We start from the raw sequence: 72,089 nt of genomic DNA on the forward strand, positions 1-72,089 counted from the left end.
ATGAATTAACTTTGACACCATCATCTCGGGGTCGGGAAGGTCACTTTAAAAATTATCAAAGTTAAGAGGCCAAAAATAAAACTAAGTCTTCAACACTTAGCTAAATTTTTAGGTTCTAAGTCGCTTGTATATGCACTATGGGCTGAACTGAACTAAGACGAACACAAGTATTATAATATCTCCCCGATGGGAACGTTCATCCTCGAATAAGACTAATTAAGCTGAGAATATCGAGGAAATAAATTCACTTACTGAACATGCATAGCTAAAAACATGATTACACAACTGAGTCTGAGACATGATACATGACTGGACTGATTCGTGAATGCATGTAATAACAGGAAGATGATTATATAGCTAGATCTGAGAATGGAAAAGTGATAATCTAAGAAAAAATATTACCTTAAGTTGAGTCCAAGTTTGTAAAGAAAAGATGAGGGTATTTAGTACGCATGTCTGCTTTTTCTTCCCAAGTGGCTCCCTCAATGGACTGATTCTACCAAAAAACTTTGACCAAGGGAACTTCTTTGTTCCTCAGTCTATGGGTCTGTCGATCAAGGATTTCCACTAGGATTTCTTCGTAAGAAAGTCTATCTTGAATGTTCGTACATTCTAAAGGGACTACTACAGCAAGATTGGCAATACGCTTCTTTAACAAAGAAATATGGAATACTAGGTGCACTGATGCCAAAGCTGCGGGCAACTCAAGCCATACGCTACCTTCCCATAACGGCTCAAGATCCTGTAAGGTCCAACATATCGGGGATTGAGCTTTCCCTTTTTACCAAACCTCTTCACTCACTTCATGGGAGAGATTTTTAAATAAACTAAGTCACCAACCTCAAACTCAAGGTCTCTCCTCACATCTGCGTAGGATTTCTGTTGGCTTTGGGCTGTCTTAAGCCTTTCTCTGATTAGCTAAACTTTCTCCAATGCATCAATTACTGAATCTGGCCCTATCAATGCGATCTTATCTACCTCAAACCAACCAATATGAGATCTATATCTCCTCCCATAAAGAGTCTCAAATGGAGTCATCTGAATACTAGAATGATAACTTTTATTGTAAGCAAACTCAATCAATGGAAAGTGATCATCCCAATTGCCCTTAAAGTCTATAACACAATCTCTCAACATGTCCTCTAGGGTATGAATGGTCTTTCTACTTGACCATCTGTCTGAGTGTGAAAGGTTGTATTGAGACAAACTTAGGTACCAAGACCCTTCTGAAAAACTTTCCAAAAGTGAGAGGTAAACTGAGTACCTCTATCTAAAATGATAAATAATGGGACTCCATGAAACCTGAATAACTCTCTAATATAGAGCTTGGCATAATCCTCGGCTGAATAAGAAGTATAGACTAGCAAGAAATGGGATGATTTGGTCATTCTGTCTACAATAACCCAAATTAATTCATGCTGATGACATGAATGAGGCAACCCTGTCACAAAATCCATCTTCACCTCCTCTTACTTCTAACTAGGAATGATGAACTCCTGCATAGTGCCTCTAGGACTTTGGTGCCCAACCTTAACCTATTGAAAATTAGCACACTTGGCTACAAACTCTACAATATCTCTTTTTATGCCACTTTACCAATAGATTTCTCGCAAATCACGGTACATCTTAGTGGCTCCTGGGTGAATAGAGTAACACGCACCATGCGCTTCTACAAGAACTCACTGTCTCAAACCGTTAACATACGACACACATAGTCTATCTTGGCAACACAACACACCATCTCCCCTTTCGAAGAAAATCTCTACTTTCTGATCTCTGACTGACTTCTTCAACTTAACTAGACTGGAATCTCTATCTTGCTTTTCTTTCATTTCGTTAATCAAAGAAGATTCCAAACTATTTTGGACCCATACACTTCCCTCAGCTGAGTCAACCAAACGAACGCCTAACCTAGCCAACTGATGAACCTCCTGAGCCAACTTCTTCTTATAATTCTCAACATGAGCCATACTACCCATAGATAATCTACTAAGGGCATCTGCCACTACATTGTCTTTGCTCAGATGATATAAAACACTTATATCATAGTCTTTCAACAATTCTAACCACCTTATCTGATGGAGATTTTACTTTCTCTGTGAAAATATATACTGCAAACTTTTATGGTTTGTGAATACATCAACATCCATCCCATATAGATAATTTCTCCAAATTTTCAAGGCAAACACAACATTTGCTTACTTAAGATCATGGGTAGGATAATTCTTTTCATGGGGCTTAAGTTGTCTAGAGGCATAGGCTATTACCTTACCGCTCTGCATCAAAACATAATCCAAACCAACTCAGAAAGCATCACAATAAACAATAAACCCATCTGAACCATTTGGCAAGGTCAAAACTGGGGTTGAGGTGAGTCGAGTCTTCAAATCCTGAAAACTCTTCTCACAGGAATCTAACCACTGAAATTTGACTTTCTTCTAGGTCAATCTGGACATGGGGGATGCAATAGATGAAAACCCTTCAACAAACCATTTGTAATAGCCTGCCAAACCCAAGAAACTCCTGATATCTAATGGACAGATGGGTCTGGGCTAGTTTCTCACTGCTTTGGACTTTTGAGGGTCAACTATAATGCCATCACCAGAAAAAAATATGGCCAAGAAAAGCTACTGATCTTATCCAGAACTTGTACTTACAGAATGCGGTGAACAACTAATGGGCTCTAAGAGTTTGTAATACTATTCTGGGGTGGTCTACATGATCAGTCTCATTACGAGAATACATGAGGATGTCATCTATGAAGACTATGATGAACATGTCCAAGTACTGCTTGAACACTTTGTTCATCAAGTCCATGAAAGCAGTTGGAGCATTCGTTAGACCAAAGGACATGACTAGGAATTCAAAGTGACCATACTGAGTTCTGAAAGTTGTTTTCAAAATGTCACATTCTTTGGCTCTGAGCTGATGATAGCCGGATCTAAGGTCTATCCTAGAGAAATAACTTGCACCCTAAAGTTGATTGAATAAGTCATCAATTTTGGGGAGAGGATACTTATTCATGATAGTGACTTTGTTCAACTAACGGTAATCGATACACATTCTGAGAGAACTGTCTTTCTTATGCACGAAAAGAACTGGAGCGCCCCATGGGGAAACACTGACCTGGTGAATCCCTTATCTAAGAGATATTTCAACTATTCTTTTAACTCCCTAAGCTTCCCAGGAGCCATTCTATAGGTTGGAATAGAGATAGGTCAGGTATGAAGAAGAAGGTCTATTCCAAAGTCGATTTCCCTTTTGGGAGAAACTCCGAGAAAATCTTCATAAAACACATTTGGAAATTCCCTTACTACTGAAACTGACTCAACATTGGGAATCTCTGAACTAGAGCCTTTAACTCGAACAAAATGGTAGACACACCCCTTGGATATCATTTTTCTCGCTCTAAGGTACGAAACAAGCTGACCCCTAAGTATTGAAGTACTACCCCTCCATTCAAGGACTGGTTCATTTGAAAATTAAAAATGAACAACTTTGTTTCTACAATCAATTGAAGCATAGCATAAGTGGAGCCAATCCATGCTGAGAATGACATCAAAATCAGTCATCTCTATCTCCATAAGATCAACTGAGGTGACTTTCTAGGATATTATGATCGAACAGTTCCTGTATACCTTCCTGGCTATAATAAAGACACCTATTGGGTGGACACTAAGAAGTATTCTACTAAAGTCTCAGGACTGACACCGAAACTAATAGTTATGTAGGGAGTTATAAAAAAACTCTGGGATCTAACAAAGCATAAATATATAAATGAAAGACATGTAATGTACCAGTAACCATATTAGGAGAACTTTCTTAATCCTGTTGGTACTGAAGTGCATAAAATCTATTTGGGCACTAACCACTGGATGCGTTGGAAATGGCACCATGCTGAGTCGGGCGACCGAATAAAAATGGGCGACGACTGGACTGACCCAGCTGACCACTATTTAGGCAATCCCTGACTATGTGGCCTGGCTTGCAAAACCCAAAGCATGCATCACTACCTGCTCTACACATACCCTGGTGGTTTCTACCACATTTCTGGAAAAGAGGATTTGTATAACCACTATTCACGCTACCCTGGGACTTAGAGTCTGGCACCCTATCCCGATGATCATTTCTAAACTTTGACACTGGTGCACTAGCTGAAGATTTCTGACAGAATTGAGGACGGTTACCACCCTCTCACCTTAGTTGAGCAAAACTAAAGCTACCTGTTCTGGCTCTCTTATTCTCCCTCTTTTTCCTTAAATTTCTGCTCCTCAATCTATTGAGCATAGACCATTAACCTAGACAAGTCCATATTCTTAATCAACATCGCATTCCTACACTCCTTAACCACACATCAGCTACCCCTAGAAATAAGCTTACTCATCCTAGACCTGTCATCAGACACCACATTAGTAGCATACATGGCTAGCCGAGTAAACTTAAGATAATACTCTTTCACACTCATATTCCCCTACTTCAAATCAATAAACTCCTTTACCTTAGATTCCCTTAACTCCAAGGGAAATAACGTATCTAAAAAGGCTGTAGCTAACTCCTCCCATTTAATAGGCCCTGCATCTGTGCCTCTATCTTCTTCCACTGCTTATACCAGGTGTGAGCAACATCCTACAACTAATAAGCACTCAACTCTGCACTCTCACTAGAAGTCACACCCATATGTTAGTTACCTTCTGAACCATGTCAAGGAATTCCTGCAGATCCTCATTGGACTTAGATCCCAAAAATAGAGAAGGGTTCATTCGGATGAAGTCTTGAATCCTAGCTACAGCAGTATTAGCCACTAGAACAGTTGGGATAGAAGCCTACTAATTATTCTGAGCTACTACTAAGTGAGATAAAGTAGTAAATGCAGCTCTGAATTCAGCATAAGAGACATGCTCGTTTATGGGATCTTCCTGAAAAAGAGGAGGTGCAGGCCAATTCCCATTTCTTCTTCCATTAGTCTTATTAGGAGGCATATTCTGTAAATGAAAACAAGATTGAATTAGAAAGGGAGTTTAAATTGAGCTCATGATCATTCTCACAACATAAATACTAAAAGAAGGGAAAATTTTCCTAAAACATCTTATAGACTCTTGTCCATAAGTGTGGCGTGCTTCACACCCATGCACAAAACTTCACTCAATGTGGATTTTAGACTTTCTAGGACATTTTAAAACCTTAGGCTCTAATATCAAGTTTGTAACACCCTGGGAGTACACCCTGGACGCCACATGCTGCTTATGGGCACAAGTGACCATAAGCTAACCCATGAGCTAGTACCTATTATGAACACTAACTAATATACTGATAATGAACATATGTGGAAATAGCTCAATATTTCATAAGGTTATTGCATACAAAAATATTTTTGAAGCTATAAGCCTAGAAACAAGTGTCTGAAAACAACCGTCAGAAAACTGGTAAAATAATGACAAAACTGACTAAACTATCTGAAAGTATCTGAAAGCCTCTAAACTGACTAAATAAGAGTTGGAATAATAGGCCCCAACTAACTCCAACTATCTAACTAAACTAAAATACTGAAATAAACATAATTGGTCCTCAGAATATGAGGAGTCACTACTGCTATTATTGCTGATACGCTGGAATATCTAAGTGTGGTCAAGAATCTGAGCGTCCAAACCTATGATATGAGACATCATAGCGCAAAAAATGAGTATGCGGTCAGTACTTTGAATGTACTGGTATGCTAATTGAAGTTAGGCTGATATGCATGGGCTCATGTGCATGAATAATACCTAACTGAATAAATGGCATGAGATAATTGATGCATAGTATGCGTGATGGTTGTAAAATCTAATAATGCATAACCAAGCATATAACATGATATTGGAATAGTCTGTAAATTGAAATACTAAAATCTGAGTACCGATTTAACTATAAACAATATGCCATAGTCAAGCAAAGTTGAACTAACTTCCGAACTGAGACTGGACTGAGACTGTAGGAGCTATCATCTAACCGGCATGCCCCAATATGAGCTAAATTGGGTCCAACCTATGACCCCAGTTGGAAAGGAGTCAGTACCGTGTCATGGGTACTAACTTTGGCTATGTGGATCCGCTAAAGTAAAGTCCTGAAGGACTAAAGGGTCAACCTCTACTAGTAGGTGCTCTAGTGAGATATATTTCAACCCTCAACTGGCAATTTAACATTTCAACCTACGCTGGCTATGTAGTTCTGGAATGCAGGAACTGCTACTAAAGGTCGTACCCTCAACTGGTAGGTGAGCCCCCATTCCTAGGTTTGCTCGGTGCTAAATCCTACTCCTAACTGGACTAACTCTGATTACTGGACTGATCTAAGTTAAACTGATTATGATAACTGGCTGAATAAATAATGCTCATACATATCTGAAACCATCTGAAAGATGCTGAGACTAAGTAAACAGCTAAGTTTTGGGTATCCATAACCCCCAACACTGAATGAAATTAACAATATGGACACATGAAAGCTTTGAAGAACATAATAGGGGAGCATAGTTCAAAATTCATCTCTTAGGCATTTCATCAAACACTTGAAATTCATGAACTTAGGCATGAGGATGATTGAAACATGTAGGAATAACATAATCACAACAATAAAACCATACATTGGGGATTTAATATGGAATTTCATGCTTCAAACGTGTAAGGGCTACTTTCCAACTAAAATTACTTATAAAACATCATGTATAATTAAAATTCATAAAAGCTTCATGAAAATAACTCATTGTAAACATGTAAATTCATGGTTTAAAGAATAAAAATAGGTTCTTGGAATCCATGGGTGAAAAGGGCCCATGGATGAACATCTAACATACCTTAAAGCTTTAATCTTGCAAGATAATTAACTTTCTTGATAGTCCTTGGATGGTGAAGCTTGAATTCTTGAGTTTTCTTAAAGGAATAGTGATTGAACTTGATGAATTTGGGGAAGTGTTAGGGTTTATTTTAGAATAAAATTGGGGAAAGTGAGCAAATAATGCCCTATCAGTGATTTATACTATGTTTTTACGAATTGGGATGCTGGGAAAAGACAAGACTGCCCATCTGAAATTTAAATTCGTAACTGGGATGCCGATTAGGCCATCACAATGATGAGCTAAGTATGCCACCGCTAAACCAACCACGATGCACCACAATCATGGTGAGGTTTTGGAATGAAATCCAAATGTACCTCAATCCTCGTCCGAAAATCCAAAACTTCCCTGAGACATACTGTTACACCCATGAACATGAATTAACTTTGAAATCATCATCTCAGGGTTGGGAAGGTCACTTTAAAAATCATCAAAGTTAAGAGGCCAAAAATAAAACTAAGTCTTCAACATTTAGCTAAATTTTCAGGTTCTAAGCCTCTTGTACATGCACTATGGGTTGAAATGAGTTTGGACTAATACGGGTATTACAATCTCCCCCTTGGAATCACTCGTGTTAGAATGATGGATAGGAACTTGTTGAAGTCTTAGTAGTATGGAATAATATACACATGACATGTCTGGTAATGAAGGATACAGATGAGCTGAAACATTATAACTTTTATCATAAAACTGATTTCTGAGCTGACTTGACTTTATTGTCTATAAGGAGTTAATTCATGCTGAGAGTTTAGAACTCACTTGAAATGTTGATGATACAATCATACATATAGAACTGCAAAGTGATAACTGATGCAATAAAATTCTAAGAGTTACTAAGGATGGATTAAAGTATGTAACTTCTCATTAGAGATTATCCCTCAACAAAGCACGTATAGGAATCAAAGGAAAAAGGGCTTCATGGCGTCTCCAAGTACATTATGTAATCACGAATCATGAGATAACGAGACTTAGGTTGTACAATGGGTATTACACTATCTGAGCTCGAATACTTGGAAAACTGAGATCATTCACTGAACACTTATGAACTAAATCATGACTACATAGCTGAATTTGAAACATGATGCCTGAACTGAACTGAATCATACTGGGAGCTTATACTCAATTAAAGTGTTTCTTCAACACTCTTTGCAAGAAGTTCTAATAATATTAAGGAGCAAAGAATCTTGGGCATGGCCTGAATAAGATATCTGAATAAGGAATCGAAACATGGCTACAACTATATGAAATAGAATATAGGCCTATAGAACATAAGCTAGGATATAATTACTAGGCCTTATGCAATGCCACTACTAATTTTTCAAGATTAGACACACTTCTCAAATACTCTCACAACTATAATTTTCCCCTTAAATACCATGCTCATTTGATTCAATGTATAATTCTCACGTGGGCACTGATAACTCCATATACTAAAGTCTGGTCTGAACTAAATTCTCTCGCGATGTTCAAGCCTACTCAAAGTCACAAAGTACAACATATAACACCAAAATACTAGTATAAACCATGAATTTAATATCCCATATGCTTCACAACTCTCCTCTTAAGAATAATTCTTCTTACCACTTCAACAACTAAATTCAACCTCTTACTAGGAATTCACTAGCCACAATGTACCCCCTACTTATATACCAACATGACATTCAAGCCTATCATTATAACCACATACGAACTTCGAGGGAAACACCCATAAAAGCTTTTTTCTTATATTCTCTAAACCTCTATCCTTAACAACTTTGTTACACTATTCTTAAGAAGACACACACGAAATCACAACTAACCATGGCGTATACCAAAAACTTGGCCTCAATCTTACTTCACACTTATAGCCTTAGAAAAAACACGCATACATTAATTTTTCCTCAACAAGATATATTTACTCTCTCACATCTAAACAATCCTTCATCACTACTATCATCTCCCCCATACATCAAAGCTATCCTTCTAAACTTATGGATCTATTTCATAGCCCTAGGACTGAGCCATAATTTCTTCACTCTAATGTTCTACAGAGAAATACTCAACTCTCTAGAATGAACTATATTTAAAACATACTAACTTCATTCTTGACAATCCCCTTCACATATACTATCCTTAACTTTCTCTATCTTCAATAATCATCACCATAGACTTACACTCCCCCTCCCCCACAAACATACCCATCTCATTTAAACACCTAACCTATATCTAAACCACGAGAACAAAAATCATACCCAAAAAACTCAATATCACCTATCCATAGCTCCTTAACTTAGTTATTAAGAACATCATAGACTATATAACTAGTCGTCTTCCCATCTAGAAACTCAAGGGTACTACTAACCACACACAACCTTTAATAACCTTAGAAAATAATGCAACCCCCCATATCACCTTGGGTACTCATGTAAATCATACCTACAACATCATACTTAATATCAAATCACTAAACATAAATTCTTGCATGCACGGCTTTAAGCCTACTAGATCACTTCTATATAACTAGATCACTAACCAAGCAATCATTATTTCCACCTTAATGATCATCCACTATTCAAACTTAGTGTTTATTGCTAGGCATGATTAACAACACAACCTAACATACTATTCTTGCTTGAAAGCTATAAAATAAAACACAAGAAACACTAGTCCATAGAACCTCACAACAATAATAATCAATTATAATCATATAGTATATCTTCTTAAAATCAGATAGCACATTCTCCTTTTACACATTACTATATATCCATCTATACACCTAAATTACTTTTACATCTCTATAAGTTTCACCTAAACTCCTTATTTTTTTTCTTTTGCAACCTCACGGGAAGCCTAAATTAACAATACTCTACAACCAAATACTTTCATTAATAACCTATGCTTTTCTAACATAATAAATACCATCAATAACTCTTTCCTACTTCAAACAAACAATAATTCACCCCAACTAATAACTCTTTCTCAACCTTCCACCAAGGAACATGTGCCACATTCATTACCCTAAGCTAACACACAAGGGCATATCACTTCACTAATAACTCGATTGTATACAAAAGTTTATATATATACATTCAATCAATTGTCATCACCACCTTTCTTGTCACTACACTTCTAAACCCATACTCTCAATTATAAGACGGTTCTACTACTTATGAATAGTAATACTCAAGATCATAATATCCCTCGAATGCAAACTCTATTTACCAATATGGGTTTATACTATCTCCTTTCATGAGCACTATCTAGATAAAAGGGGTTAAAGAGGAATCTGAATACATAACATATTTTATCTTAACTGCATAACTCGCATGGATAAATACATAAGCTTTCAACTTAAGAGACTTATAACACACTATCAAGCTCCTCTCAAGCCCCTTGTGTGACTCCTAAAGTTACTGATAGCAAATTTGAGAGTATTATCTTGGGAAAAATTTGAATCTAGTACTCATGTTATCTCGGAAAGTCCTAGATTGAGAATTATGAAGTAACACACGAATCGACAGAAGATTTTGAAAGAATAACTTTACTGCTTAATCTAAAGTATAAAAGAAAGGATACATTTCTTAAATGCCATATAGCCTCTCAAAGAAAATTACCGACGTCTTTGTACCATTCCGCAAGAATCTACCAGACATGGCTTCATAGACATCATAGGACACTTGAACTCAATGTTCTGATATCAAGTTTGTAACGCCCCAAGACTAGCACCTGGATGTCACACGGTACTTAGAACCACAAGTGATTCTAAGCTAACCCATGATACTTGTATAACTTGTGAGCAACTGAATATTTTACTTAAATCTGAAAGAAATAAGAGGAAGAGAAGTCTTTGTTTAGTATGTTCAATACAAAACTTTGTAAAACAATTACAACTCTGGTTATAAAAAAAATTAAACTCAAATACATCAACTCTACTGACTTTCTATGAAGCCTCTACTAATATTGACAATAGGTAGCCAGGACATGACCCTCATCTATCTCTAATCAATATGACTGGATAAAAGAATGCTACTAGAACTAGAGTTAACTCGAATCCTCAAATCAAAAGAACTCTTCACTTGCTAACTGGAAACTATGAACTGTGTGATTATGATGTGTATACTACAACTGGTACATATATTATGAGACAATGTAGCACATAGAATATATGTGGGTCAGTACTACTGGAATGTACTGAGTATGTAGGGGTGAATCATAAGTAAAACAATAACTTAATATTCACATAGACTTTCAAATAATGCATGCTAAGTGTAAATGGCTCACCTTGAGCTTGAATAAAACAAAGGCTGCAAAATCATAAACATGAGCAATGAAGTATAAGTATAAATTTTGTGAGCCATAACACTTAGTTCTAAAAGTTTTACTTTTATTCTTACTTAGGGAGGTTCTTCTAATCGACATAAATCATGTGAGCTATCATGGAGTCCAACGTCTTACCCACATTGGGGAGAGTTGTCCTACCCTTACCATTAAAATAGAACCTTAACTAGTGATCATTGAACTTAACCCATATTGGGAACTTAATCCTACGGTGGCACATAGTTCTGGGGCATGAGAACTAGGAATCATACCCAACTTGGTGTTAAATACTACTCCCATATTACTTATATTCTCATACGTTAGGAAATCTACCTTAAAATAGCATAAGGGTTTATAGAATGAAACCAGTTATGCATCTATTTCTTTAAAATCATAATCAGGATGAACAAATAGGGATTCCATATCTTATCTTAAGAGAAAAAGATTAATCTTTGCTTTAAATTTTGGTATAAACTTATCAAAGGAACTTAAGAGCATAATCTTCTTGAAATCTCAAAACTTGTACTTAGGACTTACAATATATATACATACTTAAATTCTTAGAAATTCATGACAAAAATTCATGCTCAATATTCATCTTGAAATCTTTCAACAATCTCAGTCAAAATAATCAAAACTAAAATCACAATATGAATCTTATAAGTTAAAACATGAACATAAGCAATTCTTAATATACTTAAAGCTTTCAATCTCATGGTAATGACATGCTTCAAGAATATAGAAATATAAGTATTAACCCTAATTCAAAAACAAGTGAATTACATCTTAAAATCATGCACTTTAGGCACAAAGGTGAAAGGATACCCTCATTCATAAACCCCACATACCTTAAGTTTCTTGACTTGTGAGGAAATCTTGAATCTTGGGACTTGAATGATGAACTTGTGAAGGAAATCCTATTCTTGATATTTCTTAAAGATTTTCTTGAACTTGAAAGGTTGAATTCTTGGATTCTTGGGGAAAGAAAACTTGAATTTCCTGTTCTTGGGAAGAAACTCTAACCTTATTATTCTTGAGAGTGGGAGAAGAAATAACGTGTTAAGTGATTAAGGATGGGGAAAGAATAACACCATCTTATGATCTTGAGTCGTGGGGCTAGGATTTGATGTGAGGAAAAGATCAAAATACCCCTAGGGGAATTGAGTAAAAATTGCAAAAATTTTTAGTTGATGACTTAGTTGATAGCTTGTCAACTAGTTGATGGCTTATGAACTAAGTCGTCAACCCATAGATGGACTTGGACCCTTGTTGTTTAAGGGTGCTGATGAGGTTAACAGCTCAAGGCTGATGACAAGGTTTATAGCTCGTCACTTAGTTGACGGCTTGTTAGCCCAAATCTTCACTTTGTTGATTGATGGACATGCTAAGGAAAAATAATCATAACTTTTCACTTTGATATCGAATTAAGGTGAAACCAGATGTACCGAAAAGACAACTCAAACATATTTCATTTAAAATATAGTAGGACACTTGAATCGATATATTCTAGGAGATACACTCATTTAAATTTGACCCTAGTTGGAGAATCCGTTAAAACTCTATCGATAGAAAAGTCCTCAACTCATCTTTGAGTTAGGAGGTTCTTATGAACTCGATTCATATTCAAAGATATTACCACACTATAGATCTAATAATCACTCACATATATATACATAGAATAATTGGGTTCAAGTCTGTATACATAAGAACAATGGTTTGAATTCTAGCTCAAAAATATCGGGTGTTACATAAATAGTACACATCATGGGAAAAGAGTTTCAACATACCAATAACAACATCAGTCGATGGCTCGGACTCCTGAAGGATAGTGAGAGCATAGAGTCAGTTTTGATCTGTGCCAAAGCCAAATGGTGCAACCTTTTATGTCAGAGTTGATGAAGAGGCAACCCAAACCTTGTTTTCCCCAGAAGCAACCTTAGTTGCTGGACAATTTCTAAGCATGTTTCTTGGCTAACCAAAATTGAAGCACTTTTCATTTCCCTCATCATAGAAACCTCGATGCAATCGACCACAAAACTTGCAAGAAGGATATGATAGAGCTGATTGGGCCCACTAGCCTGAGATTGGGCTCTCTGTACCTTATAATTGTCGCCACCCTGAAAACATCAGTCACCTAATGGCTTTGGGTAGGGAGAACTAGCCGATGAGTAGGACCCAGAATTGCCTCACTTTTTTGGACCACTTTCTACCATCCCTGCTGCCCTGATGTTGGCCTCCCTTTTGCTTTGAATGCCAAAACTTCTTGATCTACCTTTCTCTAATTTTAACTTGCTTCCTTTTTTCTTTCTCTACTTGTTGCATATACATAACCTGTCTAAAAATATCTATGTCCTTGTTCAACAAAGCGGTCTTACTCTCCAAAATTAAGTCTCGAAACAACCCAAAAGCTAACTTTCTCATTCTAGATCTCATGCTAGATACTAACTCTGGATCATACCGCGATAACTTGTAAAACTTTAAGGCATACTCTTTGACTGACATCCTGTCTTGTTTCAGGTTAATAAACTCTTCTGCCTTCACCTCCCTCAGCTCTTGAGGAAAGAAGCAATCAAGAAAAACTCTGGAAAATTCCTCTCATAAGGTAGACTCAATATCTATACCTCTGAGCTGCTCCCACTCTTCATACCACTGATGAGCTATATCCTTCAACTGGTAGGCTGTAAACTCCACACCTTCTACCTCAGTAACATACATTACCTAGAAAATCTTTTCCATTTCATCTATGAAGCCCTAAGGATCCTTCTCAACTTTCATACCAGTAAACACCAAAGGATTCAACCTCATAAATTGGCCAACTCTAGTGGCCTCAGATGATGGAGCAAAAGATTCCACATGATCAATTTGAGAGGCGACCAACTGAGTGAGCAAATGGATCGACTAGCAAAACTTAGCATTAGACACGTCAGTTTAAGATGTCTGGAGAGGGATAGAAGGAATCGGTGGAGCTCCATTAGGACCATCAGAGACATGGCCCTAGACCTAGTCTGAACCCCTGGGTAGGACAATCTCTATTTTTATTGTCCTCGGTTAGGACAAAGGGCTTCCACAAATATCAGATCTTCTCAGAGGCATGATCTGTAAGACGAATAAAAAGGAATTAGAGAGATATAAGACCTTAGACTTTACAACCCAAAAATATAACATAAGAAAGAGAAACATTCCTAAATGCCTCATAGTCTCTCCCTTATAAATGTGGCACGCTACACACCCTTAAAATATACTCTACTTGATATGGCTCTGTGGATTACCAATTGACATGAACCTAGGGCTATAATACCAATCTAAAATGTCTCAAACCAGAACTAGTCGTGTCACGTATCTCAAGTCCAACCAGGATCGGAGACCACCCTCAATACCCCACTGTTAACCACTCTACACCCTATGTTGGATGAATTTTAAACATATAACAAGATAAAACAACAAAAATCTAAAGATAATAAAGTAAGTCTATAACCATAACCAAACAGATACAACTAAATATCTAATCAATAACAATCCTAATGTCAATACCAATACCAATGCTAACACTAATTCTGACACTGTTTATGCCTATAATAGTCCAACAAAGCCTCTAACCAGAATCAAAGGATATCCAGTCGAGACATGCCCCCAACCATAGCCAAAACCAAAACTAGAGAAATAAAAATATATTAAAGAAGTCCATGGCATGAAATGGGGTCTTTTGGAGTATGAAAGCTCACCGCTTCAGTCTAACTCAAAAGTTGTCCCTAAATCGCCAATTTACTGACCAAGAGGAATGAAAGTATGGATGGTTCCTGTATCACATGGGATACAGCGGCCGAAGATGGTTAGCTGAGTGAACGCTAGCATGTAACTCAAGGATAAAGATAAAATAATGCCATCATTTAAAACCAAATCAAATAACCATATTATTGGAACCTTGAAGTTGTAATGAATCACAATATAAATAAAATAAGTTGATATACGTGTTCCACTAATCCGATAAGTTCAAGAGTGCAAGTCCATGGTACAAATGATTAAGGATCAGAATCAGTTAAATTGGTGCAACTAGAAAATTCAACTTCCTAATCATGTGAGGAATAGAAAAAGTTAAATTTAATTCAAACACTAAATGAGAAGGGAAAGCAAGTTAAGTCAAAAAGGGAGTCCTATGTGAAGAAGTAGTTTCACTTATAAGCATATATTGAAGAGTCCAATGTGTACAAGGAGAAAGATTCTGAAAATTGAAGAAGTCTATGAAAGATAGAAAACATTCAAATTAAAGGACTCTTTGGAGAGTTGGAGTTTGACTACAACACTAAGGAAATAAGAGTTAGAATTGAAAAAAGAGTCTCGCTTGAAGTAGAACTCTATGCAATGAGAGTTCTGATTGAAGGGGGAGTTTGAAATAAAGAATGACTCTTTGAAGAGTTGTTCTTAAATAAAAGATGCATCATTCAAAGTTATTCACGCACTTAAACAGCTAGAAAAGGGCAATCGACAGATTGAATTCACGAAGTACTACTCACTGAAGACACATTGAAGAACCAATCCCAGTATAGAATCTAGCTAAGAGTTTTAGCTTTGATTTTTAGGAGTTATTCATTGTGTTGAACTATTGATGTAATATTAGTTTCAATGTGTTATAAACTGAACTAGGGGATAGTTTTTGAGCTGAGGAAAACTCAAAGACTTTGGGAATACATTCCTTGGGGGCGTGTAGCTAAGAATTAGAGTTTATAATTTCTAATTGTTAAGATATAGGAATTAGAGTTTATAATTCCTAGGTTACAAGAGTTTAGTAATCAATTTTTGTTGAGGCTCACTGTTGTGTAGTGAAGTTGGGGTTAAATCCTGTAGAGGTACAGGTAATGATTTTTAACACCTTTTTGAGCCGAGTGTTTTTCACGTAAAAATCCAGTGTGTTATTTTCTTACTGCTTTATCTAGTTCAAAACAAGTTAGTCAGTCTGTTCCATCGATAGGCAACAATTAGGCAAAAATAAGATAATCAGTAGGGCACGTACTCTAACACATATGCAATCACATATATACATATATACCATTCCAGGATAGGGAACAAGGTTTAGCATCCTTTCAAAATCTTAACCTGGATTGTGTAGCTTTACCATTATAAATCCACCCATGGGCTATATGGGTCCAGTGTAACCCCCTGAATGGGCCCCAATACGTATAGCCGCATGAACCAACAATATCATAGGGGTCGAGGATTTTCATGTATCCTTCGCCCTCCATGATACATAAATACAAGTATAGACTTATGGGATTCCCGTGTACCCCAAAAGCATAAGGTCACCAAGACCAACCCTCATGTCGGAAAACATGAGTTCCCAGTGTTCGTCCTTTGGACTCACACCTTCACGGCTAGCTATCACAACCCCCATTATTACCCAATTAAAACATTTAGCACATTACCAAACCACCATTTCTAGGAGTCAATTATTATGGCATTATAGAGTGGTATCGTCATACCAACTGTAGTTTGCAAACAATGTTATTAGCCGACACTTAGGGGATTTTTGTGTACCCCACAGACTCTATTATTAAAAATTCAAATGGGGGATTCCTTCGTATCCCTTAAGGTTTTCATTAACTACTCACTTGAGGGATTCCCGTATACCCCACAAGGTTTTTAAAACCAGCCTTAACTATTTAACAATTTGTACCATGCATTAATTTCAAGAAATAAGTCAAATCAAACACTCTGGGGACTCCATTTACTCCTAATTCAAATTCCCACCTTTCTCATAACTACTACCCAGTTGCACAATACAAGGTTGGGGTCATAACAACTTCAAAAGTCACAAGTTTAAAGAAAGTTACCATTATAAAGTTCAACCACCATACCTATGCCCCCACATGTTCAAAATCATATTTAAAGCAAGGAAAAAACATAATTAAACCATGAGAAACAATATTCAGCCATGAACAACCAAAACCCCATACTTTTATTTCAAAACCATTGCAATATCATGAAAAGCATACATTAAAACATATGCCTCGAGCAAAATAACAAGGGGAGAGTAACATGCCTTAAACACCAAGAATTATGGAGAGAAATCACCCTTGAAGCCTTAATTGATTAACTTGATGAAACCCTAGCTTTTGCTTGAACAGAGAGTTTGAGAGAGAACTTGAGAGTGTTTTATTGGTAATGATGTGTTAATGAAGTCCCAAAGGATTTTTTAAGTTGTGGTATCAAAGTGACTTAAAGTGTAAAATGTCCAGAATGCCCCCAACTTAAAAATTGTAAAACGTCCGCATGTGGTTACGATTCATCACCTTGACTCATGACAATAACATACAACTCGTACCCTTGAGTCGCACCCTAGACAGTGAGTTAGACACTCATACACTGTCTACCTTACGACTCCATGATCCCACTCATGACCTAACCATATGACTCTTATGGTTTAGTCCTATCTAAGACAGAACCCACGATATTGGGAATTGGATAACATACAACTCAACCCTACCACTCGTAACCTATTCTCATGGCTCTTAGTGAGCCACTCGTTCTTAGATCCAAGTAAAGCCACTAAGTTACTAATTTCATTAGGGTTTGTCCTAACGATTCATCACCACCCTTAACTCCTCATACCACCTAGTCGTTACCAAAATCAAAAACCCAATCATCATCCACTGGACACCTAACAATTAGGGTTACCTAACCCGTACCCACTTCATACGAATTGTATGATGAGTTGTCAACAGGGCAAGGGAAAAAATTTGGGTTGTTTCAGCATAGTATCTTTAATATGCTTAAATGCTTGGGGTAAGGAAATAAGTAATAATACGGCTTGATCTTCATCATTAACTTTAGTATCTATATTACTCAAATCCATAAGAATAGAATCAAAAGAATCAAGATGTGAGAGTATAGAGGTACCTTCAACCATACGAAATATGTAAAGCTTTTGCTTCAGATAAAGTCTATCTTCTATTGTCATCTTCATATACAAGGTTTTTAGTTTTTTTCCACATGTCTTTCACTGTGGTTTCTGTAGAGACTTCACGTCAAATCTCATTTGAGAGATTTAGAATGATACTTAATTTGGTCTTCTTGTCTATGACAGCAAACTCTTCATCCATCATATTTTCTGGCTCCATCTCCTTTCCTTCCAGTGTCATATCTGAGCCATCCTGAATTAGGATAGCTTCCATATTTAATTGCCATATCCTAAAGTTTGCACTTTGATCAAATTTCTCAACGTAAGTCTTTGTTATAGTTATTTTGGCTATTTAAAATAACTTGGTTAGATCCGGCTCTAATACCAATTTGTTAGGATCGTGAACCCGGTTATTTCAGAATTTAGCCAAACAATGTTATAAGGATAATGACAAAGACAATAACAAGTTGATAATAACAGCAACTAAAGATGATAAAAAGGACACAAATTTAATGTGATTCAATCAGTGTTACCTACATCCACAAGCGGAGAGGAGCAATTTCACTATATCAACAAGGGTACAATAGAGAGGTTACAAAATTATAGTAGTCACTTTAATTAACCCAAATATCCCAAGAGAAGAACCTCACAAGATCATTCCAAAAATAAAGGCTCACACAAGTGTTTTCCAATACTCACTCTCTAACTAAATACTCTAATAGAAAGGAAGAAGAAACACAAGAGTATGAAAGAAAACTATTGAAATTGATATGTTATAAATGAGAAAGAAGGTCCCTATTTATAGAGATGAGAATGGGCTTGTTGATGTCATCCATGATGTTAATGGAAGATGTAAATTTCAATATTTGCATATGAATGAGAGAAATTTCCAGCTGTAAAATCTTTGGTAGCAACTTTATTTGACAAAACCAACAAATAATCTTCCAAAAGTCTTGAATTGATTTTTACCAAGTGTGAACTAAAGAAAAAAACTAAGTCCACATTGCACTTTTCAATTTCTACCAACTTTGTGGATTAAAGAGAGAACAATACAGGGCCACCCAAAACAGAGAACCATCTTAAAATCATCATATCTTCAAGAGTAACGGTAGTTTCACCACACGAAAATACGAAAGTGTTAAGTCTCACAACACCACCTTTCTACCAACCCAAAAATCAAATCTTTATCTATTTGGACTTTATACACAGAACCCTTTATAGAATCATAAATTCCAACAACTTTCCATATAGAATGATAGACAAACTCCATGGTTTCAACCCATTTCTTCCATTTGCTCTGTTGATGTCTACATCCATTATAAGAAACTTTCAACGGTCATTCAGATTCAGATGAATAGGGTAGTGAAGGAAGCTTCAAATTTGGACCTTCAAAGGAAGAAATAATGGGTTTCAAGAAATGGGCTTTTCTTGGTTGTGGGATTCCACCAAATGGTGAAACCATTAACTCTTCTCTTTCATTAAAGATTGAGTCTTTCATTGATTCTTGAAAATGAAATTTCACTAAGAGGGTGTGTTTTTTTGTTTGTGTTCGAACGAGAAGAGACTTTGTATGAAAAAAAAGACAAAAAATTTATGAAAAAATGAAAAGACTTTCCGAATGTCTATTGAGTGAAATGGATTTTAATAGTAATAAGCATTAATTAGTATTAAGATAATACAAGGTGACGTTGTGTACAATATATTCTTGTGTTTTGATTTTCTTTTCACCCTACACATAGTGGGAGCTTTAGTACACCAGGCTACTCTTTCTTTCCATCTATAAGGAAGGAAATATTGGACAACGGAAATTTTGTCTTCGTGTGATCACTAATACCTTAGAGCGATCTTCCTAGACTTGCTAACGCTAGATATTTTGTGCATATGACTGCCCTTTTAAATTTTTGTCTAAAGGCTTAGCATTTTCTGGCTTTGCGACTTTTTTGATAGGCCCATATTACTTGGCTAATGTTTGCTCGGCACAATCTTTGAGAAAACTTTTATTAGGGGTGTATTTTATTAAACTAATTTATTAATGATATTTGAAACTCTAAATTTAGTTGCTGGTAGTAATTTAATATTGATGATTAAAAGAAAAAAATAAAGTATTTAACAACATCATATCATCTACTTTCTCTATTTCGATTTGTTTGTCTTTTAGTTTCTTTTTACTTCATTTAAGAAAGAACGATTATTTTATTTTTTTTGAGAAAATGCATTGTTTCTATCCTAAACTATACACGAAATTGCTGAGATACACCCGAACTTTAGGAGGGTCCTATTAACCCTGGACTAATTAAAATTGTATTTTTGGCAACCTTAGTGCCTACGTGGCATATACGTGTGCCTACGTGAAACTTTAGTGTGTTGATTCACTGATGTGCCACGTATGCATCACGTAAGCACTAAGGTTGCCAAAAATACGGTTTTAATTAGTCCAAGGAGTAATAGGACCCTCCTAAAGTTCGGGTGTGTCTCAGCAATTTTGCGTGTAGTTCAGGGTGGAAACAGATCATTTACTCTTTTTTTTGGACAATATTTTAATTTTCACGTGACATGTTTATGACTACAAAAATAAAAGACATTTTAATGTGTTCAATCTATCTTTAGTTTAAGACCATATAATTCAAAATTCTTTCTTTACTTTCAAAAATTTCGTGTCAAATAAAATCAGATAAATAAATTGAAACGTAGTGAATATATGATATCTACAAAAACTTTCTTCGTAAATGTTTGAATAGTGATTTTGGATTAGGTTTTGAAAATTTATCTCAGGTGAGATTTTGGGTGGGATCTGAATAAAAGAGGGATGTTTTTAAAAAAAGTTGGGTCGGGTTTGAAGTGGTAAAAAGATGGGTTTGATAATTTTTTAAAGTCACGTGATAATTTTTAAAATTAAAGAACCAATTTTAGGATTATTTTTTCAAAAAGAAAAAACTCACTTTGTAATGAGAACCGTAAAGAGAATTTAAATATTATTGTTGTCTTTCACTTTTCTTATAGTACTATTTTATTTTTTTTGGCACGTTTAATGCAGCAACATGATTCTTGTTGGCCTATAAATGAAATTCTAAAGGAAAGAATACATAAACTGGCATACTTAAGTATTAAATTACAAAAAATAGCAATATTTTTATCAAATTACATTCTGTAGCATATGTATTTATATGTATTTGTATTTTTGTAGCAACAATTTGTAAAAATATAAAATACGTATCGATCATAAGAGCAGTAAAAATCATATGTATTTGTATTTTTGCAGCAACAGTTTGCAAAAATACAACTTGCTATATTATGTAATTATGAAATTGTTGCTATGAAACTCATAATTAAGGGAATAAGTCGGGATAAGTATGTTATTTTTGAATTTTGTATGTCCACTGAAAAATAGTGTACAGATCAAAACAACCAAAACTTTTCAGTGCATTCGTCCTATTCCCTTAGGCTCAATTTATGTGGTTCAGTTAGAATTTTGAGAATCCAACGAGTTTTTTATTATTCGTAATTTTTTCATATGTCTTTTTAGTATTTTGACTTGTTAATTAACTGACTTATAGTACTTCATACGAAGATTTCAGATGTGTGATTTTATTTCAAAAAAAAAAAACCTCAAATTTTCTCTCTCAAATTAGAACGGTGCCATAATAAATTGAGACGAAGTGAATACTCCCATTTTTCCAATTTTTGTGGCATACTTCAAATTTCGAGAGTAGTATTTCACAATTTTTAGATTGTTTTTTTGGTTTTGAGCTGGGGTCTATCGGCAACAACTTCTTTACCTTATCTTTGAGGTTGAGGTACAGTCTACGTATATTCTATTCTCCCCGGTCTCCACTGGTTATGTTGTTGAATTTCGCAATTTTGACCGTGATTTCAAATAAAGTTTCTGTTTTTATAAACTACGTAAGAAGTAATATAAGTCACAATTTGCAGTGACAGTGTATCAGTGCATAGACCAGCAAAGGTGCAGAACTACTCCCATCTTTTTGTTGGTTTATAAATAAAATTTTGTCCTACTATTTAACATTCTTGAAACCCTTATGCATAGAAGTAGTGAAAACAAAGAGTTAATAGTATAGTACTCAACAATGGTGGATCCATCAGAATATGCTTTCATGGAAGAAAGAGAGGAGCTAATGGTTTCACTTGTTGATGAACAAGTAATGCTCATTTTTAGAATTGCCCATTTTCTAAAACCAACATTACCCTCTACCAAGAAACTCCCTTCTCTCCCTTCAAGATCCAAACTTTGTTCTTCATTAAAGGTTAAGTTTGGGGGTGGGGTTATCTACATGAGGGGGTGGTCTAAATGGGTTGATAAGTTAAAGCCTTTATAACAAGAAACGTGGGAAAAATCTGGAATCGTTGAAGCTATTTTAGCTCCAACATTCAAGATTCATCTTCACAATGATTTGATTATTGCGCTTGTGGAGAGATGGTGTATGGAGACTAATACATTCATCTTTCCATGGGGAGAATCAACTTTTACTTTGGAAGATATGTTACTTTTGGGTGGTTTCTCTGTTTTAGGCCGTAGTGTGTTGAAACCTGTTAAGACCAAAGAGTCTGATGAAATGGAAAGAAGTCTTAGGGAACTTTATAAAGTTGTTAGAGCGCGTAAACTATGTGTTTATAACCATTCCTGGATGGAGTATTTTGAAGAAGTTGTAGTAACCATTTGGAGCATGTTGCATTTTTGACCCTTTGGTTGTCCAGGTTTGCGTTTCCCCCTAAAGGTTTTCAGAATGTGCACCAAGCTGTTATCCCTATTGCAATTCATCTTTCTCAACGTAACTCAATGCCACTTGCCCCTGCTGTTCTTGCTATTTATAGAGATTTGAACTTGCTTAACCAATTGATTGCATCTTCAGCTAAGCACACTGAACATAGTAGTAATTCTAGATGCATACAAGATGAGTCAGAACTTATCCTTCGCGCTCCTCTTCATTTTGTTCAGCCATGGGCTTGGGAGAGATTTTCCAGTTTGCAGCCTAAGCCTAGTGTTATTTACTGTGGAGAGCCAAGAGTGGCTAGATGGCATAGGGTGAAAAAAATAGAACATGTAAATCCTAGGAGTGAAATTGATTCGGTAGCAGAATGTTTTCTGTGGCGCCCTTATGCTAATGATACTGTGAAGAATTGGGACATCAACAAATTCTGCAAGGGAAAGGAGGAATATGTGGTGGCTGGACCAACTATGGGAAGAGAAATCTTGATACTTGCTCAGACTTATTCGAGCTTCTGAACTAGTTGGGATGGATTGTAAAGAACTGTACAACCCACATAGAGTATCAACGCAATTTGGACTAGATCAAGATGTGTCTGGTTGTGTAAATCATGCTTGGAGAAACTATGACAGACCAATTAAAGATGTCAACAGCTATATACCTTCCAGGCTCTTCAAGTCAGACGTTAGCAAACAATACTTAGAATGGTGGAAAGCAATAACAGTGCACCAGAGAATGCAGTTAAGCGTGTAACCAAGGGACAGCTGTCTAAAACCCATGGAAGGATAACCAGGCCATGGGGACACAAGGAAAAACTAAATGCCTCAGTGTGTTGTGAATTTGCACCGAAAAGTGATGAGGTTAGAACAGATGGCAATTATATTCAGGGTTGTGAAACGAGAGTTGTAGAATCACCATATTATGATGACGATGACGATTTAATGATTTCAGAATTTTCACGCAGGAGGCGGCTCCTAAAAGAAGGAATTACTGTACCTGGTAACCAAGAACTCCTACCTAGCACCCACAACCAATCTTCTTCAGCTTTGAATGATGGAGCTCGAACTCCCACAGAAAGGGAGGCCTTAACGGAATCAAAACCACTAAACGAAACACTTGAAACTTCTAAAGTAAAATCGGAGGAATTAGATAGAGATGAGGCATATTTATTTAACCAGGTGGTGCAATTAGAGAGCAAGGACAACAATGCTACTACATGTAAAAAGATTGCCACTGGCAACTTCCCATTTCCACCTAAGACTATTGCCACTGGTAACTTCCCATTTCCACCTAAGACTGAGTAACAATGTTTGATTTGTTACTTGGGAGTTTGGGTTCCAATTCATACTATGATCGCGAGCCCTTCCATTTTTTTTTGGGTATAACCATCTGGTATCCGGGACCGGCTAGCTCAACAATTCAGATTTGCATAGCGTAGGGATCATTATAGGGGGAAGCGCTCCTAGGACCGGGAGCTTCGAGAATTTTCTCCATTCTCGAAGCTGATACTTAAGGGGACATAAGAAGATTATGAACATCAATAGCATGAATCCTAAGAAAGTTCATTCGAATTCATCTGTCAGCGAATTTGATCACGCATAGTTTACAATATACATTCACACACACAAAAAAAGAACTTATTGTTACAGCTAATAAACACATTCTTTGTTGTCATCAGGCTTGCCACCAACATGATGTTTTCCATCTCTAGCAAAAGGTGTATAAAACACCTCGAGAAACCCCATAGTATATTATAAAACACGTTAATTTATTTACATGATGTAACCTACTCCTACAATATTTTGTACTTTGTTTACACGTTAGTAATCAATCCTCTCTAGCTTGTGAAATTATGTCTAAAAAAAAAAATGTGTAAATTTAGTAAATCCTTAGTCCCTGTTGGTTTTAAAAAAAAAAAAAATCATTGTCCTAATAAATTTGAAAAAAGGAAAATTTATTGTCTTTGTACTACTAGGAGAACGTTATTAATCTAAGTTTGGCACTATTTGAAATCTATAAATATGGGGATTCATAAAGCATGGTACACTCTCTCCTCCTCCTTGGAGAAGTAGACTTCTGGTTTAGTATTATTCGTTCATCTCACCAAATTCCTCGATCTCGATATGGGAAGAGCAAAAATCAACATGGAATTTACTCAAGATCATAAGAATAGGAAGTCAACCTGTGTGAAACGAAAGGCTAGCTTAGTCAAGAAAATCTCAAAGCTCGCGATACTTTGTGGCATCAAAGCATGCATGATCATAGATGGGGGAATCACTGATCAAGACATTTCTCAACATGATCAAATATGGCCGAATGATCCTAAACAAGTTCACGAGCTAATAAATCTCTACAAGGCCCAACCACTCCAAGGCCGGAGCAAAAGGGCTAAGACCTTGTCCAACTTCTTCGAAAATCAAAAGAAGAAAGTTGAGGTCAAAGCAGAAAATTACCCTACTTGGGATTCAAGATTCGACTATTTATCTGAAAAAGAATTACGAAATCTTGCTTGCGTTCTGGAGAGAAGGATAGAGAATGCAAAAGGAAAAGCCGGATTCTTGAAGCGCACGAATATCGGAAGCTCCTCGTTACTTTCTCGTCAAGAGATATTGGACTACACTGAGCTCATGAACTACAACAACAACTTGATGAACCAAACTACCTCTTGGTGGCCTTCTATTGACTACAACTTCTTTCAAGCAAATATTCCAAGTGGTGTGAATTCAATGGGCGTGGAATGGATAATCGACCTCTTACTACCATTGATTATCAATTTGACGATGCAGATTATTCTATGAAGATTGATGCAGAAAATTGGAGGTAATAATGGAATTGGTTAAGTTCAACAATAATGGAGTACCCTTTAATATACCATGCTTCTACTGATGACATGCCTTATGAATTCCAGTAGATCATTATATCACAAACTCATTTTTGTCTGTAGGATAATGTAGCAGTTCCTTTTTAAAAAAAAATAAAAAAATAGTTTGTTTAATTATAATTAGTATTCTGTTATTTGCATATTTATGGGAACTTTTCCAAGAAATTTTTAACTTTAAAAAAGAGATAATACATGGAAACCCCCTTAAACTTGTCACCAAAACTTACTTTAGACCCTCCTTAACAACTTTCAAGTGAATTAATCCCCTCAAACCCCCTCAAACTTGTCGTCAAAACTTACTTTAGACCTTAAATTAATCGGGCAATTATATACCCCTTAACAACTTTCAAGTGAATTAATTTCCACCCAAATTGCTGACATGGCAAATTAAAAAAAAAAAGACAGCAAGTGAATGGCCTAAAAAACATGAAAAAAATATGGGACCCACTTTTTAAATTTTATAAATTCTCTCTCTCTCTCTCTCTCTCTCTCTCTATATATATATATATATAAATAAAAAAAAAAAAAAATCTTCATCACTTCTTCATCTTCTTCAACCCCTCCCCCCCAAACACATTGTTATGGTCGAGAATTTCTTCATCTTCTTCAACCCTTTCCCCCCAAACACATTGTTATGGTCGAAAATTTCTAACTGAAGGAGTAATCTTCTTCACTTCTTCACTTCTTCATCTTCTTCAACCCCTCCCCCCTCGTCCCCCCAAACACATTGTTATGGTCGAAACTTTCTAACTGAAGGAGTTAGAATTGAAGGTTGAAATAATATTTTAATGGAGGAAAAATCTTAAATTGATATCTTTATGCTTGTTAATTCTTTGGTGGTGTTAATGGCGAAAACGAAAAAAAAAATGGAGGGGGAGGCATTTTTGTGGCATGGGTGGGGTTGGAAGGAGAGAAATAATGATGTTGATGGGAGATTTGGGACAAAAAGTACCTTTGTTGAGAAGTGCAACGAGAAGAAGAGTGATGAAGAGCTTAATAATGATTGTCATTGGGGAAAATATTTTTTGGGAAAAGACTCAAATATGTCACTGAACTATCAGAAATGACTCATTTATGCCATCCGTTAAAAGTTGGGCTCATTTATGTCATCATCGTTACAAAATTGGCTCATCCATGCCATTAATTTTAACACTCGATTTTTAGAAAACAACTTTACCACGTGGCAGCATATTAGAGGTCCACGTCATTTTTTAAATTTTTTAAAAAAAATTATAAAAAAAAAAATTATAATTTTTTTATTTTTTTTAAAATGGTTGGTTACGAAGTTTATAGATTACATATTTCTATGCTTTTATTTATCAAATAACGAATAATAAACTTTGCATATAACTAATGTTCATGTTTTTTCTAGATTTTTATTTTTAAAAATTATTATATATATATATATTTGATCAATCTTCTAGGTATTTATTTATACATGAACCCAAAATATTCAAACCTGAAATTCTAGTTCATCATAACCATTGCTAGTCCTTATATGCAATGATAATAAAGGACGGAACCGTATTCTTGTCATATTTTGCCAAATGAAAAAGGTGACCATATTAAAATGATCAATTCAAAACCTTAAATGGTTAATCCTTCTTAATACTTCGAAAAGTACATGATAGAGAAAGAAAAAGAATGCAAAAATGTGAACAATTTCTTCCGTTGGTGCATTCTCTTTTCCTTACTTTTCTCTCCCTCTTTGTGTGTATGCATGCAAAATGTATGAATACTCTAGTATTACAACAACAAATGTAAATAAGATTATGTTTGAATAATCACATGCTTTTTGTTTGAACCAAACCATAACAAAATGCTTTTTGTTGCTACTCGTTATCTACCTGTTTACAGTTGTAATAACCATAATATATTTGAATTGTTGCTCCAACTTTTATTTGCGATCATGCGAAATTCAATTTCAATATTATGAAATGGAGTTGCTCTTATTTTACATTTGTTGTTGTAATACTAGAGTAGTCAAATCTTTGTTATGATTTAATTTGAAGTGAGATTTGATATAATATATGATTCATGCATGCATATAAATGATTATCAAAAAAGAATAAATGATAACGTACACATCCACACTCAATACTTTAATACATACATTTTGCATGCATACACACAGAGAGGGAGAGAAAAGTAAGGAAAAGAGAATGCACCAACGGAAGAAATTGTTCACATTTTTGCATTCTTTTTCTTTCTCTATCATATATTTTTCGAAGTGTTAAGAAGGATTAACCATTTAAGGTCTTTGAATTGATCATTTTAATATGGTCACCTTTTTCATTTGGCAAAATACGACAAGAATACGGTTCCGTCCTTTATTATCATTGCATATAAGGACTAGCAATGGTTATGATGAACTAGAATTTCAGGTTTGAATATTTTGGGTTCATGTATAAATAAATACCTAGAAGATTGATCAAATATATATATATATATATATATATATATATAGTTATAGTTATAGTTATAGTTATAATTATTTTAAAAAATAAGAATCCAGAAAAAACATGAACATTAGTTATATGCAAAATTTATTATTCGTTATTTGATAAATAAAAGCATAGAAATATGTAATCTATAAACTTCGTAACCAACACCATTTTTTAAAAAATAAAAATAAAAAATTATAAAAAAAAATTTATAAATTTAAAAAAAAAAAGATTAAAAAATTTTAAAAATGAGGTGGACCTCTAATATGCTGTCACATGGCAAAGCTATTTTCTAAAAATTGGGTGTTAAAAGTAATGGCATGGATGAGCCAGTTTTGTAACGACGATGGCATAAACGAGCCCAACTTTTAACGGATGGCATAAATGAGTCATTTCTGATTGTCAGTGTCATATTTAAGCTTTTTCCCATATTTTCTTGGTGATGGTGTAGAACTAAAATGCTGCCTCTTCCGTAGATGAAGAGTAATTTAAAGAGAAATATACTTGTATTTGTGAAAATGCAGGGGGTGGTGTAGTAATTTGTGAAATAAAAGGTGGTCCTCATCTCCGGTGACAATGGTGATGGTGGAAAAAAGTGTTGTAAATTGAGATGTTTTGAGAATTTGGGGATGTTGAAGGATTTGGTGAAATGGAGATTGGACCATCCTCCTCAGTGGTGGCGTCAATGGCGGCGACAGTGTTGATGGTAATGGTGATCGGAGAAGATGAAGAAGATGGGCTATGGGTGGGGAGGGTGAACTAGCATGAGGTGGGGGTTATTTTCCTTTTTTTAAAATTAAATTATTAAATAATATTTTTTAAAAAAATTATGATGTGGCGATGACATGGCGTTGATATGGCGCTGATGTGGGCGCGAGTGCAACACACTCTCTCGTGTGAGATTGGTAGTATAATTATATGGTGGAAATTAATTCACTTGAAAGTTGTTAAGGGATAAATAATCGCTCGATTAGTTTAGGGTCTAAAGTAAGTTTTGGCGACAAGTTTGAGGGTGTTTCGATGTATTATCTCTTTAAAAAATTAGGCATAATACATGATCATGTGTTTTACTTGGCATCACTTGACATTTATATCCTCCAACTTTAGATGTGTGCTCATTTAGGCACTTAAATTTATATAAAGTTGAACAAGTAAACACATGCGCCCTATGAGGCATAATATATGTAGGACGCAAATTGGCCATATAAGACACCATATAGAACGCGTGTGTCTACTTGTTTAACTTTGTACAAGTGTCTACTTGTACAAACATAAAGTTGGAGGACATAAATGCAAATTGAAATCAAGTTAAAGAGTGTTTATATTATAAAGAAACAAATAAAACAGCTAAACTTGGTAAGAGTTGAACGGGTTGGGATTTGACCCCCCATTTTGGCTCATTTCAACCCAACTCATTTCAGCCTAAATAACTTTTGGATTGACCCACCCATTTATCAACTCAGTTCATTTTAGAAAGAAAACAGTGGACTATACTCTAGCTCCGGCTCTGCACCTATATAAAGCATGTGTAAAAAAATTGTTTCCACTTGCGTGGGAAGGGCATTGATTTTTTCCACAACACTTTACACATTAACTTAAAAGTGTGTTATAAAACAGGAGGACTAAAGTGTATGAACAAGCTCAGTCCTTAAAAGTTGGTTAGATTGGTCGTGTGTGCTTTCAAAAGATCCTAATTGTAGGATGAGTGACCACAGAGGGGCGTATTGGGATGGTTGTAACTTCTCTATCCTTAACTAGAGTCTTGAGTTCAAGTCCTGAAAATGTAGATGAGGTGACCTTCTTGGTAAGTAGCGGTTTACAACCCCCCCCCCCCGCCTGCAACTAGCTGGCACAACTCCGGATTAGTCTAGCAGTGTGTTAGGGATATCGGATAGCTAAATCTATCTACAGTCCTCCTAGTTGCATTACAATTGTTATGATTGTTGAATGGTCCTCCTCTCCACCTAGGCAAAAGATAGGGCGTCAAGCGAGCCCAATTGGATTTTTCACAGAAAAATATTATCTAATGGTTTCTTCCGTATTCCAAAAGCACCTACCAAGAATATCTTTAAGCTGAAAATAATTTCATGGGTGATTCTTGAAATAGAGCATTTTAATCTTTAACATTGTACCAAGAACATGCCCGTATCTGGCTATACAACAATAATGACTACTACGACTCAATTTCAAATAAGTTGGAGTCGGCTATATGAATTTGAACAACCATGTTTCTCCATTTAAATTCTCAGCTATGCCAAATGATCCTTCAAAATAGCTCCATACATGACAAAGTATTTTTTTTGGTCAAGGCTGTCTGCAATAAGTACACTTTGAGACAAGAATATTGCCAGAGTTCAATATTATCTCATCTGCTGGCTAGGAGATGTGTGCATTATATATTCACATGAGTTGTAATATTCGACAAATTAAGTTGGTTCTTGGGATAATTACTTGCAATTAAACAAAATTACTTGAGCTTCACGATCATAGTAAGTGGAGCCACTAGAAATATTATAGAATTTAACAAGATTGTGACAGATGAACTCGAAGGAGGACATTGTAACCTTGACTTTGCGTTCACAACAGGCACAAACACCGGGCTAAGAAAAGGTTTTGACCAAGTCTTGGTCAGTAAGACTACTTAATAGAGCTAAATGAGAACTGTCCATGATTGTTAATATGCAAAACAGATCTGGAAAGTAAACAAGTGAACTGAAACATAATTCAAGTGAAAAAACGTCACCCAAGCTGAGACAGTTATATCAGGACCTAAATAGAAGGATGAGCTAGTATCTTAGTAAATAGTCAATACCGAAGAGTTTTTTACTTTCTGGACAAAACAAAAGACTTAGCTAGAGAAGCATCACAAATATAGTTTAGCTTCACAAATATAGTTTAGCTTTATCTTGTTTTCATCTTGTCCTAAATCTTGGAACCTTTCCAGAATTGATGTTTTCAAGGTTTCTGATCCTCATCTCAAGTTTATGAATATCGATCATTCCAAATTGCCTACTCCCTTTCTCATGCTTGTTAATGTTTCCATCAGTTGTTTTGGTACAGGTTGCTGTCACCTGTGGTGCTTCGGCTGAAGCTTTGCTCATTTGCAAATTTTTAGCGGGACTAGTACTCAAAAATTCTGCATTTGGGACCATCGCATGCATGTTAGATTCTATCAGGCAAGTTGAGCTTGCAGCTACCTTTGTCATTGTTATTCTTGCTCTCTAGTGACACCATTTCCTTAAGTACATATGGCCCATCTCCATCTGACTTTCCAATTGAAGCCTCAACTTTTTCGCTTATTGGTTTTGATTCCGGTAGAGACTCCTTTTCTCTTGCGGTTCCATCATTTGAAGCCGGAGAAGATTGGCTTTGGTTGCTAGGTACTGTAATTTCTTTCTTCATGAGCTTCTTCTTACATAAAGATTCTGCAATCGGTATATTGTCATCATCTGATGATGATTCCACAACTCTCATTTCACAATCTGGAATTTTGCCATCTTCTATAACCTCATCACATTTCCAGAAAAATTCACAAGATACAAAGCCGTTCATCTTTTCACGAGTTCTAGACTGTTTTCCCTTTAATGCATGTTGAACTGCATCCTCAGGTGCAACAGTTTTGTTCTTCCACCACTCCAAGTATCGTCTTCTGACATCTGACTCGATGAACCTAGAGGGTATATAGAGCTTGGCGTCTATAATTGGTCTGTTATAATATTAGTCCAAGCAATTTCTGGGGTATGATCTCTAGCATGATTTACACAACCGGGCACATCTTGATCAAATCAGAATTGCATTGATACTCTATGTGGATTATACTGTTCAACACAATCCATTCCAACTAGTTCACAAGCTCGAACAAGTCGTGCAAAAATCAAGATTTCACTTCCCATCTCTTGTCCAACCACCCCATAATCAACCCTTGTAAAATTTGCTGATGTCCAAATTATTTACCATACCAACAGCATAAGGGTGCCACAGAAAACATTCTGCTGCAGAATCTATTTCACTTCTAGGATCCACACTTACTATTTTTTGCACCTTATTCATCTAGCTACTCTTGGCTCCCCAGAGTACATAACATTAGAATTAGGCTGTAAATTGGTAAATCTTGTTGGGTCATGGGCCTTTGTCCCTTCCTATGTGGATAAAATGAAGCCCAATTTATTGGACCAACCCACTTTGCCCATAGCCCAATTCTATGGGCATATATATTGACCTTTTCAGGTCTTATTCACCATTTAGAAAATTAAGAGTTCAGCACACAAAAGGAGAGAAAGAGCAGATTTTCGCCTAAAACATTTCAGCCACAGCAGTCATCTTTAAACTGGGATTCCTGCTTCGTTTCTTGTCCGATTGAGCTAATTTTTGGACTGCATGTTCCTCTCATCTCGATCTTTGATTAGGAACTGACAGAACTTGATTTGGTGATCTGTAACTCCTGTTTTTCAGTCCCAAACAGTAGCTGTGATTTTGGTGTTTGTATTCCTTTACTCTCTTGTTTTGTTGTTGTGGTGTATGTATTGTTGCTTGTTGTTTGGCACTTGTTTGGTGGCCATTTTGGAGGACAATATTGTAACTCTTTGGTGATTATAGTGGAGGTTTTGGTCCCGTGATTTTTACTCTTCACACGAAGGGTTTTCTACGTAAATCTTGTGTCTTATGTGATTGCCTTTATTCTTGTCTTATTTCATTTGATTGATTTGTTTGTTGTATATTACTCTTTTTTGCTTGGGTTTGTTTGTCTTCTCTTGGTTCAAGTTGAAAGGGAAAATTTAGTCTTGGGTATTTTCCGCTACTACGCTGTCGAGCTCTTTGATTGTGTGCCTGTCTTTCCTAACAAGTGGTATTAGAGCGTTGGTTATTGTTGATTGTCGATTTGAATGATGGAGGTAAATATGAGCAAGATGGTGTGTTTGAATGGTAGTAACTATCATACTTGAAAAGGCAAGATGAAAGATCTTCTATTTGTCAAGAAAATGCATCTACCTGTGTTTGCGTCTACTAAACCTGAATCCATGACAGATAAGGATTGGGAATTTGAGCACTTACAGTGGCTATATCAGACAATGGGTTGAAGATAATGTTAGAAATCATATTGTGAATGAGACACATGCTAGAAGTTTGTAGGACAAGTTCGAAACACTTTATGCTTTAAAGACTGACAATAACAAGTTGTTCCTGCTTAAGCAATTGATGAATATCAGGTATAAAGAGGGTAGTCCTATTTCTGATCATATTAATGATTTTTAGGGTGTCCTTGACCAGCTGTCCGGAATGGGTGTAAAGTTAGATGAAGAAATTCAGGGACTTTGGCTTCTTAATACTCTACCTGACTCTTGAAAAACTCTTCGAGTTTCTTTGACTAATTCTGCTCCCGGTGGTATTGTAACTATGAAATATGTTAAGAGTGGTGTCTTGAATGAAGAGATGAGAAGAAGATCTCAGGCCTCATCTTCTTCATCTTCACACTCTAATGTTTTGGTTACTGAAGAGAGGGGAAGAAACAAGTCCAGAGATTCAAATGATAGAGATAAAAGTAGAAGCAAGTCAAGGTTCAAATTCAAGAATGTTACATGTGACTATTGCAACAAAAAGGGGCATATCATGAAATATTGTTACAAGCATAAGAAAGATATGAGACGGCAAAAGAAAGAAGGCGATAATGAAAATCGTGTTGTTGTTATTGCTAATGATGATCTTCTTGTTACTTGTGGTTATGAGTCTAGCTGGTTTGTGAATTCCGGTGCTACTTCTCATGTTACGCTTAAGAAGGAATTATTTTTTTCTTATACTCCAGGTAATTTTGGGATATTGAAAATGGGCAATAATGATGAAGTTAAAGTACTTGGCATTGGCACGGTTTGTTTGAAACGTAACAATGGTTCCAAACTAGTTCTCAATAATGTCAAGCATGCTCCAGATGTTCGCCTGAATTTGATTTTTGTAGGAAGTCTTGATGATGAGGGTTATGTTAATACCCTTGGTGCTGGCCAGTGGAAGCTTACTAGAGGTTCGATGATTGTGGCTCGAGGTGACAAGTTGTCTAACTTGTATGTATTTCAGGGCTCTACTTCTAAAAGCTTGATAAACTTGGTGGAGAATTATACTTCATCAGAGTTGTGGCATAAAAGGTTAAGTCATATGAGTGAGAAAGGGATTGATAGTTTGGCTAAGAAAAATTTGCTTTCTGGAGTAAAACAAGCAAAGTTGAAGAAGTGTGTTCATTGCTTAGCCAGTAAACAGAAAAGAGTTTCTTTTTAGAGTCATCCGCCTTAAAAAAAGCTCGATTTACTGGAGTTGGTGCATTCTGATTTGTACGGTCCTTTTAAAGTAAGGTCTCATGGTGGTGCACTTTACTTTGTGACTTTTATTGATGATCATTCTCGCAAACTCTGGGTATTTCCTTTGAAGTCCAAGGATCAAGTACTTGATGTATTCAAGAATTTTCAGACCTTGGTTGAAAGACAGATAGGGAAGAAATTGAAATGCATCCGTTCAGATAATAGTGGTGAGTATATTGGTCCTTTTGATAGATATTGCAGAGAGCAGGGCATTCGGCATCAGAAAACTCCTCCAAAGACTTCTCAGTTGAATGGCTTAGCAGAGAGGATGAACAGAACACTAGTTGAGAGGGTTAGATGTATGCTTTCAGATGCTAAGCTGCCAGATTCCTTTTGGGCAGAAGCACTTAATACGGCTGTTTATGTTATTAATTTATCTCCTACTATTACTTTAAATAGTGATGTCCCTGGCAGAGTTTGGTCTGGTAAGAATGTTTCTTATGATCATCTTAGAATCTTTGGGTGTAAATCTTTTGTGCATGTTCCTAACGATGAAAGGTCAAAGTTGGATGTTAAAACTAGACAGTGTATATTCATTGGTTATGGTCAAGATAAATTTGGCTATAGTTTCTATGATCCGATTGAGAAAAACTTGTTAGAAGTCGTGATGTTGTGTTCTTTGAAGACCAAACAATTGAAGATTTTGACAAAGCTGAGAAGGTTGATTATCATAGTAGTGAGAGCCTAATTGATGTTGATCCAGTTCCTTTGACTACTGCTCCTGAAGAAAATCTTCATAGTGATGAAAATCAAGTTGATAATGAAGATGATGATCATATTCAGAATGACCAACAAGAAGTTGTTGATGCTCCAGTGCAAGTTGATATGGTTGATCAGCAACCAGTTGTTGATGCTCCAGAGAGTTCTCTCAAATGATCTACAAGAGAGAGAATACATTCATCTCGTTATCCTCCCAGTGAGTATGTACTCTTGACTGACGGGGGAGAACCTGAGAGTCTTGATAAAGCCATGAAAAGTGAAGAAAAAAAAGTAGTTTGATGCTATGGAAGATGAAATTAAATCTTTGCAAGATAACCATACGTTTGATTTGGTTAAGCTGCCTAAAGACAGAAAAGTTTTGAAAAATAGGTGGGTTTTTCGGGTGAAGCATGAAGATGGTAATCCAATTCCACGGTACAGAGCTAGATTGGTTGTGAAGGAATTTAACCAGAAAAAGAGAGTTGATTTTGATGAGATATTTTCTTTGGTTGTGAAGATGTCATCCATTCGTGTGGTTCTAGGCTTATCTGCAAGTCTAGATTTAGAGGTTGATCAAATGGATGTTAAAAATGTTTTTCTCCATGGTGACTTAGATGAAGAAATTTATATGGAGCAGCCCGAAGATTTTGAAGTCAATGGAAAAGAGAATTATGTTTGCAAATTGAATAAGAGCTTGTATGGTTTGAAACAAGCTCCTAGGCAGTGGTACAGGAAGTTTGGTTCCTTTATGAGTCAGTAGGGCTTCAAGAAGACTACTTCAGACCATTGTGTTTTTGGGAAAAAATTCTCTGATGGTGACTTTATTATTGTGTTGCTTTATGTTGATGACATGCTTGTTATTGGTCATAATACTTGCAGGATTCAAAAGTTGAAGCAAAAGTTGAGTAAGTCTTTTTCTATGAAAGACTTAGGACCAGCAAAGCAGATTCTTGCCATGCAGATTGTCCGTGACAGGAAGTTTAAGAAGTTGTGGTTATCACAAGAGAAGTACATTCAGAAAGTACTTCGAAGGTTCAACATGGATAAGGCTAAGGTTGCCAGTACACCTTTAGCTATGCACTTCAAATTGAGCACAAAGCAGTGTCCTTCCAGTGATGATGAGAAGGAAGATATAAAGAAAGTTCCTTATGCTCAGCCGTTGGTAGTTTGATGTATGCAATGATTTGTACAAGACCGGATATTGCTCATGTTGTTGGTATTGTTAGCCGTTTTCTTTCTAATACAGGAAGAGAATATTGGAATGTTGTAAAGTGGATTATGAGATATCTTTGTGGCACTTCTAGTCTAAGTTTGTGTTTTGGTACAGGGAAGCCTATTCTTTGTGGTTAAACTGATTCAGACATGACTGGTGATGTGGATACTCGCAAGTCTACTTCAGGATATTTCGTTACTTTTAAATGGGGAGATATGTCTTGGCAATCTAGGTTGCAAAAATGTGTTGCTTTGTCTACTACAGAAGCTGAGCTTATTGCTGCTGTTAAAGCTTGTAAAGAATTGCTTTGGATGAAGAGATTCTTAGGGAAACTTGGTTGTGCTCAAGAGAGGTATGTGCTTTATTGCGACAGTCAAAGTGTCATACATCTTGGCAAGAATTCTACATTTCATGGTCGGTCTAAACACATTGATATGAGATATCATTGAATTCAGGATGTGTTGGATTCTAAATTGCTTGAACTTGAGAAGATTCACACGAATGAAAATGGTTCCGACGTGATGAATAAAGCTTTGCCAAGAGGAAAGTTGAAGATTGTTGCATGATCGCCGGGATGGCGGTCTCCTCCATATAGTCGGGAGGGGGAGAATTATTGGGTCATGGGCCTTTGTCCCTTCCTATGTGGATAAAATAAAGCCCAATTTATTGGACCAACCCACTTTGCCCATAGCCCAATTCTATGGGGCATATATATTGACCTTTTCAGGTTTTATTCACCATTCACAAAATTAAGAGTTCAGCACACAAAAGGAGAGAAAGAGCAGATTTTCGCCTAAAACATTTCGACCACAGCAGTCATCTTTAAACTGCGATTTCCGCTTTGTTTCTAGTCTGATTGAGCTGATTTTTGGAGTGTGTGTTCCTCTCATCTCAATCTTTGATTAGGAACTAGCAGAGCTTGATTTAGTGGTTTCTAACTCCTGTTTTTCAGTCCCGAATAGTAGCTGCGATTTTGGTGTTTGTATTTCTTTGCTCTCTTGTTTTGTTGTTGTGGTGTATGTATTGTTGCTTGTTGTTTGGCACTTCTTTGGTGGCCATTTTGGAGGACAATATTGTAAATCTTTGGTGATTATAGTGGAGGTCTTGGTCCCGTGGTTTTTACTCTTCACACTGAAGGGTTTTCCACGTAAATCTTGTGTCTCGTGTGATTGCCTTTATTCTTGTCTTGTTTCATTTGGTTGATTTGTTTGCTATATATTATTCTATTTTGCTTAGATTTTTTTATCTCCTCTTGGTTCAAGTTGAAAGGAAAAGTTTAGTCTTAGATATTTTCCGCTGCTACCCTGTCGGACTCTTTGATTATGTGTCCGTCTTTCCTAACCAATCTCTCCCAAGCCCATAGCAGAACAAAATGAAGAGGAGCCCGAAGGATCATATTCGACTCATCTTCTTTATATCAAGATTACTTGGCTCAGGGTACTCAGCTGAAGATACAATCATTTGTTTAAGCAAGTTCAAGTTTCTATAAATACTAGAGAATTGCAATAGGGATAACAGCTTGGTGAACATCCCAAAATTGTTTTAGAGGAAAAAACAAACCTGGACAACCAAAGGGTCAAAAATGCAACATGCTCCAAATGGTCACCTCTTCTTGCAAAATGTTCCATCCAAGCATGGTGACCAATATGCAGTTTAAGCGCTTTAATACCTTTGAGCTTTACGAAGATTTTTTCCAACTTCAACAGAATCTTTAGCCTTAACAGGTTCCAACACACAGCGTCCCAAAACAGAAAGACCACTCAAAACTACCATATCCTCCAAATTAATAGTTGCTTCTCCCCATGGAAAAATGAATGTATTAGTCTCCATACACCCATCTCTCTGCTAGAGCAAGAATCAAATCATAGTGCTTATAAATCTCGAATGTTGGAGCTATAATAGCTTCAAAGTTTCCAGCTTTCTTCCATGTATCTTGGTGTAAATGCTTTAACCCATTTAGACCATTCCTTCATGTATGAAGAACCACCCCTAAACTTAACCTTTAGTGAAGAACAAGACATTTTGGATCTTGAAGGGAGAAAAGGGAGCTTTTTGGCAAAGGATATTGTTGGTTTAAGAAAATGGGCAACTCTAAAAATGGGTTGTACTTGTTCATCAACAAGTGAAACCATTAGCTCCTCTCTTTCTTCCATGATGTTTTAATCATCTAAAGAATCCACCATTCTTGACAAGTATCAAGTTCTTGAAAAAAAAAAAAAACTTTCTGTTTTCAAGAATGTAGTAAAACAAAATAATTCAAATAAGAAAAGGTAGCTGTATTGAATGAGACAAAGTTTCTAGTTATTTTCAGATTGTACTATTTTTTTTCTCAGTACAATGGAAAACAAGCAAATATGATCAGTTGTAAGAAAATATATCAAAATTCTATTTGTAAGCATGTTGATTCATCTGTTACTTTTAGCTGGACATTGCCAAGAGTGGAAAATAAACAAGCAAAGGGACACAGTAAGCCACATGTTCATTCATAACAGAAAAGTGTTACTCCCTTCATCTCAGTTTACGTGGCATTATTTGACTAGGCACGGAGTTTAAGAAATAAGAGAAAACGTCATTTTAATGTTATTTTTTAGTTGAATTTTCTTGTTAAATGGGACCTAATAAGGATAAAATTGGGATGGTGCCATTAAATAGTTGTCAAATAAGGAAATGTAACATTCTAAAGAAAAGGTGTCACATAAATTGAGACGGAACTAGTAAAGTTATTAAAACCTGAAGTTGTCTTTACTTTGACTCATGTTTTTTTCTACTTTTGGTAATTATAAAATAGTTTGCAATATTGTAGCTCGACTTAAGGTTCTGATTTTATAAAAAAAAAAAAAATTTACTACAAGATATTTTGAAATGGAATCAGTATGTTAGTAACTGAGTTTATTCTTAGGTTCACCTGTTTTTAGGGGCACATCAGTTGTTTCGGTCCAATATTATGTATTGCCGATTCAACTTATCGATTTTTGATCCTCAATGATTGGGTTTTTGCTTTGACCTTAAGCCATTCACTAGTGAAATAATGATACAAAACCAGAATAAAGGACAATCCTCTATTTTTCAATTGCTTAGAAAGGTTTTATGTCTGTGTGATTCACTAATAAAGTATTTGCATGAAAAGGATGGGTCAAAGTTTATGGATTTTTTTAGGCTTGTACTATTTTTCTTGCAAGCAGTATGGAAAACATGCAAATATGGTCAGTATCAAAATTCTACTTGTAAATATTGGTGCATTTGAAACTTTTATCTGGGCATGCCAAAAGTGGAAACATAGTAGGCCACATTTTCAGTCATATAACAAAAAAGTGTTAGTTTTTAAAAATTGAATTTGTCTTGACCAATGGCCGTAGATGCTCGTGAGGTTCAAACACATGTATTGAAGCCGAAAGTTTTAAGGTTTCGACTGAAAACTAAAGCACCCAACTATCTTCTTGGTCACGTTGGACTCATGTCTTGACTTGACTTAAGGTTCTTGTTTTATACTCTCTTCCTCCGTAGTCCGTCCTAATTTATGTGGCACTTTTCGAATTTTGAGATTCAAATAAGTTTATCTTTGACCGTTATTGTTTCATATATATTTTAAATACTTTGAAATATCAATTATTATGTCCTATAGTACTTTTTACGTTGTTTTCAAATCTATAAATTTTATTTTAAAAACTTGAAAATTTCATATCCAAATTTACAGTTAAACTTAAACTGTTTTACTCTCGAGAAACGAAAAGTGTCACATAAAATAGGATGAGAGGAGTAAAAAAATACTCTTTCTCTCTCAAAATTCATTTTGTAGGAAAAGAATCATATAACTGTTGTTATGAACTAATTGTCCCACATTGAAAAAATAGAGAAATGCAAAGGAGATTATAAGCTAAATAGGTTCTCCCACCTCTTAGACTAGTCTTTTGAGTTGAGCTCTCCCGTTTTGTTTATAACATTGGTACTTTCATTGAGAGTCCCACGCATTGGGTTTTGACTCAGAATGGTGGCCTGCGTGCCAGGAGTGGTGGCCTGGACCTAAGAGGGGGGCCAAACGTGACCAACGAGGATCGATCCATGCGTGGAGCAGCGACTCGGAGTTGTGGCCTTGGACCTAAGAGGCGATTGTTATGAACCAATTGTGTTTTCCCACCTACTAAACCATCTAATATGTCGAAATAGATAGTGTAAGATATATATTAAAAAGAAAATAAAATTTAAGATTAAAAAAATAAGAGAAAATGCATTATTTCCACTTTGAACTATAAACAAAATAGTTCAGCTATTTAGTTTATAGTTCAGGTGGAAACAGTGCATTTACTCAAAAAATAAAAAATAAATTTTAATAAAACATGCATTCTGATAATGATACATATCTAAATATGCATAAGATAAAACAGACATTGATAACTAAGGCAGTCATCGATAAATATGTTTGAATCTCTTAATTTTTACTTTTCTTTTAATTTGCTATTGAAAGATGCAAAATGACATAACTAGCCAAACCTTAGATACATGTTGCAAAATTATAGGCTAAAATATCGTATATTTTATACAACAACATATTCAGTATATTTTCGTAAAATTTGAGGAGGGTAAATCTACGCAGTTCATCCACTACCTCATATGTGAGATAATATCTATTTTATACTTACACCAAAACAACCCCTCAACCCAATAATTTTCTTACTCTCTCAGTCGCCACCCTCTCCCTTGATCTCCACTTTCTTCTCTCTTTCAATTAACATTGCCCGCCTCCACATCTCTGCCCACCATCGGTTATTTTATACTTACACGAAAACAACCCCTAAACCTAATAATTTTCTTACTCCCTCAACCATCGCCCTCTCCCTTCATCTCCTCTTTCTTCTCTGTTTCAACCACCATCATCCGCCTCTACATCTCCGTCCTCCATCGATTATTTTATACTTACACCAAAACAACTTCTAAACCTAATAATTTTCTTATTCCCTCAATCGTCACCTTGTCTGATCCCTTGATCTCCTCTTTCTTCTTTCTTTCAGCCATCATCGCCCAACTCTACATCTCCGTCCGTCTCTACATCTCCACCCACCATCGATTATTTTATACTTACACCAAAACATCCCCTAAACCTAATAATTTTCCTATCCCTTGGCAAACACCCTCTCCAATTCGTTGATCTCCTCTTTCTTCTCTCTTTCACCTCAACACCTGCCTTCATATTTTCACCCACCATTGATTATTTTATACTTACACCAAAACAACTTCTAAACCTAATAATTTTCTTACTCCCTCAGCCGCCACCCTCTCCGGTCCCTTGATCTCCTCTTTCTTTTTCTTTCAACCACCATCACCTGCCTGCACATCTCTACTCACCATCAATTATTTTATACTTACACCAAAACAACCCCTAAATCCAATAATTTTCTTACTCCCTCAGCCGTCACCCTCTCCAATCCCTTGATCTCCTCTTTCTTCTCTCTTTAAAACATCATCGCCCGCCTTCACATTTTCGCTTACCATTAATTATTTTACACTTGCACCAAAATAACCCCTAAACCTAATAATTTTCTTACTCCCTCAGCCACCACCCTCTCCCTTGATATCTTTTTTCTTCTCTTTCAACCATTATCGTCCGCCTCCACATCTCCGCCCACCTCACGTTTTCATCGAAAAAGTCTAGTTTTGTCATTATTTTAACCCTCCCCTTCCCCCGATTAAATCTGATCCACTAACTCAAGCTCTTTTCCAAACCTGCCACCCAAATACCCCCATGTTACCATCTAAATTCAAACTCTTCATAGCCGCTGCATGTAACTTGAAATAAAAATCAAATACAGAGTCCAAAGATTAGTTTGAAAAAGAATACAATCAAGGATTTTTAGGGTTCATTTGGTTTTTTGGTAAGGGTTTCGGATCGACATCCTGTTGCCGTTCAATTTTTTCGGCCAAATTTCAATCGCCTAGCCATGGACGTTGCTTGATATAGAAACCAAAAATAAGATTTCAAGATTTATCTGGTAATGATATGATTATTGCACTTGCCGAGAGATTGTGTGCTTGCCGACAAACACATTCATTTTACCATGATGAGAATTAATTGTTACTTTGGAAGATATGACAATTTTAATGATTTATCTATTTTAGGCCACTCTGTCTTAAACCTTTTCAAAACCAATGATTCTTTTGAAATGGGAAAAAAAATGTAAGGAGGTTTATGAAGCTACTAAAAAATGAAATAATGTTTATTATCATGCATGGATGGAGTATTTTGATGGAAAAGTTGGTAGTGACCATTTGGAGCATGTTGTATTTTTGACCCTTTGATTGTGCAGTTTGTGTTCCACCCTAAAACTTCTTTCACTATAATACAAGCTCTTATCCCTTGCATGTCATCTTTCTCAAGGAATTCCAATAGCACTTGCCGCTGCTATTCTTGCTAGCATTTATAGGGATCTCATCTTGCTTAAATAGTTGATTGTCTCTTCAGTTGAAAATAGTAATAATTCTTCTATATGTATAGAAGATTAGCCGCCTCTTATCATTCTCGCTCCTTTTCACTTTGTTCAGTTATAGGTATGGGAGAGATTTCACAATTCGCAGCCTAGGCTTATAATTGTCATCGACTATGGGGAGCCAAGAATTGCTAGATAGCATAAGGTGAAAAAACCTTAAAAGTGTAGATCGGATGAACGAAATAGATTTTGCACCAGAATATTTTTTGTGGCATCTTTATGCTATTGCTACTGTGAAGAACTGGGACATCAACAAATTTTACAAGGAAATGAAGGAATATGTGGTGGTTGGACCAAATATGAGAGGAGAAATCTTGATATTTGGTCGATTTATTTGAGCTGCTTAACTAGTTGGAATGGATTTGTGAAGAGTTGTATAATCCACATAGAATATGTATGCAATTTGAATTCAATCAGGAGTATGTATAATCAAGCTGATTATATCCCAATCTGAATTCAGGTCCAAATTGCATCAATACTCTATTAGGATTGTACAACTCTACACGACCTATCACAACTAGTTTAGAAGCTCGAATAAATCGAGCGAACGTCAACATTTCTCTTCCCATGTTTGATCTGACGATTACATATTCCTCCCTTTTCTTGTAAGTTCTTTTGATGTCCCAGTTCTTCACAGTATCAATAGCATAAGGACGCCACAAAAAATATTCTGCTGCCGAAGCTATTTCATCCCTCGGATCCACATCTTCTAGTTTTTTCACCTTATGTCTTCTAGCTACTCTTGGCTCCCAGAGTTGATGACAAAACTATGCCTAGGCCGCAAATTGGGAAATCTTTCCCATGCCCGTAGCTTAACAAAATGAAGAGGAGCGAAAATAATAAGAGGCGTCTCATCTTCTGCACATATAGAATCATTACTCTTTTCTGAAGATACAATCAACTGTTTAAGCAACTTCAAAATATTATAAATGGTAGCAATTATAGCAGGGGCAAGTGCCATTGAGTTTTCTTGAGAAAGATGATGTGCAGTAGGGATCAGAGCTTGTATTACAGTCAGAGAATTTTTAAGGAGAACACAAACCTCGACAACCAAAGGATAAAAAACGCAACATGCTCAAAATGGTCTCTACCACCTTTTCTTTCAAAATACTCCATCCAGGCATAATGATAAACATTGTTCTATATTTTAGTAACTTTAAACCTTCTTAAGTATTTTTTTATTTCAATGGACTTTTTGGTCGTTAAAGGGTTGAAGACAGTAGGCCTAAAACAGAGAAATCACCCAAAACTGTCATATCTTTCAAAGTAACAGTTGATTCTCTTCATGGTAAAATTAATATGTTGGTCTGCAAGTACCATCACTCAACAAGCAAGTGTGACAATATAATCATTCTGCAATAAATCTTGAATGTTGAAGTTGTAATAGCTTTAAATATTCTCTATACATTGTCACTGTCAAATACTTTCTTTTTGTTTTAGCAAATTAATATTCTTTTTCTCAAGATTCATGTGATGCCTTTCTTATTTCAAAAGTCAAATGAGTTTCTCTTTCGTGTATTTTTTAAATACCTTTTATGTATTTTGAATTGTTAATTAATATGAATATAACACTTTTTACATAGTTTTCAAAAAATTTATATCCAAATTCATAATGTATGCGTACATTACCATTCTCCCCAAAATTCAATTGTTAAATCTTACAGGATATGCTGTTGTTGTCACATGAATTGGCACAAAAGGAGTACTCGTTTTGTGTCAATTTATGGCACCATGCATACTTCAAAAGTCAATTTTCTAAAAATAACGGTAAATTCAAACATGAAATTCTTACTTTTTTAAAAATTTAATTATAGCACTTAAAAGGCAAATTCAACAGTTTTAGTCTAAACCTTTTATTTGAAATAATAAATTTAATAAATTTGTATAAAATTTATTCATAATTCAATTACTAATACTCTCTTCATTCATTTTTCTTGTCACATTTGGACTTGACATATCATTAAGAAAATAATAATTCACATGACTATTATACCACAGTATCCCATTTAATTAATGTTTAGTAGTACTAAATATTGAAAAATAATTGGGAGAATAGATAATTAATGCTACGGATAAAACAAGGAAAGTATAATTATTTTTTCTTAAAATGTCAAAAGTGATAAACAAAAATAAAAATAAAAATTTATTTTAAAAATAAATAATGAGGAAAAGTAAACGGAAGGAGTATTTGGTGCTACCCTTTGAACATGAAGCTTTTCTTTCTCTTTGGTTATCACGATTTGTGTTTCCACATAATGAATATGATAAAATAGGTACACATGTTTTCCCTATAGCTGTAAATGTTGCTAGAGGTATGAGACTAGCGCTTGCTCCAGCAGTTCTTGCTAGCATATATAGGGACTTGAGCTTGTTGAAATAGATTATGATAATTAGGGTTGTGCAAAAATCGAACCGACCGATAAATCGAACTGATAAAAATGTTATTGGGTTATTGGGTTATCGGGTTTACGATTTTTTATTGATTTTATAAAAAAAATTTATTAGGTAAACGGTTCGGTATCGGTTTTAGCTTATTAGTTATCGGTTAAACCGATAACCCAATAAGGATACACTAAGTTATTGTTTTATCCCTATTTATGTTACATATTTAAATCTCTCTCTATCTATATATTGAGAGAGAGATGGGTGTATGTATATAAATTATATGCACTACTAATTCATAATTTCAGTGATACACAAAGTATTAACCTATTCAGGGCAACAAAGACACAATATAAAATTTGGCTATTATCGTAATAAAAAGCTTAAAACATTTATAGCTTCCAACAATTAGGATTCAATTTTTTTCCTAACTAACATTCAGTTCAAATTTGAAGATTCTTGTAAACTAAAACGCATTGCGCAGGTTTTGACGGTAATTAAGATTTCATTTTTTTATATTAGTTGTTACTATTTCTATTTTATAAGTATTTTCTTATTGGTTAAATCGAAAATCGAATCGTTAATGACCAAAAATCGATAAACTGAAATCGATAAGAAAATATCTTATTAGTTGGTTATTGGTTTTACATATTTAAAAATCAAAAATCGATAAACCAAATCAATAACACGTAAAATCAAACCGAACCGATCGATGCACACCCTAATGATAATGACTTCATCAGATGAGCCAAGTAGTAATGGAGACGGACTCAACATTCTAGAATTTAGTCTTTGGGCACCATTGGTTTTTGTTCAAGTTTGGGCTTGGGAGTTGTTGGTAACTTTGCAGCAACATGTAAGAATTTGTAAGTTAAAATCAAGTTTAACTGTTTAAGGAAAAGTTAAGAATTTACCAAAAAAAGAAAAAGTCAAGCACTAGAAATAGAATACTCTCCTTCTTAAACTTCTCATAGATTTGGAACAAAGAAATTAGTGCTTACTCGGCATTCGATCCTTAACGCTTTGCTGAGAATGCCCCTACAACTCAAGCACGCAATCAAAGAAGCCACCCAAACTTTTGAAAACTCGGAGCTATTTAGCAATATACACATATTTAAAGAAATTATATATATATATATATATAGAATTTGTTTTTTTCCAACTATATAATATATATATACAATTTGCATCCAGATTAATGTTGGCTAGAGCAATCAAAACACTATACATAGATTCGCCACTATTATAAGAGTTCAGAATCTAAAAATTGTGGTAAAGTTAATTTCTTATCATACTAATTAAATCGTTAAAGATATTTTAGTAAGTTATTTCAAATTAAACATGAAATAGGTTCTTTTTTAAATTTCATTCTGTTAAAAAGATCTGCACACCAAAGTTTGTGTATAATTTTTTCTAAGACAATAAAAAACATAAGACTTCGCTTATGCTTAGAGAAAATAAAACATCCTCTATTTCAATTTAGTTACCCTACTTTTTAAAAAGAAAAAAAACTTAGTGAATTAATCTTATTCAAGTTCAACACACAATTATCTAGAATCCGGACTCACATTATAATTATTTTTATTTTTTTTTGCTGATGCATATACGGTGGATGGTTATTTAAATTAAACATATAACTAAAATCTTCTCATTCACAAGTTTTTCTCACATTTAGATCCCAGTAAGAAAGAAATTAACAAAGATAACACCTCAAAGAACACAAATTGAAAACAATTAAAAACCTTATCAAAAAATTACAAAGAGACTGTTTACAAATTCAACACCCAAATTAGCTGCAGTAACCAACTCTCTCCCAAATCCAAATTCCCAAAACCCCTCAAAATCTCAAAATGATAAGCAAAAAGATAAAATAATTTTTTTCCAATCTTAATGGTCAACAACAACATATCCATTGTATTTCTAAAAAAAAAAAAAAAAAAAAAAACATGAATTCCTTTCTTTCTCCTCAACCTACAAGGTATTAGCAGTCGTTTTCAGTTGTTGTTCCCCTCGCAAGGACAAGTTAACTCCTCAGATGCCTAACCTTGTGCCAACCCTTCTTGCATGATTCTCCCACAATTTTCACTCCTTTCTTGAAAAGGCTCTTCAACTCTTTTGCTCTTTCTTTAACTTGTTTCTCAAAGCCACCCATTTTTTTCTATCAAAGTTTTTTTTTTGTGTGTGAGAGAGAATGATAGAAAGTTCGAAAGAATGTATGTATACCTTCTTGTATTGGTCTGAAGATAAAATGTGAAAGATAACGTTTATAAAGAAGTATTTGGGGCTTAGTGGCATCCAACGCATCACATATACTCGTTGCGTTGTTCCAGAGGGATTCTTTTTATTATGGTTGGACGATATTTATTCATATTCTATGTTTATATAATTGATTAATTTAATAATGTAAGACTGCATATTAATTGATTAGGATTATAGGTTAAGTAATAAAAATCGATGTACGAGTAGATTTGCACTTTCGTCAATAATTAGAGTCAAACATAACCTCACATTATTGAAATAATTAAATTTGTCCTTGTTTATAACGACTTTTTAACGGAATATAAATTTGAATATTTTCTATAGTTCAGAAGCAAATTTAATTTTTTTATCTAATTTTAAATTTTAGAATTTTTTTTTCCTGTTCTTCTTTATTTCTCCTTGCTACTATTTCTATACTTCCTCCGGTCCTTTTCATTTGTTTTCTTTTCTTATTTAGAGGCAAAGAATATAAATTTTGATCAATATTTTAAAATATATTTCTTAATTAAATTGAAAAAAAAAATTAATTTATAGTATTTTTCATATAATTTTTGAATATCTAAATTTTAATTCTTAAACATAAAATAATTTAATTTAATTTAACTTTGAAACTTAATTAAATTAACTCAAAAAAATAAGCAAATAAAAATTGCTACTTGGGATATTTGAATATGTTTAGGGAAAAGTGTGGTCATCGAGCGCTGTGTGGCCCTTTCAATCATCTCTCGTGGACCACCTATTCATAAAATTTGAACACACACAACTTTTTACTTTGTTGTGCTTTTGTTAATGTTTGTGTGTCATTTGCATATTTTGGTTAAAAGGGACTGGCTCAATATACTAATCTTTGAATTCACTAAGCTTTGGTTTAAAGAATTTAGAATTCGATAATTCAAAAAACTTAGATTTTAGAATTTATAAGCTTTAAATTTGGATTCCACCTATGATAAATTCATACAAAATTGAGAGCAAAAACCTTAAAAAGAAAAAAGTAGAGGATGGCAGCTAAACATGCCTGTCTGTCTATTTCTGTACAGCTTGCACACACCATTTTTCACTCTGTCCAAGTTGTCTTCCCTTTTTCCTCTAGTATATTCCATTGACAACTTCTCAATAGACAAATATTCAAAGAGCAATGATTCCTTTTGAATCAAATCTCACCTGCCAGGTGCTCAATAACCACTATGCATGATCATCTTCCCATGTTCTCCCACATTACTAGGGATTTTAAAATTAAGAATACATGGAAAAAACACATTTAAAGTGGCTTAATTTTTTGAATTTTATGGCTGAATTATCTGATGTTCGGGTTTTCTACTTGAACCATTATCATTTATTTATCAAAATACACCTAAATTATTAATTATTCATTTTTTCTATCTAAAGTTCACGTATAAAGTTGAAATAATAATAGTTAAAAATGAATTTTGATAAATAATTGGTGATAGGTTAGGTAGAAAACTCATGAATCTAATTGTTCAAATATGAAAGTAAACAAAAAGAATATTTGAAATGTATTTTTCATCCTACACTCTAATAAAATGAATCCACCTTAGAATCATAATCTGTTGAGTTGACTTAACAATTTGAATTCAAAATGACTCATTAACAATTAGGAAAAAGAGGGTTAAAATAACGTAATTTACTAGATCAAGGAGCATAATTGTTACTTCCCCGCGTAGAAAGAAAGGGTTAAAATAACATAATTTAGTGTGTTCTTTTAATCTTTGTAAAATAGAACATTACTATATTAGTCTTCGTACTTCAATCCAACTTTATTAAAGACCACATCTCTGCATGAAGTAATAGTTATTCACAAACATTATGTTGATGATATTACAAAAACCAAAAAAGCCATATTCTTACTATTTTATTGTTCATACCTATTCCTCGCCTCATTACTTGTGATTTTTCTTCAGAATCTTTACACAAATAGCCGAAAGCATTACTGTTTATTCCTTTTTTAGCTGATATATAGAAAATACATGACAATACATATATTATAGGCCAAATCTATCGATAGGACCTTAAACTTGTTTCGAAAATTCATTTAAGCCCCTAAACTAAAGTCTGTACCTATCAAACCCCTAAACCCTCGAATTTTATTTCAATTGGATATTTTTTGTCTAATCAGCAAAATATATATAGAGAGTGTGTTACACTCGTATGACGTGACAAAAATGCCCAATAAAAAAAAATAAGTGGCAAAAAAAAATATATGTAAAATTGCTGATTTTTTTTTCAATTTATATTTAATAATAATTTTTTAATTTTTTTTTAAAAAAAGCATCCCCACCCCCCACACCCCACACTTCGTTAACCCCCCCCCCTCCCCCCCCCCCCCCCCACCCCTTTCCCCCCACAAACAAATTTCCCCCCCCCCCCCCCCCCCCCACGTCATCTTCACACCACCCCTCTCCCAACGTTTCACAATTCTCTCACACACATTCACTCACACGCACACATAGTTCACACACATGCACGAGAGCAGCAACACAGTCAACATTTTTCGGCAAGATTCGCCGAAAAATCAACTCTAAAATCACACAGGTTCTTGAACAGTTTGGGTATCCAATTTATTCTTGAACAACTCCAAAATCAACTCCATATCTTCCACCTTTTCAAATTCTTGAACAATTTAGGTATCCAATTCATTCAATTTGGATAAAATTGCATCACTTGAAATTGAAAACACATTGGTTTTCCAATGACTTTTTTTTTTAAGTTTTGTTTAAAAAAAAAAAAAAAGGAAGAAGATGAAGAGGAGGTATGGGGTGTGTGTGTGTCGGAGGGGTGGGGGATATATGGTTGATTTTTTTATTTTAAGTTTTGTTTTATTAATAATTTTTTGGGGCCTTAGTGCCACGTGACACCTTCTTATTCAAAATTTAGTAAAAAAAAAATACTATTCACACACCTCTGGAGAGTAGACAGCACGCTATGTGCCATGTAGACAAAAAGTGCTCAATTGGAACAAAATTCGGGGGTTTAGGGGTCTGATAAGTACAAGCCTTAGTTTAGGGGCCTAAGTGAATTTTTGAAACAACTTTCAGGAGCTATCGGTGGGTTTGACCTATATTATATATGAATTCTACATATATTTTACATTCACCATCAATTTTTAATTTATATGGTTGCTTGGGTGACTATTTAGGTTGGTTCTTTTTTCTTTAATAACATCAAACAAGAGGTGTTCCTACCTCAAGACTTGAGCTAAACAGTTCAATTTCTGAAAGCTCCATGCCCCAAAGAAAGATTTATCTTGCTATAAAATCAACAATTCATGATGCATATGTTATTAGCAAGGTTAGAGCATTGTATAATGAATGAATTACAACAGAAGACCTTAAGTTTCCACTCCAACAATAAGAAGATCCAAGGATTAAGCCTATGATGAACAATTGTATGAAATTTTCAGCAGAGAAGTGAGCTGCACTAAAAACTACTGAACTAACTATCACTGCTTGCTGCCACTTCATTGTGGAGGAAAGCCTGGTCAAGAAGAACCCTCTGTAGACTATTTCTTCTAGTAAAGGGGTGATGACACAGTAGACCAAGATGCATGAGGTCATCGATATTGGACCACTCGAAAGGATCTCCTTCAAGATTGGATTGTTAACTTCCTGCAAAGTTCATCAAACAATGGTCACTTTGTCACACCACCAATCTAGATATTTTCACATCATACAGCGAAGAACAACTCAAAGCGCGATAGTATGATGAACAGACAAGAAGATGCATCTAAATGCACCTTTACTTTATCTCCAACTATACTTCTAAATTGAACAAATTTAAGAGGCAAATAACTCGATCAATTACATTTACACTTAAAATCAACTAACTGGTCTGATGCTTTAGTTAAGCACACTTCTAATTCAAAACATATGTTTTAGCTTCCTCATCAGCCATCTATCTGAAGCTTGAATTAATACGTGTATAACATCCACAAGAATCAAGTGAAGAAATACCCTTCCCTTATTTTGCTGTCTAGACATGTTCATATCAAATACAATTCAGTAGTCCTAAAGTAAGGCGATTGAAGCCAAAGTAATAAGTGCGTTCAAATAATGCAACAAAAGTTGCGTCTTATAATCATTAGGAAAAGCAAGTTCATCTGTTAAAAGAATTGCACCGCCTACCAACCCTGGTTTAAAACTTTCAAAACCACAGTAAAAATATGAAATTGGTCCGTTGCGCAGGTTACTCACTAGAGGGTATTCTGAATTTTCTGTATAATCTAACTACCATGATAAAGTGACGTGGAATGATGAATTATAATGTCGGTTCTCTTCTTTTCTTCTACACTTTTATTTCTAGGTGAACAAATGCACAAAGCATTTCAACAATCAGATTGATATCACAACTGATAAAGGAATTGAAAACAGCTTACCTTAGTACCTATCAACATGTCAGCAATAATTGATGCTACAATGACCAAAAGAACCAGCAACCCGAAGCCAAGAGCTGATGCAAGTAACCAGTTCCTTTCTCTGATTAAATGCTTCTCTTGAAAGAAATCACGAAGCTTGTATTTGGGCTTCCCGGTACTTCTTAAAAGAATCAGAACCACAATAAGCTCTAACATCTGAAGTACAACTAATGATAATGCCTGTGGTGAAAAACAAGCAATGATACAATCAAATTTATTTAAATCTCAAGTTAAGATTATTTTCTAGTTGAGAAAAGTTTAGACGTTTCAAATGCTACCCTAGTGCAATATATTTCCATTTTGAGTTAAACAAATTTGGTTTAATGGAATTAATTTTTAAGAGTAAGAACTTCGGAGAACATCAAGGAAATAAAGATGCCTGATCTTTTTACTTTGAGCAAGTCACATGAAGCAACAGAGAACACCTGACAAATCATGTGTTTATCTCTTGAACTAAATCAAGATTCATTAAAACAGCCCACAGCAGTAAAATAGTAACAGTTCAAAATGTTACATAGAAATCTTACTCACCTCAGTCTGTGGATCAAGAACTGAACAATGCAATATGCTGGTAACAACCGACAAGCCGCCAAAACTTAAAGGGACATGCACACTGAGCAGGTAGAAAGCCATACTGCTCCACAAGCTTCCCATATCACAATGAGTATCTGATCTAAGGACCGAGAATCCCTATCAAGTTGAAACACATTGATTTAAATATCTGAATGACAATATTGTACAAATTTTGGAATAGAAATCTGCGTACAAGCTTTGCTTCATAACTAACCATTACATGACTATCCATTTTCATGCTCATTAATCAATGGAACTCATTTGATCTTAATAAGTACAGGAAACTATTTCAAGAAAGTCTGACTGGATTTTGAACCATGTTACCCGACAAATCGGTGCTTCCTTTTTCAATCTGATTCAGTTTATAGTTACCCAATGGAATCTATCGCCTGGCAGCCTATCCAGCCCGCAAGCATAGGTTGCCAGGGCTATCCTGCCACCAAGGATGAGAAAATGGATTGACGTCAAGTGTTGTTACTAGGATTAGCACCAGAGAGCTGAGACCACTACCTATTCCCTTTGCAATCATATTCAGTTCAAACATGATTTATCTCATGGCTTTAAGACTTAGCACTCTGCTTGGGTTTATTGTCCTTTTGGAGTTTTGATCAACTCAAAATCTGTGTGGACCAAACAACTTGCCATGCTGAATCAATAATAACTGCATTTGTCATGCACATTCGGTTTCTGCTTCCAGAGTTCCAGTTTCCAAGAGTCTTTTACTTCAAATTACCTACTCTTGGAGAACAAGTCGCAGCAATGTCGTCCAGGGTCTGCTGGCAGTTAGCTTGTGGGTCTATAATAACCTTCTACATTTGTTCCCGTGGAGCATCACGGAAAATCCTGAACCTTTGCTTCAATTTATGAAATAAGGTGCTCAAGGAACACCGGGAACATCCTGGATGCAGTTTCTTCTTAAATGGGCGTGACCAAGGCACCACATGGTCTCATCTCATGTTGTTCATTCCCTTTAGGCTGAAGTGTTTGGTACAAATTCTCCATATAAAGTTAGGACCCCCAAGTAGCGCACTTCTATGTAGAAATAGAGTCTGGTCCAGCTCTTTACTCAACAATGACTAACAATAACATGTCAAATTGCTCAAGATTTTGGGAACCTAGATTAAACTTTTCATTATAGGTAGAATGGTCTTAAACTAAGTAACAAGTTCCTTAGCAGCTATGCAGCTGGAGACTTCCAAATTACTACCTTTCTCATCTTCTCCTATTTACCTCCTCCCTCTCCATTTCTAAGTTAGACCTAGCTGTTGTTGGTGAGTTCAACTGAACCTATCGCTCAGCTTAGAACACATAAACGCGTGCTAAAAGAATGTCTTTCTAAGAAAAGATCACACTGACTACTAATTCCTAAACTCTAAATCCTGGATATCCCTTTACTCCACTTCATTTCACTTCTATTTCATCTAAGGTACTAGATACAAATTCAACATTACACATCAATAGAAAATTTGAGAAACTGCCCTTTACTATTTCATTGTTTATTGGACTTCACCTTGTCTTTGGTACTTCAAGAATAAAAAATGACCAAACAGATAGAAATTTTAATCTGCCAGCTACTACATCCAAATTAAATGAACTTTTGATCAACATTTTAAAGTATCTTTTTCTATCATATTGACGTGACAAAAATTTGCAACTTACTCCCTCCGTTTTCTTTTACTTGTTACCTGTCACTTATCATCGAAAGTCAAACTGTATGAAGTTAGACTAACATTTGATGAAGGTCTTCATCATATTAACATGATAAAGAATGCAACTTATAGTTTTTTTTTAATTGTTTTTGAACATCTTTATTTCAATCAAAATCTTAAATTAATTTAATTAAATTTAGCTTTAAAGATTAGTCAAATTGACTCTAACGAAGCAAAACATGATAAGTAAAAGCCAACGAGGAGGAGTATAATACTTGGTATTGTTTTTGAATATCTAACTTTTACTTTTAGAACTGGTGCAATCCAATTTAGATGAGTCAAAGTGAGCCTGGAACGGAAAAGTGCCACATAAATTACTCAAAGACTAGTATTATACATAAATGTTATCTGCTTACCATCGAAAATACCAGTCTTCTTGCACTATATAAATTAATTAACAATGACAAAGTATGGTAAAAAAAAAAAAAAAAAGTGGGCTAAGGCAAAGTACCTGGAGGGAAATTTGGGTGTCCTTGTTTTTTATGCAATTGCACTTGTGATTAATTCTTGATGGGAAGAAGTTGGAAGGGTTGTAGAAATGATAGTGAAAATGTTGAGTAAAATTGAGGGATGAAACACAAATTGCAGGTCCACGGATCAGTAATGCTTTCATCTTTCTCTAATTCTCTGCTATACTTCGAATTCCACCACCAATTTGAGCTCAACTAAAGGGTAGAGTAGAAATATGATAATTTTTAATAAAAATATATGCAATAATATCTAAGTGCTAATATATATATATTTTTTAAATGTATTTTAGTCATTAACCTCAAAATATTTGGAGTAAATTCCCTGAATGATCACCTATGTTTGTAAAATTTTCTATAAATATCACTTTTGTTTTTTTCCTATAAATTTTACATCTCAAAATCTTTCTCTCTCCTATTTAGAATGTCATATCATTAATTTTTTTTAATAAATGTATAACTTATCAAATTTATTTAACTAAAGTTTTATCCTAATTCTTTTTTTAAAAAAATAAATTATACATGATATATTAATCAGTGAAAATTAATTTAATTACACCAAAAGCTTGAATATTTTTATTTGATATGTAATCCTCAAAGTTTCTTTTATTTACTTATTTATTTCACCACTTAATATTAGTTTTAAAATAAAAGTACTTATACAAATTGATACAATAATTTTTTTTCGTTTATTTTATATACTAAAAATTCTTAGAATGTAAAAGAAATAAAACGATGGATTTCACATTTTAGACATTAAGTTTATTATTTATATGAGAATAAAAGAATTAAATCTCCTTTTTTGAAGGAAAGAAAAATTATGTAGTCTTGAAACAAATTAAATTCTTTAAGAAATATTAACAAAATGATACCTTATTCAGTACTATTATAAATGGATTTTTAAAATATTACTCAATCAATTATATTTATTTTTGATGGATTTAGAATGAAGTACGGATATAAATTAGTGTTTAATTGTATAATAAAATAAAATATAAATATAATGATCACAAAAAAAATAAAGAAACTAAATTAAAAATAATGATTTTTTTTCTAAATTTTTATATCTTATCTTACGGATTTACTTGATTTATTTATGGGCCATTACTTATAAAAAATCTGCAAGAAAAAAAAATTATCTTTTCATTATATATTTATCAAAAATTATCTTGCATAAAAAGTTGCAAGTAATCTATGTCCAAATTAAATTTTTCAGGTAATAATACATATTAAAATTTTCTTATTGAATTTTGTTTGGCAATAAAAATACCGTAGATTTGCCATCAATACTTTTAAATAACAAATTATATTCTTTTATTCTCTATTACTCTATATTTGAAGGTAATATGATATCTTTGGATTATATTAATTCAAAAAATCTTTTGTATAATCCAAAAAAGTAGATTTTATTCTTTTATCCTCATATAAATAACAAATTTAATGTCTAAATTATGAAATTCGTAGTTTTTATTTTTTTTACATTTTAAGAATCTTTAATATATAAAATAAATAACAAAAAAAATTAAATGAGTACCAATTTTTATAAGTACTTGAGTTTTAAATATTATTAAGTGGTGAAATAAACTAGTAAATAAAAGAAACTTTGAAAAGTACACATCAAATAAAATAAGTCAAGCTTTAGGTGTAATTAAATTAATCTTCAATGATTAGTATATCATGTGTAATTTTTTTTTTAAAGAAAAAATTATGATAAAACTTTAGTTAAATAAGTTTGACAAGTTAAATAGATTTATGTATGAAATTGTAATGACATGACATTTCAAGTAGGAGAGAGAAAGTTTTTGAGGTGTTAAGTATATTTTAAGGAAAATAGAAAGAGTTAGGTGATATTCTTACCCTAAATAAAACAAAAATGATATTTGTAGACAATTTCTCAAATATGGGTGACCATCTAGTGAATTTACTCAAATATTTGTTATGTTTTGCTAGGGGTGGATATAGATCGGTCAACTTGAAATTGGATATTTGATTTGAATTTCTGGATTATGGATTGAATTTTGAATTTTATTATTAAATTTTTTGACTTAAAATATCGAATTTGATACTTGAAAGTTCAAATACAGTACGATTTTTCATCACCACGTCTTTGATTTTTTCGTTCAAACTCCTGTTGCCCCGCTTCAAAACTATCTCTCGATTGACCTGAGCATCTTTAGAAAACTCAAATCTCAGAATCTAAAGTGGATATTGTTCTGTTACTATTTTGAACCTAAATTTTCTTTGAAGACTCCTGTAACGAAATTTACGGTCGTTTGTGAAATTTTTTCATCTTTTTTATTTGGAAAAAGGGTCAAATTTGCTATTTTATTTTGAAAAATTAGCTAAATATATCCTTTATCATATTTTATAGTTAAATTTAACCTCGATGTCATACTTTGGGGCCAAATTTACCCCTCTACTTTAAAAAAATGGCTAAATATACCCTTCATCATACTTTGAGGTCAAATTTATCCTCGATTTCATATTTTAGAGTCATATTTACCCTCATGATTAAGAAATTTTTCACTTGTAACCTTCTTTTAACAAATAGCCCAAATCAACGTTAAATTCTCTAATTTTTAAAAATAAATCACATCCTAATCTAATTCGCCCGATCTGACTCGTAAAAAATATACAAACAAATATATCCATCCCTCAGTTCTGTTGGTTGAATTTTTCCAACGAACAAAAATATTTCTCTTTCAACGTGCAACACTGGTAGGTTGTTTACACATGAACAAAACGTAAAACGGAATGGGATAACGGAGAAGTATGAAACTAGAGAAAATGTCTATTATAAATTTTGCTCTTGTTCGATTATGTTCAAATTTTAAAATTTGGTATGCAATTCTATGTGAATCAAAATTCTAGTACAAGTGAATAAATTTTCTGAGCAAATGACATGATAAAAAATTTGTATAGATCTAAATTGCATATAAATGTATATGAATGAAAAGATGTCCTATTGGCACATAGGGAGACCTTTTAACTCAATCATCCAGAGAAATATCCAATGAGCCTAATCTATTGCATTAGATCGTCAAGTGTCATTTTTCATGAGTTCTTCACTAATGCAGATCCACGAACTGATAGAGGGAATATTTCTTTGTGTTTGCACTAATGCAAATTATTTTTTTATGAGCTATGTCTGATAAATATCTAGTGGCTTAATCTCGTTTGAAAATTAGCCAACAAAACTGAAGGGGGTATATTTATTTGTGTCTTTTTTATGGCTTGAATCAGATCAGACGGGTTAGATTAAATTGTATTTTATTTTTAAAAATTTGGATATTTAACGTTGATTTGAGCTTTTCTATTAAAAAGGGATACATATGAAAACTTTCTTAACAACGAGGGTAAATTTAACTCCAAATTATGACATCAAGGGTAAATTTAACTGCAAAGTATGTCGAAGGGTATATTTAGCTAATTTTTCAAAGTAGAGGGGTAAATTTAGCCCCAAAGTCTGACAGCAAGGATAAATTTGACTCCAAAATATGACGAAGTGTATATTTAGTCAATTTCTCAAAGTAGAGGGGTAAATTTTACCCTTTTCCCTTTTTATTTTAGCTCTCCTCATAGTTTGTGTATGTGAATTATGAGTAGTATCAACTTTTTTAGGTGTTTGGAGGCGATTTAAGTCATTAATTGGATCCTTGAGTTTTTAATAAAGTTAAATCCGATAATAGTCAATATTTGGTCAAGACGACCTCGATTTGGTATGTAAATATTTTCAATAGGTCCAGAACGTACTTTTAGTCAAGTTATATATTTGATTTATTTCTATGGGGCTCGGAATAAATTTTGAGGATATATTAGAAGTCTTGAATATTTTAATAATTAATTGAATTAGTAATTTAGTAGGTCAAAACTATAATTTACTTACTTATGTGGCTAATATAAGGACAAATATAAGTGAGTGGGGTTGTCATAATACGGTTAGCAGTTCCTGTTTCTCAATCTACAGCTTGAAAGAGGAGGCATCGTAGCCTAACTTAGGTTTGAATTCATTTATATATATATATATATATATATATATATATATATATATGCATGTATGTATGTATATGTGTGTGTATGTGTGTGTGTGTGTATGTATGTATGTATGTATATCGTAATAGAATATGGGTTGTTGTTAGCATGTAATGTAATTCACGGTAATCAAATCATTTTGGTGTTTCTGTCCAAGTTGTTAGGTTAGATTAAAAGAATAATAATAAATGGCAAATGATGACAGCCAATAATTAGATGTCTTAGTGCTAAGTTATACTATTTCTTAATATTATGTTTCCAGGGAACTAAGAGTGGTGCAGACCAATTTCACCATGTTCCAGTGAATTGAAAGGGGCGCAAGCCACTGTTTTCAATAAATTACATGGTGAATTGAAGGTGGCACAGACCATGTTTCTTAGTTATTTTCTACTTGAAGTTTTCCTATGGAATTAATTACCACTTTTGAATAAATTAAGTTAGCGAGTTAAGATTTTAAAGTAAGAATTTATAAAAGAGGTGTCATAAAATTCGTACTCTTATGGGGATTATACACTTGAACAGATTTAAAATATTTGGGAGCTTTACAAAACAGCAAAACACTTACAAATTAGCTTGATTTGGATTCTTCAATTGAGGTAGGCTACGGTTTAATTAGAGTTTAGATTCGATTTGATTATGTGTATGTTCTTAAATTGGATGCTTGTTGATTGATATTCGGACATACTTAAATTTGATGATATTTGAATTGTTAAGACGTGTATAAATAATTACTGAAAATTTACTTGATGAAATTGTCTTATGACTTTAAGTGTACTTGTAAACTTAGTACATCGTATTGTACTCTGAGATGTAGTGTGAATTGATAAAACATACCTAATATGGTTATGGAGGATCGGGTACCACACCGGTACGGATATATATATTGATATTACTTGCCTATGGAGGATCGGTACCACATTGGTATGGATATGTATATTGATATTACTTGTTTATGGAGGATCGGGTACCACATCGGTACGAATATGATATTGATGTTACTGGTTTATGGAGGATCGGGTACCAGACCGGTATGAATATGATATTGATATTACTTTTTATTGAGGATTGGATACCACGCCGGTACGAATATGATATTGATATTACTTGTTATTGAGGATCGGGTACCACGCTGGTATGGTATATGAACATAGATTGTTCCCTGCAGGTCATAACTAGTTGGGCAAAAATAAGTCTCATAGCATATGTGTACATATTTGTGTTGAATTTGACAGGTTGTATGGGTAATTAAGCAGATAACGAGCTTATGATGTTCTAATTGCGAGGTTTAAAAGGATGTGGTTGTTATTTATGGTATTGTTGTTGATTAAATGGATGTTTACAGTATGGTTATACTCTTGATGGTTATGTGGCTTGTTTGTAAGCACTGTTTGACCTGTTATTGCTGTATATGATGCCTGTCTACTTGTTATTTGATTTATGTTGTATACATGCTATTAAACTGAGTTGGCCTATGATACCTACCAGTACATAGTGGTTTGTACTGATACTACCCTGTACTCTTCTTTTCTTGAGTGCAAAAAGTGTTCCAGAGGCTCAGACATGACTTTATCTCTAGCATTTGATAGCAAATCTCGTTCCAAGGGTGAGCACTCCGTCTCCAGGCTGCCATGAATCATCATATTTGTTCTTGTCCATCTTTCGGACAATGAAATATTCTTTATTTTCTTTATTTTTGGATATATCTTTTAGTCATGATCTTTGTTTAAAAGTTTTTGTATGATGAATTTCGGGTCTTGAGATTTTAAAAGTACTTTGTTTGATTTTCGTCTTACTAAGGATTAGCTATGAATAATTGTCATTAATTTGATTTTATGATACTCTCATTTTAATATTGATAAAGTGACTGGGTAGTGGTTCGATTTTGATGGTTCTCCCACAGAAAAATTAGTGTGGGTGTCACTCATGACCATTTGAATTGTGACAAATCAAAATGAAAAATTAAAGATGAGCTTTTGAATCTACGTTGGATTCAATAGCCTTGTTTGCACTTTGCATATCCAGTAGAAAAGTGCAACTTGTTATTGGCCACCTTGAGCTTTTTATAATACCCCGTACTTCTACCTAGCTTAAAATCATCCCAAAAATATTAAATACTTGCTTTAAAGATGAACCCACTTTTATACATATGGTATTTTCAAGATTTTTACTTTTTAACATGTGGGAAATCGAATAAGCTTTCTATCGATACCAAATTCACCCAAATCCGACATCCAAGCGAAGAGTTAGAGCCCTGTTAGTGAAACAGTGTATCACCTGAGCAATCAGCGCGTCGCGGAGCCAGATTAAATGGCAATTGTCAATTTCCAGTGTTGCTCCGCGATAGTGGCATGTCGCGCCAAACTCCCAGGTCTCAAACAAAGTGGCAACTCTCTTTAGCTCCGCGTCGCGCCACCATGCAGATTCCCAATTGTCCAGCTCCAGTGACTTGGCACGATAGTGGTGCGTTGCGCCAAGGATGAAAATCAGAAAACTTTCACAAGAATTAAAATAAGTATCCTAGGGTTAAAATGGTCAATTTTCCTACCCTATATAAGCTCAAAAACACATATTTGAGCCTCCATTACACTAAAATATACTCTATTCTCTCAAAATCCTCTCAAGAACACATTAGGGTTTTTCATGGAAGATTCAAGTTCAAGAATTTCTATCCATCAAACTTCATAAAAATCAAGAACTAAGGTATGCACAGTGTTGATTCATGGATTCCTTTCGTCCATGAAGTTCAAGAACCCTATTTAAACTCTATGTCATGATGTTTTTATTTTGAATTGATTATGTTCATGTTATCATTGTATGATTGCCAAGATTTGCATCTTTATCATGTTTTCCTGAAACTACGTTAGTATAGAGTTGAAATCCATGCAATTGAGTTAAATTGTGGGACCATGTGGTATTAAACTGATGATCATACCTATGCCCTAAGTGTGCATGCAAGGTGTTTGATAATATGCCCCAATGAATAAATAATGATCAAGTACTTAGTTTCTATGTGTCAAGATTTTGTCGTGTCTCTTAGGTTATGCTATACCTACTTGATTAAGATGATTCCCATGCTAAACCTATGCATTGTGATTGCTTGATGAGATGTTCATGAGATTAGAAGCATGAAATTGTGCCATGTTTATATGCATTACTATCCATGGACAAGGTTATGATGATCATGTGCTTCATGAAATTCCCAACTATGAAATTATGAATTTGTTGATATTGGTCATGTGATCAAAAGTGTCACGCCTTGTCAGTTTCATTCTATCGAGTCTTGTGGGTACTTGTACCTGAAAATTTAGTTGTGTGCCTAGAGTCAGTGTCAGCTTTCATGATACTCTTCGATCCATAGAACTCAGTCAGTCATGTGACTCAAGAAATCTCAGAAATCTCAGTAATCTTAGTAGTTCAGTAATCTCAGTGATCTCAGTATTCCCAATAAATCTCAATAACTTCAGTACTCTCGTCAGTCCTCAGAACTCAGTAGCATTCCGTTAGTTAACAGAACTCAGTAAACTCAGTTTAGCTTCGCTAAACAATACCACTAGTATCAGTTCAGTTCAATTAATCAGTTTAGTGTCTTTCATATGGGAGTAGGATTAAGCACCGAGCCAGCCTAGGGGTGGAGACTTACCCACTATATAGGACTGAGATCCCTAGAAGCAATCCCTAAGTTCCAGAACTACGTTGCCAACGTAGGTACGATATGTCACCCGTTAGATCGGACTGACATACTTAGGGATCACCCGTTGCACATTTAAATGTATAGGACTGATCCCAAGGGTCACCCGCTAAATTAGGACTGACTCCACAACAGTTGTCTTTACCAGTGGCGTGGTACTCACACCCTTATAACTGGGGTTACAGGTTGGACCCTAATTAACTTAGTATGGGGCATGTCGGTTCGATAACTACTTCCACAGTTTCAGTTTTAGTATCAGTCAAGAACTCAGATAGTTCTTTAGATTTTAGGACTGTCAGATATAGTCAACTCAGCTTAGTACGAAACTCAGATAGTTCCATCAGAATCAGGACTATCAAATACAGTCACTCAGGTTACCAGTATTCAGATTCAGAAATTATGTTATTACGATATCAGTGTCAGTTATTATATCTCATGCATATATTCTCACACTCATAATAGTCAGTCTGTTATTATTATTCATGCATATGAACCTCATGCATTCAGCCTACCTCACATGCATAGCAATATATTTAATCGTACTGACACATTTGCGCTATGGTGTTTTATACCATAGGTTTAGAGACACTAGCTCCAGAGCACCAGTAGCATTCCAGTTTTGGCAGTCAGAGTTAGAAGTGAGTCTTCATCACCCGAGGACATGATCATTACGTTATTACGTCATTAATTAATTTATTAGTTGAATTTAGTTGGGGACATGTCCCATCAACTCCTTATTCAGACAGTTCAGTTTTAGAGGCTTTTCATACTACAGTATATTCAGATAGTTTATTTCAGTTTTGTTTTAGGTATTTCATACCCCACCCAGACGTTACACTACAAAAAAAACCTCATTTAGCAACAGATCGATAATGTTGCTAATCAACATATATCCTTCGCTAAAGCAATTTAGGGATGGATCAGCGACGAAATATTTGTCGTGGCTATATTGAACATTGCTAACGATTTAGCAATGGAAAAAATAAAATCCGTTGCCAGATTTGCAACGTCATAGAGACGACATATATCTGTTTCCATTTTTTAGCAACAAATATATTCGTTGTTATATTTATAATGTCGTTACTAATTTCATGTTGTATTTTGACGTTTTGATTATTTTGTGACCAAATATTTCATTGCTAGTCCGTCGCTAAAAAATTTGTTATTTAGTCCCCAATTTTTGTGACAAAAATTATGTTCCTCAATCCGTTGCAAATATTTTTAATAGGCAGTGATGAAATTTGTCGCTAAATCTGTCGTCATTACTTTTCCTCCAATGCCTTTTTTATTTGTATTTTGAATATTAAAAGCATATTATAAAATTCTTAAAATACCCAACATTCATATAAAATAAGCCACATATATAGATAGAAAAATCTTCTTATAATATCCAACATTCATATAAAAGAATCCACATATATAGATAGAAAAATCTAAACATCCTCAATAGCAAACATAGCAACATGTAAAAACATTAGTATGTCCAAAACATCCTCAATACCTACATCCATCAAGTGTAATTTGTTGTTGCACAATTTTAAATGTTTCAATAAAATAGACCATAAAAAACCAATGCACTGATCTTCAAAAGTATCACAACTGATCAATATCATTGCAATCATTATCTAAGGAATCAAGATCGTCCAAAGTAGTAGCCGGAGGTGTGACAACTGATGGTGAAGAAACCAACTTCTGTACCTCTTCATGACAATAGGAATAAATTGATTTTTAAGTGCGGGAATCAATCTCTTCACAAACGCATCTAATTCTGAATCTTCAGCTGGTACCAATTCATGTGAAGATAAAGATGAAGTCTTTCCACAAGAGACACAAAGAGTCTGCCCGTAGTAGCCTTGGGCTTCAGATCCAAGACCAAATACTCTTCACTTCTTTTCTCCTCGGGCAGCTTGGTAATATGCTTCAATTTGATCAATAACAGATTTTGATAATATTTTTTCTCGCAGTATTTCTTCAAATCTTTCCTGTAATAGTGGAAGTGAAATTATAACGATTGTACTTGCAAATGATTAGATACCAAAAACTACTTTAAACTAAAAAAAAAAAGAATTAAGTAAACTACTACATTAAGATTTAGTCTTACATGGACGATTCGGGAACGTTCATCAACGAAAGATTTTCCATCATGACCATGTGTGTGAACATGCAAATGTAACTCACTTAGTGTCGAATCTTGACCCATTTTAGCAGCCTGTAAAAAAGAATTGTTGAGCATTGTACTACAACGAAACTGCTGGAACATTTTATGTAAGCCAGAAATATTTCTAAAACCATAATTCAATTGGGACCTAGTTGGTCATCAGGTAAATATTATTATTCACGTGGTCAGAACTATGTTAGCCAATTTCATATTTCATACTAAGCAATCACCGGAAAGAGATTGCTGCATTTTATTTCAACAAAATCACTGAGAACATATGTTAATGAACATTTGGTTATATACATAATGTAATTTCCCAACTAACAGAGTTTGAATAAATCTCTCCTTTAGCTCCGTCCTTGATCCTTGGGGACTATTTGATAAAATACATATGGGGAGCAAGTAGATCACTACTCATTCGGTGATATCTAACAAAATAAAATATATAGGAGAAATAATATGCATAGTCTTACCTGTGGTTACAAAATTAACAACTAGCTAAGATATGTTGCAGCAATTCTGTAAAATAAAAGTTCAGATACAAAATCATTCATGGCTTAAAAATGTCCCTATTTGACTACTGAAACAACAACAATATACCCAATGAGATCCCAAAAGTAGGGTCCGGGGAGGGTGGAATATAGGAGACCTTACCCCTACGAGTAAAAATGCTATGATGAAAATGCCCCTATGGAACTATGGCATAAATTTTTCAACTGAGGTGCCAATTTATGGACTAGCAATCCTCCATTTCTTTTTTCAATTCTTACTTGATACCCATTTTCAGCCATTGATCAGAAATGAGCTCATTACGATGTCTATGGTTAAAACCAAAAAGGAGGCCTAACGACCCAAGCGAATGGTTTTTCACTATCTTCCATGCCTAAAGATAATGCCTTCATTCGAGAAGTAGAGATCATATTAGGGGAACCAAAAGAAACATAATGAACTGACCCTTGAGAATGCTTATTCAGCTATTCTATGGATGTCTCCTCGATCCCATTTGTAAAAGTGTACTACTAAAAGTATATAAGGTCTTAATTCTACCCAATATATCTCGAAGAATATGTAAATATAAGAATCCTCAGTAATACACCACTCTGTGAGATATAAGCATAGTTTACACCGCAGAATTTCAGGTTACAAAACACAGCATACAAAATACTACACGGAGACAGAAACAGTAAAGAGTGATCACTTTTTTTGGACTATTTTAAAGTAAAAAAGTAGAATATGTACAATAACCACAAAGTCATAAGAAGTAATAGACAGGAAGCAGGAACTACAATATAGTCACTAAAGGTTAGAATAATGCAACAATACAACATAGTAGTCTCTTTAAAAAAAAAAACACCAATACAATATAGTCCCCCCACAATCGCAATTAACCATTCACGCACTTGGTTTGCAACAAGAAACCACCACCAACCCCAAAATAAATAGACGCACACATACACAGATTCACACACATATTAAAACACGCAAATAGAAATTTAGAACCTAAATTATATTTATCCGGAGAAACGCAACAACAACATAACCTTGAACTAAGTTTAGATAGTCTCACAACAAATTATAGTTTAATACTTGAAATATATACTTACAAGTCTCTTTTGGTACTCTCTAATTGAGATAGATCCTCCCGTATGAGTTCCAGCAATGAATTTTTTGCCGCCACGATGATTCAGCGCATTTATTTTTGACTTTTTAACACACTTTGGATCTGCCCAAAGTCGCTGCCAGCTTTCCCAGACATCATTAGTTATAAAACCTTGCCTAATCCCTTTCTCTTTGATTTTAGCAATGATATTTCTATACACAGTTGCTGCCTTACTCTGCCACTGTTTCTTTACTGCAGCATCACTAATGGAATAATCCCAATAGAAGTGTTTCTGAAATAAATTTCCAAAATAACACATTAATAATGTATTTATAAAAGTGAATACACTTTAAAAACTCAATTATGATGAAGATGTATACCTTGAATTCCCCAAAATAGCCATCTTTTATATCACATGAGACATCCTTCCAATTGACTCCATTGTGATCAAGCTCACTTTTGAAAGACTCGTGTATGCTATTGGAGCATGCTTTAGAAGGTTGCAATCTGTATCAAAGTGACGACATGATTTAGAGGACTATTATAAAAAAATATATATATAATAATAATAATAATAATAATAGACAAAAAATAGACTAACCCTGTAGAAGTTATAGTAACAAGGGTCCGCACATGGCTCCTACTGGAATTATCTTCTCCATTTGTGTTGCTACGAGATACGTCCTCACCTACTTGGTTGGTTTGTGAAGACGTACCTACAGCCTTTGGATTGCTCTGATTTGGAGTAGTAGGAGACGTACTACCATGATTAGAAGTTGGAGCACCTACGCCACCAGTTGTTTGAGGTGCAACTGTAGGAGTGGGAATAGTAGGCATGTCTGCAGTAAGAACAGGAATATTACTCCTTGCTGCTGACTTTCCCGCATGCCCTATGCTTCCTCGACCTGTACCTCTACCCTGAGTCATATCTATTAAAAAAATTGTACTTGTACCTCACTGTTATTCTGGAATCCCATATTACACTAGAATACTCACAACAAGAGTCAACAACAGATCAAGAACCACTAACATAATAAGAACCACCAAAATACTCATAACAAGAACCACCAACAGATCAAGAACCACCAACAGAACCACCAAAATGCTACAAAATACTCTCATTGTAATTCTTCCCACAAGAACTTCTCTCAAATCAAGAACCAACAACAGAACAAAAACCACTAACAGAATCACCAAAATACTCACAACAAGAGTTACCAATAGATCAGAACTACCAACAGAACCACCAAAATACTACGAAATACTCCCATTATAATTTTGTCCACAAGAACTTTCAAATCAAGAACCAACAATAGATCATCAACCAAAAAAAATTAAAACATATACATATATATACACACATAGAAAGCAAACCACAAGTTGATTATATTCATCCATTTTCAATGATGAAGTAGATTGGTTAAGACCCTCGCCTATTTAGTTCCTTAAAGTAGATGTACCTGCAGCTGTTGTGTTGATCTGATTTGGAGTAGTAGGAGATAATTCAGGTGTTGTATGGTTTCTACTAATACCAGAAGTTTGAACCATTGATGTAATGTGAGGAATCAATGGTTGAACTTGATTTGTATCATTTTGACCACCTATGCCATCAGTTTGAGGACTAACAATAGTAGGAGTGAGAATAGTAGGTATGTTTGCAGTAACATCATTATTACTCCTAATTGTAGAATTGTCTCCATGCCCTGTGCTTACGCGACCTCGACCTCTACCTCTATCCATATCTATAAAAAAAATTGTATTAGTTAAGTGGAGATAATATACAAACTAAATATTACCAAGAGAACCAAACAACAATATGTAGATAAGGTATCAGAAAATGTAAAAGCACAGTTATAGCTTAAAAACATAGATAAGAAATGAAAAAGTCAAAAATTGACAAGCAGAGCATAAAACTAGTTGAAGCAACAAGTACCCAAATTTGAAACATACCCATTTGAAAATTTTAAGCCTTTCACCCAATTGAACAAAATAGTGCTTCCTTCCTTGTCAATGGTATATATAGCTTTGGGATATTTTCCAGAAGCATCATTTGCCAATTGAGGTCGATCACAGTACTTGACCATATCTAGACGATCTTGTGGATTGTCTTTGGTTTTCTTATCAATATTAAGGACCGTATGAAATACATTGTCAAAGAAGTTCTTCTTAATATGCATGACATCAAGGTTATGTCGAATCATATTAGAACTTCAATAAGGTAAATCCCAAAAGATGCTTCGCTTTTTCCATCCAGAAGAACTACATATTCTTTGATTAACTTTTTCTGCATCTAACTCTGTTAATTTTCTTATCCCCAAATCACAAATTTGATTGAATATCTCTTCTCCGATTTTGTAGGGTGGTGGTGATTTTTTGACAGTTTGGCCTTCAAGAAAATTTTTATGATCTCTCCTAAATAGATGATATTGTTCAAGGAACATTCTATGACAGTCAAACCATGATGTTTTCCGACCATGTTGTAATCTAAAAGATTATGTTTCCTCCATACAATAAGGACAAGCAAACTTACCTGCAGTACTCCATCCTGATAACATAGAATATGCTGGAAGGTCACTGATTGTCCACATCAAAGTTGCCCTCAATTGAAAATTTTGTTTTTTGGAGATATCAAATGCTTCTACACCTGTCTCCCACAATAAGGTCAATTCCTTTATTAGAGGCTGCAGATAAACATTAAATTTATGTTTGGGATTATTTGGCCCAGGAACAATAACAGTTAAGAACATATAAGCCTCTTTCATGCACATCCCTAGAGGCAAGTTGTATGGAGTGACAATTACTAACCATGAATAATATTTTCTCCCAGTTGACTGAATGGTTGGAAACCATCAGTACATAACCCCAACCTAACATTTCTTGGTTCATCGGCAAAAAAAGAATGACTTTCATTGAAGTTCTTCCAAGCTTCAGAGTCTGATGGATGATGCATTACTCCATCCTCTTTTATATATTCATGATGCCATGTCATGTCATCTGTTGTAGTATGGGATACATATAATCTCTTCAATCTAGTAATCAAAGGAAAATAATATACCCTTTTGTAAGGGACCAATTTTCTCTTATGAAAGTCAACTTGATGTTTATACCTCTCTTTTCAACAAAATTTACAAGAGGTAAGATGTTCATGGTCTTTCCAATACAACATACATCCCGTTCACAACAATCAATCTTTTCAAATGGTAAATCTAAGCTACGCACTAGCTTCTTAATCTGATAATAACTATCAACTAATAGGTTATCTTTCGGTAAAGCCTCTTTAAACAATTGCATCATTTGGTTAAAACCCCTCTGTGATATAGTATTTTTCATCTTAATATTTAACATTCGAGAGATTACTGCAAGTTGAGAGAGGGAAGAACCAGGATATAATTTTGCATCAGCAGAGTGCAACAATTCATAAAATTTGGTACTCTAAATTAGGCTCCTCCTCTATCGAAGTTTCATGTTCCTCCTCAATTGAAGGTTCATAAGGATGAGATGTCCCAGATTCATTATTGTTGTAAGGTTGCCGACTCGAACCATGGTTAAAGTTGGGACCAGCAGCATCCAAAATCATTTGTCGATATGGATTATCATATCCCAATTCAAGTTGAGCACCATTGATCAAATCATTAATGAAAGAAATATCACCTCTCACATCTGTTTCCCCTTGATGTTTCCAAACAAAATAGTTCTTAACAAATTCATCATGAAGAAGGTGATATCTAACAGTTTCAACATCCTTATATTTAATGTTGTGACATTTTTTACATGGACATCTAATGTTGTTACCACTCATGCAATTTTGTTGAGAACATGCAAACTGGATAAAGTTATTCACACCAGTAATGAATCTAGAGTTTATAGCCCCTCGGCCATCCAACCTACCGTACATTCATCCACGCTCTCGATCAGTCATATTCCTATTAATGTCGACATAAACAACATAGTTAGAGTTTTATATTTTAATACTTCATACATCCAGGATTATCACTAAAGAGAAGAAAAAATTAAACATCTTAACAAACTAGAATATCTCTTTCTATTTTTACAAGGAAATAGAATATATTAGTCATTTTTTGCTAAAAAAACAAGAAATCACAAAATACAACATATCATTCATTGTCCTTCTTAATAAGTGTTAGCGAAAAAGTTTAATTACATATAAAATTGAAACTTCTATCATTACAATCACAAGGCATGAGGCAAAAGCTCCCAACATCAACATTAAAACATCAAATTTCAGCAAAATACATACCTAAAATTTGAACATTAAACACAACCTAAAAATAAGTTGCAACTTTGCTGGCAAAAATAAATAAATAAAGTTTACAACTTTAACACAAAGTTACATCACAAAAGTTAAGAATAAATGAACTGATTGTATTTCAATGGCGAATCGGATTAAAATAAATTCTCAATTAAATGTAGACTATTAAGGCATTAGAATGTTCATGGTTGCTCCTTTTCAAGAAATCAGTAAGTAAAAGAAAATAGAGATAGTTTCACCAACAATCAAGAACACAAACGGCAATAGAGAAACATATGAAAAACTGATCGAAAATCATTTAAAAAAGAGAATGTTATAGTACCAGATAGCTGCTAGCTCACTTTGTGGCACTTGCTGGTATCCTTAGTGGATCTCTCTAAAAATCAAAAGCATAACATCATAATCAGATTAAGAAAAACAACAACACATACCAAGTGTGATCCCACAAATGGAATATGTGGAATGATAAAGGATAAAAGTCAACAAAATAAAATAAAAAATGATTATGACAATTACACAATTTCAAAGGAATATGAAACATACTACATTTTGTTGTTTACACAAAATTAGATCAACAATAAGAAAAAATGACTCAAACTGCTCTATGTTTGCTAGTTTTTCAACATGCAACACACTGAATACAACCTTACAAAAACACTATGCATAAAAAAAAAATTAAACCACACAAATGAAAAATTTGTTGAAGAAATCTGAGATTAGTGAACTAGCAGCAGAATATACTAGAAAAAATCACAAATACAAGAGGAAAATTATTATTCCCATTTCGATTAAATAACCACTAACACAAATTTTTAACACAATAATCGAACAAAGGAAAGTGAAAGAGCTCAAACAAACCACAAATGGAACTTCTACGAAAACTCAAAAACCCTAACATAATTAGTGTACGCAAAACAGTTAAAATTCAACCACACAACCAGAAAATTTGTTGAAGAAATTTCAAATTAGTAAACGTGCAATAGAAAATATCAAAAACCCCACAAACAGAAATTCTGAGAAAAAAATCTGGTTCCCATTTCGAGTAAATAACCATTTATCAAACTTTTTAACACAATAATCGAAGAACCCTAAGTGAAAGATCTCAAAAAACCCTAAACCTATCATTTACAACTGACTGCTAACATAGAAATTAAGAAATTAAAAGAGGAGAAACAACTAAAATTACGAGATATAGAATCTTACCTCTAATATAAATTCTAAATTCACCGATTGACACCCTTTTCCACTTATATTGAGTGATTCCCTTTTCTCAATTGAGAGAAAAAGGAGAGAAAGGGGAAAGGAGACTATTTTTTTAGAGAGGCGGATGATACAATGTTTTGAGAATAAAGTGAAATAAAAGACTTAGCCCTAATATTTATTTGGCCGGGTAACGGATTCAACGACGGATTTAAAATTCTTTGCGAGTTATTTATTAAAAATATACTATTAGTTGGTCGGGTAACGGATTCAACAACGGATGTTAAATGCGTTGCCAGTTATTTATTAAAAATATACCTAATATATTTTCTAAAAATATTAAAATACTTCTAGTGACAAAACTTTCGTTGCTATTTCCATCTCCACCATGTCAAAAAAATTTCCACCATTTATGTCTCTAATTTTGTCATCAAAATAAAGGCGCTAATATTTACCACCAAAATATAGCAACAAATTTTATATTC

General features: G+C 34.4%; 3 protein-coding genes and 1 pseudogene across 3 annotated transcripts; 2 read left to right on the forward strand and 2 right to left on the reverse strand.

Annotated features, from left to right (window-relative positions):
• Positions 1–22,138: 22,138 nt before the first annotated feature.
• On the forward strand, positions 22,139–23,295 carry LOC124885873. The gene is made up of 3 exons (XM_047394127.1): positions 22,139–22,210; positions 22,445–22,701; positions 22,767–23,295. The coding sequence occupies exons 1-3, from the start codon at positions 22,139–22,141 to the stop codon at positions 23,293–23,295; spliced, it is 858 nt and encodes a 285-aa protein (XP_047250083.1).
• Positions 23,296–24,900: 1,605 nt separating this feature from the next.
• On the forward strand, positions 24,901–25,575 carry LOC107854992 (agamous-like MADS-box protein AGL82). The gene has a single exon (XM_016699973.1). The coding sequence runs from the start codon at positions 24,901–24,903 to the stop codon at positions 25,573–25,575; it is 675 nt and encodes a 224-aa protein (XP_016555459.1).
• A 5,689-nt stretch (positions 25,576–31,264) lies between these two features.
• On the reverse strand, positions 31,265–38,511 carry LOC124885874 (annotated as a pseudogene).
• Positions 38,512–50,719: 12,208 nt separating this feature from the next.
• LOC107855010 (putative membrane peptidase YdiL) lies at positions 50,720–54,983 on the reverse strand. The gene is made up of 4 exons (XM_016699986.2): positions 54,641–54,983; positions 52,439–52,597; positions 51,869–52,087; positions 50,720–51,101 (listed from the first exon to the last, which is right to left on the reverse strand). Exons 1-4 carry the CDS (start codon positions 54,800–54,802, stop codon positions 50,760–50,762), a joined length of 882 nt encoding a protein of 293 aa, XP_016555472.1. The 5' UTR covers positions 54,803–54,983; the 3' UTR covers positions 50,720–50,759.
• Positions 54,984–72,089: the final 17,106 nt, after the last annotated feature.

This window comes from Capsicum annuum, chromosome 7 (genome assembly GCF_002878395.1).
Source record: "Capsicum annuum cultivar UCD-10X-F1 chromosome 7, UCD10Xv1.1, whole genome shotgun sequence".
Taxonomy (NCBI): Eukaryota; Viridiplantae; Streptophyta; class Magnoliopsida; order Solanales; family Solanaceae; genus Capsicum; species Capsicum annuum.

Coding starts and splice junctions, on each gene's coding strand:
- LOC107855010 (XM_016699986.2), bottom strand. CDS start 54,802: ATGAAAGCATTACTGATCCGTGGACCTGCAATTTGTGTTTCATCCCTC. Junction 52,598..54,640: donor ACACCCAAATTTCCCTCCAG/GTACTTTGCCTT, acceptor TCAACTTGATAG/GGATTCTCGGTCCTTAGATC. Junction 52,088..52,438: donor TTCTTGATCCACAGACTGAG/GTGAGTAAGATT, acceptor TTTTCACCACAG/GCATTATCATTAGTTGTACT.
- LOC124885873 (XM_047394127.1), top strand. CDS start 22,139: ATGGTGGATCCATCAGAATATGCTTTCATGGAAGAAAGAGAGGAGCTA. Junction 22,211..22,444: donor TTTCACTTGTTGATGAACAA/GTAATGCTCATT, acceptor CCAACATTCAAG/ATTCATCTTCACAATGATTT. Junction 22,702..22,766: donor TATAACCATTCCTGGATGGA/GTATTTTGAAGA, acceptor TTGGTTGTCCAG/GTTTGCGTTTCCCCCTAAAG.
- LOC107854992 (XM_016699973.1), top strand. CDS start 24,901: ATGGGAAGAGCAAAAATCAACATGGAATTTACTCAAGATCATAAGAAT.